Source organism: Dipteris shenzhenensis, chromosome 1 (assembly GCF_047967505.1).
Source record: "Dipteris shenzhenensis isolate YYH24624 ecotype China chromosome 1, Dip_SZ_1.0, whole genome shotgun sequence".
NCBI classification, from domain to species: Eukaryota; Viridiplantae; Streptophyta; class Polypodiopsida; order Gleicheniales; family Dipteridaceae; genus Dipteris; species Dipteris shenzhenensis.
In genome coordinates, this window is record NC_141596.1 from 65,459,959 (window position 1) to 65,532,047 (window position 72,089).

At 39.8% G+C, this 72,089-nt stretch overlaps 2 protein-coding genes across 3 annotated transcripts; both read right to left on the bottom strand.

Annotated features, from left to right (window-relative positions):
• Positions 1–21,340: 21,340 nt before the first annotated feature.
• LOC147906222 (glycine dehydrogenase (decarboxylating), mitochondrial-like) lies at positions 21,341–30,708 on the bottom strand. Its single transcript, XM_087377225.1, has 15 exons — positions 28,961–30,708; positions 28,612–28,857; positions 28,382–28,459; positions 28,180–28,280; positions 26,807–27,002; positions 26,586–26,711; positions 26,251–26,436; positions 25,721–25,834; positions 25,135–25,287; positions 23,129–23,320; positions 22,957–23,034; positions 22,523–22,648; positions 22,215–22,313; positions 22,006–22,123; positions 21,341–21,709 (listed from the first exon to the last, which is right to left on the bottom strand). The coding sequence occupies exons 1-15, from the start codon at positions 30,170–30,172 to the stop codon at positions 21,618–21,620; spliced, it is 3,117 nt and encodes a 1,038-aa protein (XP_087233351.1). The 5' UTR covers positions 30,173–30,708; the 3' UTR covers positions 21,341–21,617.
• Positions 30,709–49,494: 18,786 nt separating this feature from the next.
• LOC147906223 (zinc finger AN1 and C2H2 domain-containing stress-associated protein 13-like) lies at positions 49,495–51,016 on the bottom strand. Of its 2 annotated transcripts, XM_087383651.1 has the most exons (3): positions 50,807–51,016; positions 50,215–50,361; positions 49,495–50,091 (listed from the first exon to the last, which is right to left on the bottom strand). In XM_087383651.1, exons 1-3 carry the CDS (start codon positions 50,903–50,905, stop codon positions 49,537–49,539), a joined length of 801 nt encoding a protein of 266 aa, XP_087239777.1. In that variant the 5' UTR covers positions 50,906–51,016; the 3' UTR covers positions 49,495–49,536. The 2 variants fall into 2 exon arrangements, with proteins under 2 accessions (XP_087239777.1, XP_087239767.1); XM_087383641.1 differs by having other exon boundaries at positions 49,495–50,361; positions 50,807–51,012.
• Between the last annotated feature and the right edge of the window lie 21,073 nt (positions 51,017–72,089).

Sequence of the window (72,089 nt, forward strand, 5' to 3'; positions counted from 1 at the left end):
GAAAGTGCATCCATGCCCTAAGTGTGTTGGTGTTCTCTATGGAAATCTATCCTCTATGGAGATCACCATGCTTTCCTTAAAAGAGAAAGAAACACAAAGAAGGGGAAACTATTCTGATGGCATTTTATTGTATTTGTATGTTAAAGTGTGCATACTTGGTTTTGCCACTATTAGTATTTATAGCCTTCGTGTTAGAAGCTAGTCTTGAGGTGTCAACATAAAGTTAGATAACATTGACACTTAGTGCCACTCACATTTAACGAGGAGCTATCAAGCCAAGGTTAAGATAGTCGAGTCTTCTATTGTAATGGCACTCATGTCTACATACTCCAAGAAGCCTCATATATGTCAAATAGAGATTCCTCCTTCATTCACTCATTTTCTAGCCTTCCATTCGTTAAGACAAAGAGACTTAGCTTTCAAAAGTAAATGTATTTTAAAGTGAAAATCTTGATAGAGCTAAAAGGGGCACCATATATACCCTTGAAAAGTCATTAGTCAGTTAGTTTGCATGAGGTTGGCATTGAGGACTTGTGATTTGCATTTATGGGAAGAATGGGCTATTACAATAAAGAGATCATGGAGTAAGAATAAATCACTGCATTAGATTAAATGCCATTTGGAAGCTTATCAAAGATACATTGTTATGGATGTCATTGTCTTGGATAATATATTTAGGTCAAGCAAAGTGTATGATGCTGGGCTTCCATGTGCTAGTAGTATATGCTGAGGTCAAGGAGACAGATAGCTGGGAAAAAACACGGCATGTGGTAGGAAGTAGGATTGGGATAAAGCCAAGCCAAATGACCAATATCTACGGGTTTTCTGTAAGCTCCCAACTAAAAATATAGATAACACAGCACACACAAAATTACTTATGTGATGAACGAGTTCAAGGACTTTGAAAATGTAACTCTTTCTTCTAAACAACAAGAAATTTACAAGATTAATGGATCACCCGTAGGACTTCATGTCATTTGTGGTACTCCCAGTTCAGGAAAGACATTGATAAAGTACATTACTGATAATTATGTAAAACAAGGAATATCCATCATTTTGGCAGCAACAACAGAAGCTGCTGCAGTGAGACTAAGTCGATTATCAACTACTATCCATCATCAGTTTTCTCTATTAAAGAGACATGATATGTTTTCGTGCCTCCTTACTAGTGTCAGATGAACGATACATTGAATTGCAAAATGCAAAAATCATAATAATTGTTGAGATCTCAATGATGACATGCCAAACATTAAACACAGTAATCAAACAGCTGTGCAAATCTTGCAAGCAAAAAATCTTGCAACCTTTTGAAAATAAAAAAATGCTCTAGTTTGGAGATATGTCCCAATTGCCTCTAGTATGTAAATGCAAAATGCAAGAAAATGGATTTTGTAGAAAATGCTATATTGGAAACTCAGGTTTGTGGACAACTGCGACCTTTTCATTCCTTCACACATCAATACATCACCTAGAATATCCAACATACATAGAATTCTTAAACATAATCAGGGTAAGACAACCAATAGTAGAAGAATTCAATTTTATCTAGGTCATCTGATCATAAGTGATAGTGAAGCAAACAATTCATTGACAAGGACACAACTATACTGTGCACCCATCAAAATGACACACGATACTATAATGAGCTCATACTAGAAATTCAATGAGCATCAAATTAAAAGTGTCATTGCGACATCCAATGCAGGTCAAATCTTAGAATTACAAGAATGGATTATGCAAGTAGAAGTGTGTTTATGTGTTTGGATATCTTTCATGTTGTCATTTAGGAAGTTCTTGTCACATGCATTTTTTATTTACACAATTCCATGCTCATGAATTCCCAAAAAGTAATCAATTACGTGTCCTATTATGCTATGATCTTTCACAAGCAAGGCAAGCAAGTTTTATGCATGTAATACCTAGCACACACTATAGGATTTTTTCTTACTAGTGTCGTATATCTTCAATTGTGTCTATTGGTGTTGTTAGTTCTGGCTTGTCATTGTATGTCTTTTGAAGACATGCCAAGAATGGTTTCCACATATGTTCTGCACAAGATAGAGTAACAAAGAATGTTGGTGGGCCCAATTGTCACATCATGGCGAATGCTTCCTTTCATCGAAGCTTCTCTTTATGATCTAGAGAAGTTCTTAATCTCTCAAAGTCCCTATAGCCTATTCCGGATTTAGTATTCTTTCAATGTTTGTATCGTTCTTTAGATCTTTTGGTAAGAATGATTTGCTTTGCATGATTTATTTTCTTAAGCACACCCATATGGATTGCATGATTTATTGTATTAGCACTTTGATGGACTTGAAAAAAAAAGGTTTGGAATGTTCTAAGAGAATTTCAAAGATTTGTGCATTATCTCCCGCTTTATAATAGCCAAGCATGTGAGTTTTGTATTTTCAATTGCTCTTGGAGAGCCAAAATACAATGTTTGGAAGTTCAATTCTCTGATATGTTTACCTTGGAAAAGGCCTAGTGGCAGATTTAATTTTTAGGTGCTACAAATTAAGCTTCCACTTGATAACTAATAACTTGTTTTGTAGTGATCAAATTATGCACCAAAGTACCTCTTTAAACCTCGTCTTCTTCATTGGCTAGGCCATTCTTCTAATAATTCTCTTCTATATGGTGGTTTTTAATTCTTTTAATGTTTCTTACAGTAGTGAAAGTTGCTATGTACTCAGCTTCACAATTGGATGTGGCAACTATAGGTTGCTTCTTGCTGAACCAAGAGATGCATGAAGCTCTAAGCATAAAGCAGTTGCTGCTTTGCAACACCCTAGTGTCATGACATCCTGCCCAATCACTGTTGGTAAATGCATGCAAAACAAGTGGGGCCTTTGAACCATAGAGTAAACCCAAATGTTGTGTGGCCTTCAAGTATCGAAAGTCCCGCTTCACTGCTTGCCAACGTTACGTACTATGTACTTGTTTATATTATTGGAACACATGGACATGAGCCCACCTCTTTATATGACTCACGCTTCCTATTTTCTAAAAACCCCATAATATCCCATACACAAATAACTCTCACACCATACCAAGCTATTAATCATTCATACACATGGTATTTACAATGATCCATTCCACTCATCCTCTCAATCCCATACAATATCTTAGAAAATAGAAATAAGTGAGAGCCGCTAGGCTATCACTTGATCCTCAAACTCTTATCAAACATAGAAGAAAACAATAGCAATGCCAAATAAGAAAATATCAATTTTGGGATTTCTAGTGCTTCATTCCATGTTACTCCCCTTAGAGAATGATGCATATTCCCAAGATTGGAATTTGGGATTCTGGTGCTTCATTCCATGTTACTCCCCATATGGAATGGTTCTCCACTTATGACAATGGAAAGACAGGTTGTGTGCATCTTGGAAATAACTATGCGTGTGACATAGTGGGAGTAGGTGACATAATGTTTTCTTTTGTAGATGGGTTTGCATTTGTTTTGAAAAATGTGAGACATGTGCCTAAGCTGACCATGAGTCTCATTTCAATGGGTCAGCTAGATGATGCTAGTTTTCAGACCACTTTTGGCTTTTTAAGTTGAAAATTCAGAAGGGCTGTATGGTTTTGGCCCGGAGTGCCAAGTGTGGGATGTTGTATCCCTTACGTGTATCAGGGGTGTTTGATCATGTTGTTGCAATAACCAAGCAGCCAAGTACTTCTTTGAGGCAGTGCTGATTGGGACACATGAGCCAGAATGGAATGAAACTCTTATGCCGTTGATTGTACCATTCATTATTTACAGATACACTATTACTAATGAACAATGGTCTTTTTATGAGTGTAACACTTCCATAAGAATGTAAGGGCATATAATGACCACAAGGTATGCAAACTTGTACTCTATTTTCTTTGGCCTACCATAAGGTACATCTAACTGAAGGTGTTGCATTTTGAGAAGCTAAATTTTATAATTGGAATCTAGCTGATTTTGTGGAGTTATTAAAGGGCCTATCCCCATTTTTCTCCCCTTTTTTCTCTACTTACTCCCCCTTTTTTTGGGTTTGCCCCCTTCTCTCTCTCTCTCTCTCTCTCTCTCTCTCTCTCTCTCTCTCTCTCTCTCTCCTCTTCCTTCCTCTCTTCTACTACTGTTGTTCTAGGGACCTTTTGGGTAGGCCTTATGAATGACAAAAGTCATTCACTTTTTTAAATCCCAATTATTAGTAATGCCTCATCATCCAAAAAACGGGGCAATATATGTTGCAATGTACTGAGAGTGTTAACAACACTACCCTTGACACCATAATGGCCATTGTGTGTTAGTTCTTTGACTTGGTAATAGCAATTCAATCAATCTTATTTGAGTAGGAGTGAAGAATTTCAATAGAGTATTGTGTTTTAATGCATAATCTATGCAAATTCTATGCTCCATAGGCTTTAATGTTTGACTAATGCATGCCCTCTTGCTCACAATCCAATCAAAATTTTCTTTTTCAACAAGTGCTTTGTTGAATATTAGAAAGGCAAATATGTGTAGATGTGCCCTGAATTGCTTTAAGATATTTCATAATTATTTTGAACATTCTCCAAACATATCTGTCCAATTTTAAATTACATTATCCTCCATAGTTATTCTCCTCTTTTGCTTCTTCGTTGCCGCTTGCATTTTCAAACCCCAATCTTCCCATATGTTTGAAGTGTTGATATTTCAATAGTGGGATCTACTATTATTGTTTATTGCCTCAATAGATTTAGAAGCTTGATCTTCTATATCTTTTCACATCATAAAGTTTTTTGTCTTATAGTAGCAATGGACATCTTGATGGAAGAATGCTCTTTAAAATAATTCATTATTTGTGCAAGAGGCATCTTTCTATTTTGTGGAAGTATTTCTCCCTGAAAAAGAATATGGGTAAATATTCATGTGTGGATATTGAATGAGTAATTGACTCGTTATTGGTTACCTAACTATGTTACAATTCTCATACTTCTTGTAGTTTCTATCCCATTTTTCATAAACTTCTATTCTATGCGTAAATTGTAAGTGTAAACACTCATTTCATATAGGAAAGAATCAAAAGGAGAGATGCCAAACTCCCAAGTTTTCTAAATGCATTACATATTCTTCCTTGTTTCCTATGGTTAGGTATAGATTTAAAAAAATTTTATTTTTAAAATTTTGAACATATTCTTCTTCAATTCCATTTCTTATCTCAACAATTTTCCTGACCTTTGAAGCTATTGTTCTTCTAATTGCTTCTGTTGTTACATGATAGTTAAGCATGTAAGAAACACAGATGAAAATGCTTTTATTTCTTGGAAATGGAAACTTTAAATAACAATGAATGTCAGGGTCACCAGCGATGAAATTGGAATCCATTTTTAAATTTCAAAGAAGAATCTTTCCAATACTTAAAAGTTTGAGGGTCACACTTCTTTGTAAAGTTCTGTTTGGAAAACAAGCAGCTTCCACTGGAATATAACATTGAGTTGTTTACAAATTTTTTAAAAAGGGAAAAAATGATATTATGCAACTACACTGCAACTTCGAGGTTTCATAAATTAATCATTGAACTATTCGAATGTAATGTACTTCATGCAATGATATATCTGCATAATTGATTGTTCACAGCATACATATTTCTGTAACTTCTAATTTAAAGAAACAACCTTTGACTGTAATGAAACCCGCATGTAATTTTGACATGCAAAGAAACTGGTTTTCAGAAGCAAAAACTGTTGTCATAGTTGAAGTTCAATGAAACTGTAACATCACATTCAACCATCATATGTTAGACATGTAAAGAAAAGTGTATTTTGAAGACCAAAACTGTTGCAACATAACAGAAATTCGATGTCAAGGAAGAACCTTGGCATATTACAGAATTCTTGGAACATCACTACCGTTGAAAGCATGTTTATCCAAGGCAGCTTTCTGGACATGTATTCTAGTTGAGTTCTTTGAATGAGTACCTATATAAGGCAGTAAACTAGGAAGCTGCCATTAGTCAATGAAATGAACTTTTTGACAAATACATTGATCAACAACATAAAGTACAAAAACAACTTCCAAGGATCAAATGGTCTAAATTATTGAGAGTTTTTTGTCTACACTGAAAAGAATGGATGGATTTCACTTATAATTATAATAAACGCTTTGCTTGAACTCCTAAAATTCAGTGTGTTGAGAGACTTTTGAGTTAGCTGAAGTATTTTCCCATTGGAAACACCAACTCACAGTATGCAGAAGAGTAGAGACTCATTCATATTTTATACTTTCTAACAATATACCTCCACATCAATTTGGAATGGATCCTTTAGCATTAAGCTTACTAAAAAAAATACAGAAACACAGAAGTGCCACACTACTATTGCAACAGCACATGACACGAAACGCAGTTCTCCTACTTTCCTATTCGAAACACCAACTTACTCCTCAAAGGGCAATGACCTTTTCCGTTTATTCTATGAATTCCAATAACAGACGAAGGTAGCGATTTGTAATGGATGCTTTAACAATAGCACAAGAAAACAAAATGCAAATCGGCTCATAAAACTAACACAGAAAGTAACTGAAACATCACCACAGTAAGCATTTGGATAACAACGACCTCCTCACAGTAACTTTGAGAGCTTACAAGCAAGAACTATTCACTAACAGATAGAAGTAAACCTTCATTCTCGGCCACCTCTACATAAGAAGCGAAAGGCATAAAATAGTCCACACTCGTACGAACAATGCCAAACAAAAATAATACAGTGAGGAGCAGAGAAGCATCCCCCAAATTTGTAAGCCAAGAGGGAAGTGCTTAGATCCACGCTGGCTATACCAAGCGCACACATCCTCCATCCTCCAGTCATTACGCATGCGAATACTTATGGGGATATCTTGGAAGAGGCCTAGTGGGAGATTTGATTTTCAGTGCTACAAATTAAGCTTCCACTTGATGATTAATAACTTGTTCTGTAGTTATCAAATTATGCACCAAAGTACCCCTTTAAACCTCGTCTTCTTCATTGGCTAGGCCAATTTTCCAATAATTCTCTTCTATATGGTGGTTTTTAAAATTTTTAATGTTTTTTAGAGTAGTGAAAGTTGCTATGTGCTCAGCTTCACAATTGGATGTGGCATTTGTAGGTTACTTCTTGCTGAACCAAGAGATGCATGAAGCTCTAAGCATAAAGCAGTTGCCGCTTTGTGACACCCTAGTGTCATAACATCCTGCCCAGTCGCTATTGGTAAATGCATGCAAAACAAGTGGGGCCTTTGAACCATAGAGTAAACTCAAATGTTATGTGGCCTTCAAGCAAAGACCCGCTTCACTACTTGCCCACGTTACATACTATGTACCTGATGAGTTGGAAAATGGCATATTGAAGATCAGGCTGGGTATGACAAAGGTATATGTACATGCCTTCCACACACTTGGCATGTGATCTCTCTTATATTATTGGAACACATGGACATGAGCCCACCTCTTTATATGACTCACTCTTCCTATTTGATAAAAACCCCATAATATCCCCTACACAAATAACTCTCACCCCATACCAAGGTATTTATCATTCATATACATGGTATTTACAATGATCCATTCCACTCATCCTCTCAATCCCATACAATATCTTAAAAAATAGAAATAAGTGAGAGCCGCTAGGCTATCACTTGATACTCAAACTCTTATCAAACATAGAAGAAAACAATAGCAATGCCAAATTAAAAAATATCAATTTTGGGATTTCTAGTGCTTCATTCCATGTTACTCCCCTTAGAGAATGATGCATATTCCCAAGATTGGATTTTGGGATTCTGGTGCTTCATTCCATGTTACTCCCCATATGGAATGGTTCTCCACTTATGACAGTGGAAAGGCAAGTTATGTGCATCTTGGAAATAACTATGCGTGTGACATAGTGGGAGTAGGTGACATAATGTTTTCTTTGTAGATGGGTTTGCATTTGTTTTAAAAAATGTGAGACATGTGCCTAAGCTGACCATGAGTCTCATTTCAATGGGTCAGCTAGATGATGCTGGTTTTCAGACCACTTTTGGCTTTTAAAGTTGAAAATTCAGAAGGGCTGTATGGTTTTGGCCCGAAGTACCAAGTGTGGGATGTTGTATCCCTTACGTGTATCAGGGGTGTTTGATCATGTTGTTGCAATAACCAATCAGCCAAGTACTTCTTTGTGGCAGTGCCGATTGGGGCACATGAGCCAGAATGGAATGAAACTCTTATGTCGTTGATTGTACCATTCATTATTTACAGATACACTATTACTAATGTACAATGGTCTTTTTATGAGTGTAATGCTTCCATAAGAATGTAAGGGCATATGTTGACCACAAGGTATGCAAACTTATACTCTATTTTCTTTGGCCTTCCATAAGGTATGTCTAACTGAAGGTGTTGCGTTTTGAGAAGCTAAATTTTATAATTGGAATCAAGCTGATTTTGTGGAGTTATTAAAGGGCCTATCCCCATTTTTCTCCCCTTTTTTCTCTACTTACTCCCCCTTTTTTTGGGCCTGCCCCCTTCTCTCTCTCTCTCTCTCTCTCTCTCTCTCTCTCTCCTCTTCCTTCCTCTCTTCTACTACTGTTGTTCTAGGGACCTTTTGGGTAGGCCTTATGAATGACAAAAGTCATTCACTTTTTTAAATCCCAATTATTAGTAATGCCTCATCATCCAAAAAACGGGGCAATATATGTTGCAATATACTTGTGTCTGAGAGCATTAACAACACTACCCTTGACACCATATTGGTCGTTGTGTGTTAGTTCTTTGACTTGGTAATAGCAATTCAATCAATCTTATTTGAGTAGGAGTGAAGAATTTCAATGGAGTATTGTGTTTTAATGCATTTTTCTAATCTATGCAAATTCTATGCTCCATAGGCTTTAATGTTTGACTAGTGCATGCCCTCTTTCTCTCAGTCCAATCAAAATTTTCTTTTTCAACAAGTGCTTTGTTGAATATTAGAAAGGCAAATATGTGCAGCTGTGCCCTAAATTGCTTTAAGATATTTCATAACTATTTTGAACATTCTCCAACCATATGTGTCCTTTTTTTAATTACATTATCCTCCATAGTTATTCTCCTCTTTTGCTTCTTCGTTGCTGCTTGCATTTTCAAACCCCAATCTTCCCATATGTTTAAAGTGTTGATATTTCAATAATGGGATCTACTATTATTATTTATTGGCTCAATAGATGTCGAAGCTTCATCTTCTATATCTTTTCACGTCATAAAGTTTTTTGTCTTATAGTAGCAATGGACATCTTGATGGAAGAATGCTCTTTAAAATAATTCATTATTTGTGCAAGTGGCATCTTTCTATTTTGTTGAAGTATTTCTCCCTAAAGAGAATATGGGTAAATGTTCATGTTTGGATATTGAATGAGTAATTGACTCGTCATTGGTTACCTAACTATGTTACAATTCTCATACTTCTTGTAGTTTGTATCCCATTTTTCGTAAACTTCTATTCTATACATAAATTGTAAGTGTAAACACTCATTTCATATATAAAAGAATCAAAAGGAGAGATGCCAAACTCCTAAGTTTTCTAAATGCATTACATTTTCTTCCTTGTTTCTTACGGTTGGGTATAGATAAGAAAACATTTTATCTTTAAAATTTTGAACATATTCTTCTTCAATTCCATTTCTTATCTCAACAATTTTCTTAACCTTTGAAGCTATTATTCTTCTAATTGCTTCTTTTGTTACATGATAGTTAAGCATGTAAAAAATACAGATGAAAATGCTTTTATTTCTTGGAAACTGAAACTTTAAATAACAATGAATGTCAGAGTCAACAACGATGAAATTGGAATCCATTTGCAAATTTCAAAGAAGAATCTTTCCAACACTTAAAAGTTTGAGGGTCACACTTCGTTGTAAAGTTCTATTTGGAAAACAAGCAGCTTCCACTGGAATATAATATTGAGTTGTTTACAAAATTTTTAAAAAGGAAAAAAATGATATTATGCAACTGCACTACAACTTCGGGGTTTCATAAATTTATCACTGAACTATTCAAATGTAATATACTTCATGCAATGATATATCTGCATAATTGATTGTTCACAACATAGATATTTCTGTAACTTCTGATTTAAAGAAACAACCTTTGACTGTAATGAAACTCGCATGTACTTTTGATATTCAAAAAAACTGGTTTTCAGAAGCAAAAGTTGTTGTCACAGTTGAAGTTCAATGAAACTATCACATCACATTCAACCATCATATATTAGACATGTAAAGAAAAGTGTATTTCGAAGACCAAAACTGTCACAACATAAGAGAAATTCGATGTCAAGGAAGAACCTTGGCATATTATAGAATTCTTGGAACATCACTGCCGTTGAAAGCGTGTTTAGCCAAGGAAGCTTTCTGTACATGTATTCTAGTTGAGTTCTTTGAATGAGTACCTATATAAGGTAGTAAACTAGGAAACTGCCATTAGTCAATGAAATGAACTTTTTGACAAATACATTGATCAACAACATAGAGTACAAAAACAACTTCCAAGGATCAAATGGTCTAAAACATTGAGAGTTTTTTGTCTGCACTGAAAAGAATGGATGGATTTCACTTACAATTATAATAAACGCTTTGCTTGAACTAAAATTCAGTGTGCCGCGAGACTTTTGAGTTAGCTGATGTATTTTCCCATTGGAAACACCAAGTCACAGTATGCAGAAGAGTAGAGACTCATTCGTATTTTATACTTTCTAACAATATACATACACAGCAATTTGCAATGGATCCTTTAGCATTAAGCTTACTAAAAAAATTATAGAAACACAAAAGTGCCACACTACTATTGCAACAGCACATGACACGAAACGCAGTTCTGCTACTTCCCTATTCGAAACACCAACTTACACTCCTCAAAGGGCAACGACCTTTTCCATTTATTCTATTAATTCCAATAACAGACAAAGGTAGCGATTTGTAATGGATGCTTTAACAATAGCACAAGAAAACAAAATGCAAATCGGCTCATAAAACTAACACAGAAAGTAACTTAAGCAACACCACAGTAAGCATTTGGATAATAGTGACCTCCTCATAGGATCTTTGAGAGCTTACAACCAAGAACTATTAACTGAGAGACAGAAGTAAACCTTCATTCTCGGCCACCTCTACATAAGAAGCGAAAGGCATAAAATAGTCCACACTCGTACGAACAATGCCAAACAAAAATAATACTGTGAGGAGCAGAGAAGCATCCCCCAAATTTGTAAGCCAAGAGGGAAGTGCTTAGATCCACACTGACTATACCAAGCACACACATCCTCCATCCTCCAGTCATTATGCATGCGAATACTAATGGGGATATCTTGGAAGAGGCCTAGTGGGAGATTTGATTTTCAGGTGCTACAAATTAAGCTTCCACTTGATAATTAATAACTTGTTTTCTAGTGATCAAATTATGCACCAAAGTACCTCTTTAAACCTCGTCTTCCTCATTGGCTATGCCATTTTTCCAATAATTCTCTTCTATACGGTGGCTTTTAATATTTTTAATGTTTCTTACAGTAGTGAAAGTTGCTATAAGCTCAGCTTCACAATTGGATGTGGCAACTGTAGGTTGCTTCTTATTGAATCAAGAGATGCATGAAGCTTTAAGCATAAAGCAGTTGCCGCTTTGTGACACCCTAGTGTCATAACATCCTGCCCAGTCGATGAAGGTAAATGCATGCAAACAAGTGGGGCCTTTGAACCATAGAGTGTTTAACTCAAATGTTATGTGGCCTTCAAGTATCGAAAGACCCGCTTGATTGGTTGCCAACGTTATGTACTATGTACCTGATGAGTTGGAAAATGGCATACTGAAGATAAGGCTGGGTATGACAAAGGTATATGTACATGCCTTCCACACGCTTGGCATGTGATCTCTCTTATATTATTGCAACACATGGACATGAGCCCACCTCTTTATATGATTCAGTCTTCCTATTTTCTAAAAACCCCATAATATCCCATACACAAATAACTCTCACCCCATACCAAGGTATTTATCATTCATACACATGGTATTTACAATGATCCATTCCACTCATCCTCTCAATCCCATACAATATCTTAGAAAATAGAAATAACTGAGAGCTGCTAGGCTATCACTTGATACTCAAACTCTTATCAAACATAGAAGAAAACAATAGCAATGCCAAATTAAAAAATATCAATTTTGGGATTTCTAGTGCTTCATTCCATGTTACTCCCCTTAGAGTATGATGCATATTCCCAAGATTGGAATTTGGGATTCTGGTGCTTCATTCCATGTTAGTCCCCATATGGAATGGTTCTCCACTTATGACAGTGGAAAGACAGGTTGTGTGCATCTTGGAAATAACTATGCATGTGACATAGTGGGAGTAGGTGACATAATGTTTTCTTTTGCAGGTGGGTTTGCATTTGTTTTAAAAAATGTGAGACATGTGCCTAAGCTGACCACGAGTCTCATTTCAATGGGTCAGCTAGATGATGCTAGTTTTCAGACCACTTTTGGCTTTTAAAGTTGAAAATTCAGAAGGGCTCTATGGTTTTGGCCCGGAGTGTCAAGTGTGGGATGTTGTATCCCTTACATGTATCAAGGGTGTTTGATCATGTTGTTGCAATAACCAAGTAGCCAAGTACTTCTTTGTGGCAGTGCCGATTGGGGCACATGAGCCAGAATGGAATGAAACTCTTATGCCATTGATTGTAACATTCATTATTTACAGATACACTATTACTAATGTACAATGGTCTTTTTATGAGTGTAATGCTTCCATAAGAATGTAAGGGCATATGTTGACCACAAGGTATACAAACTTGTACTCTATTTTCTTTGGCCTACTATAAGGTACATCTAACTGAAGGTGTTGCGTTTTGAGAAGCTAAATTTTATAATTAGAATCTAGCTGATTTTGTGGAGTCTTTAAAAGGCCTATCCCCATTTTTCTCCCCTTTTTTCTCTCCTTACTCCCCCTTTTTTTGGGTCTGCCCCCTTCTCTCTCTCTCTCTCTCTCTCTCTCTCTCTCTCTCTCTCTCTCTCTCTCTCTCTCTCTCTCTCTCTCTCTCTCCTCTTCCTTCCTCTCTTCTACTACTGTTGCTCTAGAGACCTTTTGGGTAGGCCTTATGAATGACAAAAGTCATTCACTTTTTTAAATCCCAATTATTAGTAATGCCTCATCATCCAAAAAACGGGGCAATATATGTTGCAATGTACTTGTGTCTGAGAGCGTTAACAACACTACCCTTGACACCATATTGGCCATTGTGTGTTAGTTCTTTGACTTGGTAATAGCAATTCAATCAATCTTATTTCAGTAGGAGTGAAGAATTTCAATAGAGTATTGTGTTTTAATGCATTTTTATAATCTACGCAAATTCTATGCTCCATAGGCTTTAATGTTTGAATAGTGCATGCCCTCTTTCTTGCAATCCAATCAAAATTCTCTTTTTCAACAAGTGCTTTGTTGAATATTAGAAAGGCAAATATGTGCAGATGTGCCCTGAATTGCTTTAAGATATTTCATAACTATTTTGAACATTCTCCAACCATATGTGTCCTTTTTTGAATTACATTATCCTCCATAGTTATTCTCCTCTTTTGCTTCTTCGTTGCCGCTTGCATTTTCAAACCCCAATCTTCCCATATGTTTGGAAGTGTTGATATTTCAATAGTGGGATCTACTATTATTGTTTATTGGCTCAATAGATTTAGAAGCTTGATCTTCTATATCTTTTCACGTCATAAAGTTTTTTGTCTTATAGTAGCAATGGACATCTTGATGGAAGAATGCTCTTTAAAATAATTCATTATTTGTGCAAGTGGCATCTTTCTTTTTTGTTGAAGTATTTCTCCCCGAAAAGAATATGGGTAAATGTTCATGTTTGGATATTGAATGAGTTATTGACTCGTCATTGGTTACCTAACTATGTTACAATTCTCATACTTCTTGTAGTTTGTATCCAATTTTTCGTAAACTTCTATTCTATACGTAAATTGTAAGTGTAAACACTCATTTCATATATAAAAGAATCAAAAGGAGAGATGCCAAACTCCTAAGTTTTCTAAATGCATTACATATTCTTCCTTGTTTCTTATGGTTGGGTATAGATAAGAAAACATTTTATCTTTAAAATTTTGAACATATTCTTCTTCAATTCCATTTCTTATCTCAACAATTTTCCTGACCTTTGAAGCTATTGTTCTTCTAATTACTTCTGTTGTTACATGATAGTTAAGCATGTAAGAAACACAGATGAAAATGCTTTTATTTCTTGGAAACTGAAGCTTTAAATAACAATGAATGTCAGAGACAGCAGCGATGAAATTGGAATCCATTTGCAAATTTCAAAGTAGAATCTTTCCAACACTTAAAAGTTTGAGGGTCGCACTTCTTTGTAAAGTTCTGTTTGGAAAACAAGCAGCTTCCACTGGAATGTAACATTGAGTTGTTTACAAATTTTTTAAAAAGGGAAAAAATGATATTATGCAACTGCACTGCAACTTCGAGGTTTCATAAATTTGTCACTGAACTATTCGAATGTAATATACTTCATGCAATGATATATCTGCGTAATTGATTGTTCACAGCATACATATTTCTGTAACTTCTGATTTAAAGAAACAACCTTTGAATGTAATGAAACTCGCATGTAATTTTGACATGCAAAGAAACTGGTTTTCAGAAGCAAAAACTGTTGTCACAGTTGAAGTTCAATGAAACTGTAACATCACATTCAACCATCATATGTCAGACATGTAAAGAAAAGTGTATTTTGAAGACCAAAACTGTTGCAACATAAGAGAAATTCGATGTCAAGGAAGAACCTTGGCATATTACAGAATTCTTGTAACATCACTGCCGTTGAAAGCATGTTAATCCAAGGTAGCTTTTTGGACAAGTATTCTAGTTGAGTTCTCTGAATGAGTACCTATATAAGGCAGTAAACTAGGAAGCTGCCATTAGTTAATGAAATGAACTTTTTGACAAATAAATAGATCACCAACATAGAGTACAAAAACAACTTCCAAGGATCAAATGGTCTAAAACATTGAGAGTTTTTTGTCTACACTGAAAAGAATGGATGGATTTCACTTACAATTATAATAAACGCTTTGGTTGAACTCCTGAAATTTAGTGTGCTGAGAGACTTTTGAGTTAGCTAACATATTTTCCCATTGGAAACACCAACTTACAATATGCAAAAGAGTAGAGACTCATTCGTATTTTATACTTTCTTACAATATACGTACACAACAATTTGCAATGGATCCTTTAGCATTAAGCTTACTAAAAGAAATACAGAAACATAGAAGTGCCACACTACTATTGCAACAACACATGACATGAAACGCAGTTCTGCTACTTCCCTATTCGAAACACCAACTTACACTCCTCAAAGGGCAACGACCTTTTCCGTTTATTCTATAAATTCCAATAACAGATGAAGGTAGTGATTTGTAATGGATGCTTTAACAATAGCACAAGAAAACAAAACTCAAATCGGCTCATAAAACTACCACAGAAATGAACTTAAACAACACCACAGTAAGCATTTGGATAATAGCGACCTTCTCACAGGAACTTTGAGAGCTAACAAGCAAGAACTATTCACTGAGAGACAGAAGTAAACCTTCATTCTCGACCACCTCTACATAAGAAGCGAAAGGCATAAAATAGTCCACACTCATACGAACAATGCCGAACAAAAATAATACTGTGAGGAGCAGAGAAGCATCTCCCAAATTTTTAAGCCAAGAGGGAAGTGCCTAGATCCACGCTGGCTATACCAAGCGCACGGATCCTCCATCCTCCAGTCATTATGCATGCGAATCCTTATGGGGATATCTTGGAAGAGGCCTAGTGGGAGATTTCATTTTTAGGTGCTACAAATTAAGCTTCCACTTGATAATTAATGACTTGTTCTGTAGTGATCAAATTATGCACCAAAGTACCTCTTTAAACCTCGTCTTCTTCACTGGCTGGGCCATTTTCCCAATAATTCTCCTTTATACGGTGGTTTTTAAAATTTTCAATGTTTCTTACAGTTGTGAAAGTTGCTATGTGCTGAGCTTCACAATTGGATGTGGCAACTATAGGTTGCTTCTTGCTGAACCAAGGGATGCATGAAGCTCTAAGCATAAAGCAGTTGCCACTTTGTGACACCCTAGTGTCATAACATTCTGCCCAGTCGCTGTTGGTAAATGCATGCAAAACAAGTGGGGCCTTTGAACCATAGAGTAAACTCAAATGTTATGTGGCCTTCAAGTATCGAAAGACCCGCTTCACTGCTTGCCAACATTACGTACTATGTACCTGATGAGTTGGAAAATGGCATACTGAAGATCAGGTTGGGTATGATAAGGGTATATGTACATGCCTTCCACACGCTTGGCATGTGATCTCTCTTATATTATTGGAACATATGGACATGAGCCCACCTCTTTATATGACTCACTCTTCCTATTTTCTAAAAACCCCATAATATCCCATACACAAATAGCTCTCACCCCATACCAAGGTATTTATCATTCATACACATGGGTTTAACAATGATCCATTCCACTCATCCTCTCAATCCCATACAATATCTTAGAAAATAGAAATAAGTGAGAGCTGCTAGGCTATCACTTGATACTCAAACTCTTATCAAACATAGAAGAAAACAATAGTAATGCCAAATTAAAAAATATCAATTTTGGGATTTCTAGTGCTTCATTCCATGTTACTCCCCTTAGAGAATGATGCATATTCCCAAGATTGGAATTTGGGATTCTAGTGCTTCATTCCATGTTACTCCCCATATGGAATGGTTCTCCACTTATGACAGTGGAAAGACAGGTTGTGTGCATCTTGGAAATAACTATGTGTGTGACATAGTGGGAGTAGATGACATAATGTTTTCTTTTGCAAATGGGTTTGCATTTGTTTTGAAAAATGTGAGACATGTGCCTAAGCTGACCACGAGTCTCATTTCAATGGGTCAGCTAAATGATGCTAGTTTTCAGACCACTTTTGGCTTTTTAAGTTGAAAATTCAGAAGGGCTCTATGGTTTTGGCCCGAAGTGCCAAGTGTGGAATGTTGTATCCCTTACGTGTATCAGGGGTGTTTGATCATGTTGTTGCAATAACCAAGCAGCCAAGTACTTCTTTGTGGCAGTGCCGATTGGGGCACATGAGCCAGAATGGAATGAAACTCTTCTGCCATTGATTGTACCATTCATTATTTACAGATACACTATTACTAATGTACAATGGTCTTTTTATGAGTGTAATGCTTCCATAAGAATGTAAGGGCATATGTTGAGCACAAGGTATGCAAACTTGTACTCTATTTTCTTTGGCCTACCCTAAGGTACGTCTAACTGAAGGTGTTGCGTTTTGAGAAGCTAAATTCTATAATTGAAATCTAGCTGATTTTGTGGAGTTTTTAAAGAGCCTATCCCCATTTTTCTCCCCTTTTTTCTCTACTTACTCCCCCTTTTTTTGGGTCTGCCCCCTTCTCTCTCTCTCTCTCTCTCTCTTCTACTACTATTGTTCTAGGGACCTTTTGGGTAGGCCTTATGAATGACAAAAGTCATTCACTTTTTTAAATCCCAATTATTAGTAATGCCTCATCATCCAAAAAACAGGGCAATATATATTGCAATGTACTTGTGTCTCAGAGCGTTAACAACACTACCCTTGACACCATATTGGCCATTGTGTGTTAATTCTTTGACTTGGTAATAGCAATTCAATCAATCTTATTTGAGTAGGAGTGAAGAATTTCAATAGAGTATTGTGTTTTAATGCATTTTTATAATCTATGCAAATTCTATGCTCCATAGGCTTTAATGTTTGACTAGTGCATGCCCTCTTGCGCGCAATCCAATCAAAATTCTCTTTTTCAACAAGTGCTTTTTTGAATATTAGAAAGACAAATATGTGCAGATGTGCCCTGAATTGCTTTAAGATATTTCATAATTATTTTAAACATTCTCCAACCATATGTGTCCTTTTTTAAACTACATTATCCTCCATAGTTATTCTCCTCTTTTGCTTCTTCGTTGCCGCTTGCATTTTCAAACCCCAATCTTCCCACATGTTTGAAGTGTTGATATTTCAATAGTGGGATCTACTATTATTGTTTATTGCAATGCTCAATAGATTTAGAAGCTTGATCTTCTATATCTTTTCACGTCATAAAGTTTTTTGTCTTATAGTAGCAATGGACATCTTGATAGAAGAATGCTCTTTAAAATAATTCATTATTTGTGCAAGTGGCATCTTTCTATTTTTGTTGAAGTATTTCTTCCCAAAAAGAATATGGGTAAATGTTCATGATTGGGCATTGAATGAGTAATTGACTGTCATTGGTTATCAAACTATGTTACAATTCTCACACTTCTTGTAGTCTTTATCCCATTTTTCGTAAACTTCTATTCTATATGTAAATTGTAAGTGTAAATAGTCATTTCATATATAAAAGAATCAAAAGGAGAGATGCCAAACTTCCAAGTTTTCTAAATGCATTACATATTCTTCCTTGTTTCTTATGGTTGGGTATAGATTAAAAAACATTTTATCTTTAAAATTTTGAACATATTCTTCTTCAATTTCATTTCTTATCTCAACAATTTTCCTGACCTTTGAAGCTATTGTTCTTCTAATTGCTTCTGTTGTTACATGATAGTTAAGCATGTAAGAAACACAGATGAAAATGATTTTCTTTCTTGGAAACTGAAACTTTAAATAACAATGCATGTCAAAGTCAACAGCCATGAAATTGGAATCCATTTGCAAATTTCAAAGAAGATTCTTTCCAACACTTAAAAGTTTTGAGGGTCACACTTCTTTGTAAAGTTCTGTTTGGAAAACAAGCAGCTTCCACTGGAATAACATTGAGTTGTTTACAAATTTTTTAAAAAGGGACAAAATGATATTATGCAACTGCACAACAACTTCTAGGTTTCATAAATTTGTCACTGAACTATTCGAATGTAATATACTTCATGCAATGATATATCTGCATAATTGATTGTTCACAGCATACATACTTCTGTAACTTCTGATTTAAAGAAACAACCTTTGACTGTAATGAAACTCGCAGGTAATTCTGACATGCAAAGAAACTGGTTTTCAGAAGGAAAAACTGTGGTCACAGCTGAAGTTCAATGAAACTGTAACATTACATTCAACCATCATATGTTAGACATGTAAAGAAAAATGTATTTCGAAGACCAAAACTGTTAACATAAGAGAAATTCGATGTCAAGGAAGAACCTTGTCATATTAGAGAATTCTTGGAACATGACTGCCGTTGAAAGCGTGTTTATCCAAGGCAGCTTTCTGGACATGTACTCCAGTTGAGTTCTTTGAATGTGTACCTATGTAAGGCAGTAAACTAGGAAGCCGCCATTAGTCAATGAAATGAAGTTTTTGACAAATACATTGATCAACAACATAGAGTACAAATACGACTTCCAAGGATCAAATGGTCTAAAACATTGAGAGTTTTTTGTCTACATTGAAAAGAATGGATGGATTTCACTTACAATTATAATAAACACTTTGCTTGAACTCCTGAAATTCAGTGTGCCGAGAGACTTTTGAGTTAGCTGACGTATTTTCCTATTGGAAACACCAACTCACAGTATGCAGAAGAGTAGAGACTCATTCGTATTTTACACTTTCTAACAATATACGTACCCAGCAATTTGCAATGGATCCTTTAGCATTAAGCGAAACTAACTTAAAAAACACCACAGTAAGCATTTGGATAACAGCGACCTCCTCACAGGAACTTTGAGAGCTTACAAGCAAGAACTATTCACTGAGAGAGAAGTTAACCTTCATTCTCAGCCACCTCTACATAAGAAGTGAAAGGCATAAAATAGTCCACACTCATACGAACAATGCCAAACACAAATAATACTGTGAGGAGCGGAGAAGCATCCCCCAAATTTGTAAGCCAAGAGGGAAGTGCTTAGATCCATGCTGGCTATACCAAGCGCACACATCCTCCGTCCTCCAGTCATTGCGCATGCAAATACTTATGGGGATAAAAGTGAAAATGATCTTCCACCTGCAACTCATAACGAGAACGAAGAGAGGCAGCCCAAAGATCTGTAAAAATCTGCCATGAAAGCACGCACGATGTGCAATCAACAGCAAGCCGGAAAATGTAGACATAAGGCTGGAATACCATCACTTACAAGAGAATTCATTGAGGTATCAGAGTTGCACAGAGCAATAAAAATCCATCTGCATCTCTTAAATGGAATGACAATAAAAATCGATCGAAATCTAAGTAAATCCACCAGGGCAGCAAGAAATTTCATAAAGACAGACTTGAAGGGAAGAAAGACAAGTAAAGGAAAAGAGGGCAGGAAGAGCTCTGGTTGCAAGAGAGAAGAATAATGAGCTGCCGTCCAGAAGAGGGCAGAGCAGAGGAAAGAGATGAAGCCGCTGTCCACCCAAAAAAAGACAAATGGAAGGCACAAACAATAAATAACCAGACCTAAAACAAATTTACCCTAACAAAGCACTAAAATACTACTAAACTAACACTAACTAAAGTCAGCTTCAATTTTTGAACTAACTTCAAACATCTACACAAGGTTAGAAAAACCATAACACAAGAATGCATGGACCCTACGCAGGGCGTGAAGACACACACGTTTATGTTTTATGAGTAGTCTCGTAAACATCTAACCTGCCACACCAGATAAATCGATACCCAGTTTTTCGAGGCAAGATACGTATGCTTGTATGATAGCACAAACAATACTCTGGTCACAAAAACAAATACAGCCCATTACAGACCACATTAAACATGTGCTGTCGGCGACTGGTCATATAAAGCGTACTGCACCAATGATCTATTTGCAAGATTACAGATGTTAATACACCATCGCCATGCTATGCTCCTTCAACCACCTAGATATTGTCAACCAACTATACCAATCCAACTGGATGGACTAGAAAAGATCGCAGCAGCATTTTCCCTTCTCTTCTCCCTGACGGAGCAATTAACTGTGTTTCACTTCACAGCAGAGCCCAAAGCGTACCTGACGAGGCTCAGTCAGACAACATTGATTTTGTCAAATGACACTGACACTAGTCAAATTCACCTACCACGCAAATGCGAATCAAATGGTCACAGGCTTCCTAGATGATATGCTGCCCAAAAATTTGGGCATAAACAAAGGGAGTATGATCTTTTACGTCATTTGTTTGTGTTAGATGCATTGCTAAAGGTGCATAATGATTATCTACAAATTCCTCAAACAAGATCCAAATAATTGCATCCCATGAAGCATCTGTCTCAGAATTAATGAAGAATTCGCATGAGCAGATACAAGTACAAGAAGTCCATAATTCGAGCAACTCATAATCTTCAAGATAAATCTATTAATTGCAGTCGAATGTTACAGCAAAGGACACCTTTGGGTGGAAAAGAGCAATGTACAAGGTTGAAATATGCAAGCCATGATTTGCATACAATTATTCTGTAGATCTTCACCAGCCAATCCAAGATTTAGGTGAATCCTCTCTACAGAATGTTTTTTTAAAGCTTTACAATCTTCTTGATAATCAAGACATAAATACCCTGTCCCTTCATGGTAAGGATACTGCACTAACTGGACAATGCAGTGTTCTGTTAAAAGTTAAGCAGCAGCAGCTTGTTCTTCATAATCGCACTCAGCTGGTCGGAGAGTGCACACAAGATTGCGATCTCCATAGACATTGTCTACTCGTCCTGAAAATAACACAAGTAGTTAAAAACGTTGGTTCAGACAAATCTCAGCCCCGTTTATTCAAGGAAAGGTAATAATAAAAAATAACATATACCTTTGTGAGACTAGAACATATCCAATCATACAAATTCAGATTTTTGTTGTTCTAAAACTCAAAGTTCTACAATGAAGAATATTTAGCTGTTGGGCTTCTGCACCCGTGTAAGATATTTCGATATAGTTGAGGAGCTGATCACCACTTGGATGAAAATTCAAAGAATTTGTAACAGAGGGAAAGAGGATAGATTAATTCTTATACCTGTTGAGGGCCAGAATTTGGAGGCACGGACCCAAGGTGCCGGGAAGGCAGCAGCCTCTCGCATGTATGGTTTTGTCCAGTTGTCAGCCAACACAACGGATGCAGGATGAGGTGCACCCTGAAATTGCCAAGATTACGCACCGTCAGCCGGTTGTCTCAAGAGTAAAAGCCTATATTTAATGTTTGTCACACACTTGAAAAAAACTCACTTTCAAGACATTGTCATGTGGACTAGAAGCTCCTTTCTCAATAGACTCAATTTCTTGCCGAATTGAAATGAGTGCATTACAGAAACGATCGAGTTCAGCCTGTTTCATATCAAGGGGGGCAAACAATCATCTTCTGTAACTTATGCTATGGACATAAAAAACCTAGATGAAATGTTCCAAATGTTATCAAGACAAACAAACCATGCACATTCCCTGATGCAACACAACACTAATTTCTGCATAGATATTAGAGATGAAAAGAAGGTGTGGTCGATGAACAAATGAAATTAGACAGCAAAAAGGTATACCTTGCTCTCACTTTCAGTGGGCTCAATCATTAAAGTCCCAGGCACAGGCCATGACATGGTGGGTGCATGATACCCATAATCAATCAAACGCTTGGCCACATCTTCTGCCTCAATGCCAGCAGTTTCCTGCAAGTAAAACAAGCATAGCATCTTCTTCAACATCCCTGTACTTTTGGCCACTTTACCAGTACTTTGCTTATGATTGATCCACCCAAAAATTTAAAAACAATGTGGCAAATCTGCCACCTAGAAGCAGGTTTTACCAACTCCTTGGTTAACCTCCTCTATCATGTAGCCATTCTCTTCACCCTTTTGCCAGCAATTTTGACAAAAATTTGGCCTAGGATGTAATACTGAATCAATACAAAGTTTCTTCATTTGACTTTTAACGTGATCAAACTTCAGAGTACAAAACCATGGCTGAAAAAGGACACCTTAAATGGCCTCAGATCAATTATGAATTCGTGAGCACAGGTACCATTCTTCCCCCAAAATAGAACATGGTAATACTTCTGCTCACGGGCAACAAAACCAAGTACAAAAGAAGCTTGGTGAGTCTATTCAGCTGACTTGGAGTGCAAAAAAGGAGAAACGGAATCAAATTACCTCCAGACGCTTCGCCATGTAATTGGCATTCAAAATAGCCAGCTTTGAGGCATCAGTAAGGCCCTTAGAACCCATCATTGCAATGTACGAATAAGAAATGGGTAAGATCAAAGCTGATCCCCAAGGTGCAGCAGAGATAGTACCAAGTGGCGAAAGCTTGTCCTGAGGTAAAGGAATTCCACCGGTGGATACCTGCCAAAGAACAGAATCCAAGGTGACTGGGTAAAACATGCCAAATACATGACTATAGGAATGCCTGAAACTTGTATTTGCGATATACAAATGCACTTTTTTACCCTACGAACTCAAACCCAAAGCTATATATCACCAACTCCATCAAAATACGGACAGCCACTATGATATTCCCACCACCTTCAGAAATACACAATGAGGAGCATCAATCGTCACAGAATGAATGCTCAGACATGCACACATATCTCCATGGTCATATCTGCTATTCACTTCTGGGCCTTTGACAATGTGAAGAATTTAGTAGATCTGTACCTCTTTTCGCAACATAAACTCTACTCCTTCGAGATTAGCAATTTAAGAGCGCAATCGCAGAATTCATTTTGAAACAGAAGTTTTGATATCCAACGTCCTGCTCAAATCCAACGCTATAGGATTGTAATATTGCAGTGCTAGAAACTACCCAGATTCCTAAGCTTGAGTGACACTTTTTATGTGGACAGGGTGACACTGTTGAAAGTGTATAACACTTTTTATGGACAGGATGTCATGTTATACACTTTCAACATGACATCCTCTCCAGCAGTTTATATTGCCTCAACTAACTCATCATTGGCCAACTAATCTCCAGAGAGAAGTTCCTTCTTGTCAATTCCTACACAGCCCTCAAATGCATCACATAATTTCTCTGATTGGTTCTGGTGCAAGTAGCAGTCAACCTAACAAAGGTCAAAGGAGTATTTTAGGACATTCAGATCAAAATATTTATGTCCACTATTGCTGAATTATCTTTACCAGCCCTCTCTCTATGACTCCTGGAGATATAGCTGGCGCCCTTGAAGGCCTACAAAATGGCTAGTTTGGCAGTAGAAACTAATGACAACAATTATACACGTTCCTCCAGTAGGAAGAGCCCAGTCTACTGGTCTATGTCTGCAAGCGTTAAAGTTCCCACTCTCTTGTAGCTGAATATTTATTCAAAATAAGTAACTTAAGGTACATCACAAAACAACGGTTCAGTCATGGTCTGCAAAACATAACTTCCAGATGACCCAGGCTGCAATGCAGATGAGCATTGAAGAAAGCTACAGCTTAAGGTAAGATCCGGTGCGCATCAAGTCATGTGAGCACAACTACACCACATCAGAGATAAGTTCAACACTAAATTTGTGCATGCATCATAAGGTGCATAGACGACGTTCTGGGACTAGAGAGAGTTGACGTAGGAGATAAAACTGCGAGCCTTGCAGAGTGAGTCCTGAGGACCAGGTCCACCCAAAGCTTCCACATGCAGGGGCACGTTCAGCATGGGCCTAAGAGGGTTGTGGGTATTCAAGGATTCCCATATATAATCTCATAACAACCATGACGTGAAGGTATAAGTGGCTAAAAGCAACCTCACTCCATTATGTCAATTTGGTGGATCTAGCTTTCCTGCCACTCACAATACCTTTTCATTATGAGTACATTTTACTATGTACCCTGACCAGAGCTGCCGTCAGCTAACTAAGACACCCCTTTAAGACTTTATTGTCATGTCCACCAAAACCATGAATAAAATCGTTATGCTAGGTCTACAACACCATGGACCCACAAAAGCATAATCTCTTGACCTTCTACTGGCAATTCCTTAACCTTCCTTATCACTCTATGATACAGTTGGTATTGCCATTTCTACAAAACAAAATAAAACTTCAATCAAAGATGTACACATTAGCCTTTCTATCACTCTACTACAATGCCTTCATAGCTTACAAGAGTCATTTTGCGTCAATCAGATGTGTTATCGGGTGTCCAAAAATAGAGCAGGTTTTTACCACAGGATGGGATGGTAGAAAAGGCGCAAGATGCTTCTTCACACCAATAGGTCCCATGCCTGGACCACCACCTCCGTGGGGAATGCAAAATGTCTTGTGCAAGTTCAAATGGCATACATCTGCCCCAATGTGTCCTGGACTTGTTATACCAACCTATCACACCAAAGGGACATTAAAATCAGCACCATTAATTGAACTTTCATACTCAATACTACACAAACATCAGCTACATCACAGCACAACGCATGCCTTGAACAGAGGGTGCACAAGAATGCCCATACACAATTCGGTGATACATTTACAGGGCTATAATTTGAAAGAAATAAAAAGTTCATCTTGCATTGAATATGTTTGCTCAATGCTGCAGAATAATAAATATTAATTATCCTAAATTAGTGGTCATGAAACCACGACTTGATCCTCACTTTCAAGGCATCCCCAATTCTAATTCTCATACACTCATAGTGCTCGACTTCTCACATCACCTCCTTCCACTGCACTTTTTGTTCCAACTTCCCATCACAAAAGGCTGAAGTTCATCAGTTAATAAAGAAATGGAAAGGACTAATATTAGTGCTTCATGTACCTGTGCATTCATGTTGGCACCATCCATGTACACTTGTCCTCCATTCTGATGGATTATGTTACAGATCTCATCAATGCCCTCCTCATATACTCCATGAGTAGATGGGTAGGTCACCTGGACCAAGCAGTTTGTAAGAAATGGAAAGGTGAGCTTAGACTAAAGCTATTCCCTGTCCCTAACCTTTCTTTTCAGAATTTTTTTAAAAACAGGGAGTAGCTTAGACTACAGCTATTCCCTATCCGTAACCCTTCTTTTCAGAATTAAATCTCAAACTAATAAATAAATGCATTAACTGAATAACCATGCTTGAAAAATAAAAAATCTTCCAGATTTACGCTAGGTACACTTGAAACTTGGTCACACAGAGCATGCCATTTTGACTCAATAATGAGACACGATAAAGCCACATGCATATAGAAACAGCCAGTGTCCAATATAAGGCAGAGATTTGACAAGCAGTCCATCAATCAGAGCCTTAAATAGAGACATGAATATGTACTATTCGAAACGACAATGTTTAATTTACTTACCATGAGAGCAGAAAGGTTATCTTTGTGAGCCTCGGCAGCTTTCCTGAGCTCTTCAATATTTACATTACCTTTTTCATCAGTGCCAACAGCCACAATTTTCATTCCACACATGGCAGCACTGGCTGGATTTGTCCCATGGGCTGAGACGGGAATGATGCAAACATTTCTATGTGTATCACCCCTTGACTGAAGCAAAAATAGGGTCACCCTTAGAGATTATCAAATGAAAATTGGCCATACAATCACAGAAAGAGGAGCAGCATAACACACCAGTGACCAGGAAAAAATCTCAAAGCCTTGTACAACATACAGCTCCAGAACTAAAAAGCACTTACATAATGGTATGCACGAATGACCATGAGACCTGTATATTCCCCTGCAGCACCAGCATTGGGCTGTAGGGATATAGAATCGAAGCCAGTAATTTCACACAGAAGCTTCCCTAAATCGTCAAACATTTCCTGCAGACAACCTTCATAGTTTAGAAATCCTTGTTTCAGCATCAATGAACAAAATTTACCTCCACAAAAGGGCCTGGGACAAGATCCCACAACACCTGATAACCAGAGGTCTGATCCAGGGGAGCAAAAGGATGAAGATTTGAAAACTCAGGCCAAGAGAGAGGCATCATTTCCACTGTTGAATTGAGCTTCATCGTGCAGGATCCCAGAGGAATCATGCTGTGACATAGTGACAAATCCTTTGCCTGGATCCTGTGCAAGTACCTTAGCATTTCATGCTCTGAATGATACCTGCCAAAAAACGTGCATCAATAACCTGATTAAGCAGCCAACCCTAAAAACGTTTGAGGCACAGAACAGACTCCTACTCTCTTTTACCAGGGCTCCCCTCCCTTATGCATACGGGGAATGAAGAGCTGTTCACTTGTTTGCCAAGAGTCCTTCTACACAGTGTTTAACCCTTTGCCTTGTCTTTAGCACCCCTCATAGATAAACAACTCATGGAGTGATGGGGGAGGTGTCATAGCACATCGATATACACAAGGGAAAGTCTTGAGCGAGCTGAATAGCACTAGAACCACTCCATGATATATGAAGGTCTACCATTATTAAAGGTACAAGGTATCAGGAGTGGACGTGGCCATGAAACCAAAAAAAAAGTCATATTTTCAGTCATATGGCTGGGTTCAGATTCCATAAATTGCAGACCCCCCTGTAGATCCTTGCACTTGATGTTGCCATAACATCCACAAAATCTCTTTTTATTTATTCTACCATAAGAAGCGTCATCATTCTTCTTAGGAGAAAAGTTCAAGGCATTGCCTTTCGACTACCAATCAATCTACTCAACATGAGCTACTGTTATGTGACTCTTACTATCATTTTCAAGTAGTAACCATTTCATACACTTTCCCAATTTAAATTGGAAATATGATCATGAGCCTAAACAGTTTGCCACCATTATCTTACATCTGCAAATCATAAACCCTCGTCTACACGTTCTGACTTTACCCACTTAGGCGGATGATAATCATATATCATATACAGTTTAAATCCTTCCATGAAAAGCTACCAAGAACATCCCATCAACAGGTGGCCACAGCCTGGACAGAACTGTTGTTAATACATCAACCAAAATGAATTCAGCTAGTGCAAAAATCAATTGTCTTTGCTAAGGCGTGTGGTCTCAGTGGCCAAACAGATGCCCCAATGAATGCTCCCTACATATGACAAGACACTAGTCTTCGAGTGAAGAGATGTGACGAATAGAAGGACAACGCTATTGACTTTGAAAGTTCCACCATACAACACTACTGACATTGACCCCAGGCTTGTACATTCATTTGATATTCAAGAAAACAAACTTCTGCTATTCATTTACAGAAGACAATCACAAGGTGGATTAATGACCAGTAGCTCCCTGTGTACTTCCAAATCACAAGACAGTAAAATACACCCAAACACTTACATGCTGAACACTGGATGTGTCAAGTAAGCACTCTCACGTTGAAGAGGTGCAGGAATTGATGATTTGACCTCAGGGGCAAGAGATTCAGCAGTGAAGTTTACCTATGGTTAGACAAATTCCAAATGACAATAAATCACACTTCCTACAGCGTGTTAAGAAAATATCTGATGGGATCCTGTAATCAACATTGCCAAACACTCACAGTTTTGTCCTGAGCAAAAATTCTGAATAGCTCATCCACATCCTCAAGAGTAGTAGTTTCGTCTATAGCAACAGTAATCTGCGGTCACGTGGATCAGTCGGTTAACAAACCCCATACAAGATGCCAAAAGATAGCTTATCAGATTCCAGACACATTCTGCCCAATGCAAGCATTGTCACGCTCAATTTTCCAAACAATTCATCAAACACTGACTGACACACCATACTTACTGTCTTCTGGTCAAGAACTCGTAAGTTGACACCTTTCTTGACTGCAGAATTAGAAATCAAATTGGCATCTGGCACTGCAACCTTAACAGTGTCAAAGAATGGCTTCTGTTCTACTTGTACATGCTCAAATTTCTGAAGTCCCACGGCCAAGGTCCTTGCCAGACCATGAACTCGCTCAGCAATTTTCTTCAAGCCCTCTGGTCCATGATAAACCGCATACATGGCGGCCATATTTGCTAACAATGCCTGGATTTGAAACATAGTCAGTTCACAATTGAGAAGGAGCAGCAATGGAAGTGAAATCAGAATGTAAACAAGGCAGCCATAATTCCACATGCGAATAAAGCACCTGGGCTGTGCAGATATTGCTGGTTGCTTTTTCACGCCTGATATGCTGCTCCCGTGTCTGCATGGCCATGCGCAATGCTGGTTTCCCACTGGCATCCACACTTACGCCAATTATTCGCCCTGGCATCATTCTCTTGTACTCTTGAGAAGTTGCAAGAAAAGCTGCATGAGGGCCACCGTAGCCCATGGGTACTCCAAATCTTTGTGCAGAACCAATCACCATATCTGCTCCAAACTCTCCCGGTGGGCGTAAGACTGTCAGAGCCAACAAATCAGTGGCAACTACCACTTTTGCACCATGAGCATGGGCATTTTTTACCATCTCTGAAATGTCAAGTATTTCTCCATCTGTCGTTGGATACTGTATGAGGATTCCACAGACATCTTTACTGCTGTAATCAAAACTCTTTGCGCTAACTACCTTGACAGTTACATCAAATCCACCCGCCCGAGTTTGGCAAATATCAATAGTCTGCGGGTGGCAATGGTCAGCGATCAAGAAAGTCTTTTTCTTTCCTCGGGAGATGCTACTGCACATAGCCATAGCTTCAGCAGCTGCAGTGCCCTCATCCAGAAGAGAAGCATTTGACATAGGCATGGCGGTCAGATCGGTAATCATAGTCTGATAATTGAGCAGTGACTCTAGCCTGCCTTGCGCAATTTCGGCTTGGTATGGCGTGTACTGAGTGTACCATCCAGGATTCTCCATGATATTTCGTAGGATTACTGGAGGGACGAAGGTATTATAATAACCCATGCCAATGTAAGACTTGAAGACTTTGTTCTTGGAGGCCAAAGTTCTCATATGCTCTAACATCTGACTCTCGGTCAATCCCTCGTCAAACTTCGGCAATTTCATCGCCGGTCTAAGGATCCCTTTCGGCACCGTGGCATCGATAAGCGCATCCAGGCTCGAGAAGCCGGACAGCTCCGCCATCTTGCTTTGTTCCTCTAGCGTAGGACTATTGTGGCGCCTGGGGAAAGTGTCGCTCGGCTTCAATGCTTCTACAGAGATGCCTCGCGAGCCTGAGATAGAGAAAAACCCGGGCAGCCATTGCCTGCTCAAAGCTGGCGATCCAGATGCGCCAATTATATGAGAAGCAGAGGCAGAACTAAGGAGCCGCGGAGCTGCAGGGGCAGCAGGACGCCCGGATTGCCTGAGCAAATGCTGCAAGGCCGCTTTGCGCAAGCGAATACCCATGGCTGCAGACATGTCGGCTGGTTGGGGAAGCCAAGCAAGGCAGGAAGCAAGCTTGCGAGACTTGCACCGCTACCCCAAACCAAAGATGTCACAAGAAGGTCATGCGCAGGGGAGAGACTAGAATACTACACGTCGTCCACTGGCTCAGTGATGGAGATCAACTGAGCCAGGGGCAAGCAAAGCCGAAGCAAAGCAAATGGGTGGGAGTGAAGGAGCGAGGGCGGGCGATCTAAGGAAGTGGGAAGATGCAAGAGCAAGGTTGAGCTACGAGGAAGATGAGAATGTGCACTATATCTGCAGGTGGAGGAGGTGGGTGGTGGAGGAGGGGGTGGAGGGTGAATGGAAGGTGAGGGAGGTGTGGGATGAGTGGTGGAGGCTGCGCTAGTGGCTTTGCGGAGGACAGTGGTTCCCACAAGATCAGGAATGCAAGAATCAGAGCAAGAGTGTAGTGGCCATGTTGAGGGATTCCATCCGAGGTGGGGATAAAGAACGTATGCTTCACAAGAGAGCGAGCTGAGGTTTTGAGCCGTGGATATGGAAGGTTTTGAGGAGGAAAACCACCCGTCCTCAAAGCTCCTGATCCACCTCAGAGATTAGCCTTTCCTCAAAGGTGGATATGGAGATTTTGAAGAGTAAATCCACCCCCTCCTCAGATTCTCTCTTCATCCTCCTCCCAAGAGATCAATCACTCCTCACTCCTCAGAGATCGAGATGAATGCCCAAAATGCAGTAAATTACTCTCACCTTGGCAGGTTCCTCCGAGATCAAGATGAAATGCTGGAATGGCAACCATGCAGTTTTACTTGGCAGGTTTGAGGTGGTCATGCACCTTACAGAGTCAACTTTCTCTCAGCAGCACCGCCAAAGTTCTTGCTCATGAGTCTTCTCCTCCCCTTGATTTTCGATCCTGACAGAGGACCCAAACCCTCCGATAGGCTGTCCTTGTAGTTGTTCACCGCTTGCCCTACCTTCCACCTTCCGAAAATTCACTCCCAAACACGTCATTGCTGAGATTGTGGAAAAGGCCGTAAAAGACACTATTTTTCTTTAACATCCTTCGTGGTCGAAAAAACTTTTTTTAAAAAAGGTTATGTAAGATCTTGCACGTCAAGATTATTGGTGCCAATCACATCTCAAGCCTGCTCCCACGATGCCCACAAGGAGATGTCGCTCCTCCATTACATGGTGTATCAAAGGCCGCTCACAAACAAAGAGATTTCCTTTACAAGATGGAAATTGTTCCCCCCAAAGGTGTTTCATGCAATGTAAATTCCCTCTCGTCGTGCTAAAATTCACGTTCAAAAGAGAGAGGAGTGAGCCAAATTTTTATCTTTTAAAAGGGGACACATTTTCACGATTTGGGGGACCTATTTAGCCACCCTTCTCAAAATATGAATTTACAACAAGGTGTAAAAAAAAGATAAATTATAGTCACTCTTCAAAATCAAGGCCTAATTTCACAACTCACCCTTTCACACTTGACCTTGACAATAAGCACAAGAATCGGCTTCGCGACTTAGACCACCTTCAAACAATCATGAATGTCAACCAAGAGCCATTTTTTAGGGGTGAACCTATGACATTCTATGTCACCATAGTGGCTTTTTTTGGGACAATGCAACTATCCTAGGATTGATTGAATCTGTAAACCAAAATCTGCAAGCATTTGCCCTTGATTGAGTAATTGTTGGACAAAGCTCACGACCTTGCTATTGAAACTCCAATTGGATAATAGTGAGTATTCAGGTCCAATTTGGAGTTAGAGCCATGATGGAAAGGCTGCCTACCACAAAGGAAATAAATAGGAAAATTGGAGAGGCACAGGAGAGGGAAGGGAGGGAGATGGCGCAAAGAAGGGGGAGACTCAAGAAGGTAGAGGTGCGAAGCATGAAAGGGAAGATTTACAATTTTGTGGGCTACAATTGAATTTCGATTTTATATTCAAAGGGTGAAATAGGAGGACCTGAATAAATAAGTCATTCCCTTTTCAGAACTTGAGCCACCTAGTGTGGACTGTGCGGCTTTCTTTTGCTCATGCGACCCCCCTGCTCTTCAAATTCTTGCGCCAATGCATGCACTGATCCAGTCGCCTGCCGCATGATTCTTCGTTATCACCATTGAGGTAGTGTAGCCACTCGCTCCTCGTCCCATGTCGTCGGCTCTCTCCCCCTTATCACGATATCTCAAGTTCATTGGCACGGGACGCCTTTGCCGTCCGCCTTCCAAATACTTACCATCACGCCACGTCTGCGAATTCAAAAGTCTATCTTTCTGTCTTGCAACCTATGCAAAGCCAGAACTCCCAGTACTTCCGCCCGTCGTCTCTCCAGCTGGGGGAGCTGGGACCACAATCCGTGTGCTTTATTTCAGCTCATTTCCGGTCACAAACACTCGTGGGTCTCCCAGCTCCACGGAGCAACGCTTCACCTGCTCCGCTTATCGCACGATTCGGTCGGTTGACAGGAACGTAGGCCCTCCTTGACCGTGTTCATTTTTGGCTTGCCATGGGGAAGGCTTAAGCAGGGCGAGAACCCCCGACTGTGCAGGACATTTCTATGCCAAATAGTGTCTGCAGGGAATACGTTCTGTCGTTCGATGGATAGTGTTTTTGGCTTGCAAGGGGTCGATGGAAAGTCCCCAAAATTGCGTACATGTCCAAAATTAAAGACACACCCTCATTTACATGTTTCACCTGTAAGCGCATGATGTTTAAGAAACAAACATCATTCCTAAAAAGGAAACTTATGATCTAATATGTGAGAAAAGAGAGGAAACACAACGCCCGTTCTTAGTAAAAGAGCTTCGCCTTTGTTTGGAGTGCAAGAATTCCATACACAAAGAGAAGTTGCTAAAGTATCTCATTCCCAATAACATTTGCATCAACAAGCCAAAGTATCTCATTCCCAATAACATTTGCATCAACAAGCCGATAGACAAAGTTGTAGCCCTAAATGAGATAGAAGAGCATCTTGTCTCCCCTAGGATAGCATTCACACAAATAAGAGACCTTACTTTTGATGGCCAGCTTGATATGAAAGGAAGCATCGCAAATGTCTTGGCTGACACAACAAAGATTCAAAGAGTCTTGCCACAATTCCAAGATGAAGACACAAGAATGATAATAGGGATAAAGAAAAAAATGGAATATAATTCAATGTACCTTATTGGCAAGGTTAGGCCTTTGGTGCTAATGAACGCAATGCATTCTCTTTTGCCCACACCCTTGTATCAAAGCAATAAAATCACATGAGAGCATTGTGTGTATAGAGTAGCGGCAAAGCTCCACTTGTAATATCTTGAGTCTGAAAGGGGGTATGATGAATCTTAAAGGATGAGGATAGCCAAAATTCTCTTTAGAAAAGATCCAATCATACTTGCAAAATCAGGATCTAGAGAGAGAAAGACTACAAGCATACACTTTTTGAGGTTCCCTCACTTTGTGTAAAAGGTCCCCCCACTTTGTTTTGAGACTCAAAGCTTCCCCCACTTTGTGTAGAGTGCACAATACACTACAACTTTGTCTTTCTTTATGAGAAGGAACTTGGCTAACTTCCTTATGTGACTCAGATTACGTGAATGAAATAGTAGACAATGGTTGAAGCATAGTTAGTTGTTGTCCCTTGCCCTATGAGAAAATCCATGCACTCTGGCACAACATATATCGAGGAAGCTTGAGCTCTGATGAAAGGGCAAGTTGTGACATAGTTTTAAAACTTAATGAAAAAAAAAGGGGACAAACAATGGGCAGGCCCACTAGTATTCTCCCAGAGAGATTTTGGGGGAAGTGGCTCCAAATAGAAAGAAAAAGGAAAGTGATCATGATGCCTTAGTTTGTATGGTTCTTTTACTTGCCTCCCTCTGTGAATCGGCCAAAACTCACTCAAAGTAGTTGGTCTATGCATTAGATTTACTTGGCTCAGATGCTTTATTCACATTAGAGGTGTAGGATCTTCCCCCCTTACCTCTTACGAGATAGAAGGTTGGGCATTGAGAGCACTGAGAGAATTGAGTATTCGATGTCCATATATATGGAAGAGCCAGAGATGGCGACTCTCTTTAGACATGGTGAGCTAGTTATATGAATTTATAGCACTTCAATATGATCCCAAAATTGATGTTGATTTATGATTTGGCTTGGATACTTGACTTAGCTATTCTTTAAGGTTTTTAAAAGCTTTCTTTAGAAAATTTAAAGATCAATTTTCAAGATAGGACAATGAAAAGATTTTTTACAATCTCCAAGCTTTCTTATAAGTTATTCTCTTATTTGTTTGCATGGAATCCAAGACCCACCCCCCCCCCCCATTAGGAAAAAAGGACGCTCATTTTGGGGCCTTTTAGGGTTTGGGAAAAATGTCTCTCAACAAATGAGGAGAAGGCCAACGTAATATAGAAATTCCAAAAAAAAAAGAAAAAAATATGAAAAAAATAGTACTTTATGTTGCTACAAGTCTCTGGCATTAATGAGAAGATTTGTTATTTATTCTTTTACGGTTCGCCTGTCCCTATCAAGAGATGTGAACCCAAAATCGAAACAGAGCTCCATTTTGAAACCTTCCTACGTGGTGACCCAAAATAACCATCCACTTTCTCTTGTTCTCAGGCACCATTCTCTCTTCAACAAGCATTCCTCTACTTTCACCACGAGCCATTTCATTCAAGCAGTCCTCGTTGCATTACTATTGTTGTGATGCTCTTAAACTTTCAAGACAATAAACTCCTTTCACCTTTCATTTGCTTATTCTCAAATTCATTCAGTTTTTTTTTAAACGTCGATAACTTTGGGCAAAAGACTTTGGAGTGATAAAGTATAATGTCTGACTATTTTGGTGTGTGTTTCTTTGACCGCGTAGGTACTAGAGTGAGGATTTCATATAACCGTGCCACTATGGATGATAGCTGGAAAAGGATAGTAGTGGTGGCAAAAGGAGATTGGGTGCTAATGCAACCCAACAATTGGAGAAAGCAACAATCAACTAACACTTTTTTGGCTTCTTGGAAGGGCAAAGTGAAAGATTTTAGAGTCAAAAAAGAAGACACAAAATGCATTAGAGGGGTTTGGATACAACATGTCTACATGCATCGAGAACTTGTATTACGAGATTATCCTACTTATCTTCCACACCATAGACCCAATTGTAAGTGTATTTGTATAATGAAATAGTTGAAATGAAAGAACTTTTTCTTTCTATGACAAACAATATCTTTGTTTTGGTTCATATATGTATCTCTCATCATAGGAAGAGTGGTAACCAATGAAGTGCATATTGAGATTCTTTGATGCTTTACATGGTGCTATTGGGGAGCTACATTACAAAGGTAGAAAATCAACAACATTGGCTGAATCGGGTATATTTTTGAACGATCACTTTTATCAATTGATGGACAATGCTCACTCACACGGTTTATTAAAAAAGCAAGATCTCCAGAGGTGGAATACAGTTGATTGGCCAGTCCTTGATGGTATTCTCTTTACATTTGCGTAATACATTCATCTATCACTTCTAAAGGTATGATATTGCTAAATTTTATTTTTGCAGATACTGCAAAGGAGCGAAAGAAAAATTCAATGCAAGGACACTGTAAATAGAAGAATTCAGATAATTTTACTTGCAATCCAAAAAGAAAGAGTTGACATTTGATGTATTAATACAAAATGAGTACAAGTATCATGTGTTTTTCTATTGTTGCTTAGAATCTTTCTCTTAACTTTTGTGCAGTGGAGACTCCTTCTGAGAAGAGTTGTCTTTAGCTTCTTCCACATGCTGGTTAGGTGGCTACTGCTATACATCCTCTTGCTGTACATCCTTCATGGTCTTGAGATCGGCTTGTTGCAATGTTACTCCCTCCTTGTGTATCGACTCCTCGTGCTGCTTTGATGCCGTTGGCTCCTCGTGCATGGGCTCGGGCTTTTTTGGTAGCTTTGCTTAGAAAGGATCAACTGCTGCTTCTCCTTCCACATCCTTTGAGAATTGTCCTAGCAGCTCATCAACACCAACACCTTCTAGAATATTTTCTAGATTGCTAGTGACAGAGACCTTTTTGTCGACCTCCTCAACCTCTTGTTCAACCTGGAGATCTTCAAGGCCTTTTGAGCCCTCTCTTGTATGGAATGTTCGGTCTGGTGCTAGAGAAGGGGAAGAGACCTCTAACAGCTTCAAAATTGTCTTTGCTCTCTGAAGCTATTTACATATTTAGAGCCAAAACTATCCTCTTTCATTTGCAATAAAAAGAAAGAATTTTTTCAATATTTTTTGTACCAATGCATTGAATTTAGAGCTTCTTAAACAATATGCAATAAAAACACATTTTGTAGCAAAAGTATGTGGCATACTGACTTACAATTCTAAATCTTGGTCAGTGCCTTTTAAGGAATTGAAGGTATAGCATAACTTTTGTTGTATGTCTATATGCACTAAACTCTAGTGATTGCTATAAGAAAAACAACAAACATGAGGGGATTAAAAGGGTGTACATAAATTTGAACATATCAAGATTTTGTCAATAGAGGGTATTAGTGAAAAAGTTCAGGGAACATACTTTGAATAATATGGGAGGAGAAGCATATCAACCACATCAAAATTGCAAAAATGAAACCACTTGGAAATGCTTTTGGTTGATGTCTTGTTATCCTTCAACTTGAATGAGATAGCTGGATAAAGTATATATAGTGTGTTGAAGGCTCTGGTGGATCTGACTCTTCAAAAAACTACAAAAAACCACTTCACTTAGCCTATGAAAAAGTGACTGCTACAAAGACATAAATACAATTGACCTTGAAAAATATCCTTACTATAGAGCTGCAAGCATGATTGTGTAAGTGACATGGTTTTCTTTCAGTGCTATAGCCATTATGCAATCTTGTGTCAAATCCCAACTCAAATCATCATTCACAGTCCAAGATAGACATTATTTCTTTAACTCGCTCGAACTCTTCATACGCAACCTTGCCTCTGGTCTCATGTTGGTGAGTGACCTCTATTATCTTTACTGCATCTGATACCTGATCCTTACAAGTGTTTGGATGTCTTTTTTCATTATAGTCACCGTGTGTGCATGTGCTGCTACCATCGTTATGTCTTGGAAAAACTCTATAAGCCACTCTTCAGTAGCTTCTTAGAGAGCAAACACTGCAATCCTTTGCCATCTAAAGTCCACATGCCAGTTGATGCATGTTGCCCTCACAAGCCTCTGGAATGGTGCCATGGGTACTACATACCCAATGGCTTTTTGAGCCTTCGTGATCTCCATCAAGATAGATCTACCTTGGCTCACTCTCTTCTTCATATTCCTTGCTAGCATGTGCATAGGCTTCCCCTTTTTTGAGGATTTTGACCTTGATGGAGCTATGGTAGCCCCTGCAATGTTAGGTCCCTTGCCTTTCTTCTTGGCTGTTGCTTTGGTTCTTGCCATACTCTATTGTTGTCTTCTCCTAAACATAAATCCAAACATAACAAAGAAATAATCTTGCTTTGGTTCTTGCCATACTCTATTGTTGTCTTCTCCTAAACATAAATCCAAACATAACAAAGAAATAATCTACCCAATAGTTTGCTTGAAAATGCGATTTGGAGCAAAGATTTAACCAAACTATTGAAATCGTGTTTTTGAGCAAAAGCAAATATATATGCAACATACTCTAGCAACACACTCCAGTAGTATACTACTAATTTTGATGTATCAAACTCTAGAATGCAGATGTTTTCTACTGCTAAGATGAATCCAAACATAACAAGAAATACTCCATGCAAACATTTGCTGAAAAATGCGATTTGGAGCAAAGATATGAAGAAAGTACTGAAATCACATTTTAGAGCAAATTTCTCTGCATCAGCATACTCTAACCAATCAGTTTGATGCAGCATCCTCCTAAATTTGATGTAGCATACTCTAGAATGTTAACGAGATGTGCTTAATAGAAACAAGTCATATAGTGTCTTTGAGAGAAAGCTAGAGAATGGCTATTTCACCTTAACAATAGGCAAAAAACAATGATGGGTGACAGATTGCTTACTTGGGCTTATGTCTCTTGATGACAGATAGATCTAGGTGATGGTTCAGGATGGAGCTGGAGTTGTAGTGGATCTGTGTGATGGAGCTGGTGAGGTTGGAGCTGGAGCTGCAATGGGTCTCTGTGATGGAGTTGGTGAGCTGGTGAGGTTGGAGGCAACTAAAACTAGAGGTAGAGATGAAAAGAGAAGGGTAACTCTACTTAGTGGACAGTTTGGTCTCGAAATATGTGCAAGCAATGATTAGCACTTAAATGCACACGTACCTAAAAGACAATTTTCCATGTGTGGTTGATAGGACTGATGTGACTTGCATTGATAATTGTGCCATCTCCTCTTATCTTCACTTTTTTCCGTCGCTCCAACAATTTTGATCTTCTTTTCTTTTCTTCTCCAACACCACATCCTTATCTGCATCTAGACAACATCATCACTGCCATCATCCCCCTTCTTCCTGCACCTATGCAAGAGCCACAGACAAGTCACTAGGGCTAGCCATGGAGAGAAAAAATCCAGGTATTCATATATCCCACATTGGAATCTGCTATATTTGTGGGTAGTAGTGTTTTCTTGATCTGTGTTTGTCTAGACCTCGCTTTTTCTTACATCCCAGTCCTTGTTCCATAGAGGACAAGAGTGTTTTTTAGAAAATGCGATTTGAGACCCTCTTAGCAACAAAACACCCCATAACGCGTTTATGATCAAAACATGCAATGATTTGCTAAAAAACGTGATTTGGAGCAATACTCTTGAAAACACTGGAAAATCGCGTTTTTTAGCAAATTGTTGTGCAAGAGTGTATAGAATGCATAGAGAAAGACCAGTTTACCAAAAATACTAACCTTATTAGTATGTAGATAATATGAGCTTGATGGGTTGAGCTAGAGCTGTAGTGGGTCTGGGTGATGGAGCTGGAGCTGTAGTGGGTCAGTGTGATAGAGCTGGTGAGGTTGTGGGTGACAGTTTGATGGGTGTCAGCTTGATGGGTTGAGCTAGAGCTATAGTGGGTTTGGGTAATGGAGCTGGAGGTGTATTGGGTCAGTGTGATAGAGCTGGTGAGGTTGGATAGCACAAGCCTACTGTAGGGAGGAAGATGAAACTCGAGATGGAGATGACAAGGGGGATGATTAAGTCTAGTGGCTTGGTGTAATCATAGGTGCAAGCAATCACTAAAAGTTAACTCACTAGTACCTTGAAGACCGTTTTTGGCATGTGTGGCTGACAAGTGTGACTTGCATAGATATGTATGTCATCTCCTCTTATCTTCACTTTTCTCCATCCATTCAACAGTTTTGATCTTCATCAATTTTCTCATACGTTGTAGCCTCATCTTCTTCCTCATCTTCATCTGGACAACACTTTAGCCTTGGCTTATCTCCCACCATCGTCCTTGCGTACCTACACTTGTTGAAAAGCCATGGAGAGAAAAAATATAGGTACTTAAATACACCACAGTCTTGATCTACCTTTCCAAGTGTTTTCTTGATCTAGACCTTTGTATATGTTTGCTTAAAAACCCAATTCCACCGCACCAGATCTTAGGCATTTGCTTCATCTTTTGCATGATCTAAGACCATTTTCTTTAAGATTTACTTGAATTTGTCTCGACCTGATGTTTAATATAGAACTCGGAGATTGTTACTTTGAGGCCAAGGTGTTTTCTTGAAAATGTGATTTGAGCATATATAGCTCAGGAACACCCCGCATCACGTTTATGAGCAAAATCTATTTCTATTACACCTAGTCCCATGCATTTGATTGATCCAATGTTTGGGTACATAGTTGTATTTACATAAACAGAATTATTTGCTTGAAACACGATTTCAGTGTATTTAGTTAAAAAACCTTCATATCGTGTTTATGTGCAAACTTTCAAAGAGGAGAACCTAACCATTCAGGTGATGCAGTAAGACCATTCAGGAGACCATTGACCTATCAGCATATGCTGTAAGGGAGGAAGAATCTCTTAGTGAGAATTTCTTTTTGAGTGCTTCTCTTTCATTTAGCTACATGTGCAGGACCCAAATTTAATTTTATATGATGCAATCAAGAGAAGAAAGCCCAATGAGAAGGGTTTAGACAAAGGTGGATAGGCACTTTTCTAAGGAAAAGGAGAAGGAGAAAAAGAAGTCACCCCAACTACAGCTCTTCGAGTTTTTACAAAAAACTGAATGTCAAATTCAGTATCACAAATACCATGAGATGTTCAATAAGGAAATGGATTTGTAGTCTCTTCTGGCACAGCACAAGGATTTTCTTGGAGAGGTGTATGAGTCTTGCAACAAGCTGACAGTTGAAGAATCTAAAGTTGTCAACAATAAAACTTTTATACATATCAAGGACATTGCCGGAAATGACACGATCAAGTGTCAGCTCTTTGATAGTTTTGAAGACTGCCACATTCCAAATTCAAGAAAGGTAGGTGCTTTACCTCAATATTCTCATCTTTCTCGAGCGCACATCATTGTTAAACAACGAGATACCCATCTCCTCCTTCCCCTCGGAGCTCTGACTGATATCCAAGCTTGTTATGAGGTTCATTCATGCTTGCGTTTCCTGGAAGATTGTCTCATCCACATCTTCATACATTTTGACTTGCTCAAAATAGATGGACAATTCTTCCGAAGGATTGAATTTGTCCAACTCTAACAAAGGATTGTCATCAATCTTTACTTCCTTGTCAACCCTACAAGATTGTGCAATAAGGGCAATTGCATAATCCTCTCTCAAATTGAAGAGGCACTGTATGTCATACAATAGGACATACTCTTTTCCCTCAATATGGAAAGAGGGAAGAATGGGCACAGTGAGATTGGAGCTTTCAGTGTCAATGTCATCCTCTAGGACAGCATCTCTTAGTGTCTCATTTTTTAGAGCCACTAGATATAATGCTGCAACTACAAGCTCCTTCTCTTTCAGGTCAATCTTCTCTTTCGCATCTGGTAGATCTGACTTATCTTCTGTTTCCTCTTCCTCATCACTATCCTTTGTGTCCTCAACTGACCCATTAGCATAGTGTGCATACATGGCAAATGCAAGTGACTCTTCAAGTATTCTACAATTGCCCGTGTGTACATGGTCTGTTTTTAATCTGAGTGTGTTTTGTGTATGGCAGTTGTTCATTGAAGATAAAACATTCCTTTTGAGGGCAGCTGGAAGAATTCTTGGGCTTGGTAAACTATCAAGCCTTTCTCATTATATTAAAGACCTATCTGTTGCAATGATATTGACTTTTAGCAAATTTCTTAGCAACTATGGAGTTGCTCTTACTTATTTTTTCAAGTGTTTATCAAAATTTTTGGGTGGTCATCCTATATCCTGGCAAACAGATAAGACCATTTTGATAGAGAAGTGTTCGCTTTAATTATTTTTGGGTGTTATGCTGGAAAGCAAGGCTCAAGAGATGGTTACTTTTTTACATATACTGCTAGCTAGGTACTATCTTGTGGTGTAAAGGATCCCGTCACCTTGGAGGGTTATGGAAAGCATAAGCTCATAAGGAATCGAGAGCCTTCTCTGGTGGCCCTTCCCACCACAGGTTTACAAGATATATGATAAAATTTATAACATTTTGAGCAAAGACTAATTTGGAAGGTGATAGTTTACATGCCTCAAATGAGCCCAACCACCATACGTGCTTTTTCGATTGGACACTGAAGTACTTGGAGCTGGACTTTGTGATCGATTGATCAAGTGCTCGATTCATCAAAGTGATAGAAACTCTATCTTTTTTTCCTTGACAATTTCACACTCATCTAGCTTCACAACAAACTTCAAAAGTCCTTTACATTATTCAAATGTGATACTATAGAACTCAACCATTAGTCTTTGCAGTTGTTCAAGATCTACAAAAATATTATTCCAAGCATTATATGTAGTGCTTCCCTTTTCACTTTCATACACACTTTTGATATGAAAGTACTGTCCAATGAGCTTATCAATTTCTTGGTTGAGATGACCTCGTTCCTTCCACACTTGTGTTGGTGTTGGTAACAACACACATTTTATCCATTGATCTTTTAATGTTGATGACACAACTTTAAATATTGAAGCATATCCTTTTCTGCTCACTCCGCTCACATAGAGCCTCTTGAATTTTCATGACATCAGCTTTACTTTTTGGTATAAAGTCTTTAAGAACTTCACATTTTACCGTCTTAAACTTTTTTTCCTCCATCATGTTCTTTGCAACAACAATGGAGACTAAACCCTTCATTTCTTTGACAGGAATTAAATTAGGATTAACGTTTTCTTTCTGAGGTCTCAAAATTTCCCTACAAAAAGTACACTTTGCAATATCATAGATTTGCTTGCAAGAAAGACACACATATACAAATACAATGGCTAAACAAAATGTGCTCTTACCTTGCTTTTTGCACTCTATGCTTACATCCTCCAGTGCCAGCTTTCAACTCCGCAATGTTTCTCTTGCTTCGTTGTTTGTCTCCAAGAAGTGTTCTCTTTATTCTTGCTCTTCATAGCTCATTCTTTGTCTTTAAATGCTCTTTGATTTCCCTTTGCAGATGCTCTTTCAAGTTTGAATTTATCAACATTTCTTACACCTTCTCCATTCTTTCTCAGACATACAATGCCTTGTACATTTCTACAGTTAAATGTTGAGTCGAAATGTATCCATACAATCCATTGTTCTCATCACCCACAAACCTCAATAGCATTGTCAGATTAGAAAATGGTGGGCTCAAATTTCTCAATGGGCATTTTGGGTAAATCTATCCATCGCACCATAAGTTGATATGCTGGGAGCCTGCTCATCTCATGTTTTCCTTTCGCTCAGCATTTACAAGCTCTTTTCTGTAGTAGTGCATATTGTTCTTCTAAATCACTGTGCAAATGGTGGTCGCTTCTTTTAGGGTTCTTCTTCAGCAGTATGGTTGCACGTAGCCATTTCATGAGGGTTGGTTCTTCATCTCGTCTGCTTTTTATAAAACTCATCGTGTTAATCTTTTGTGGTAACCATTCAAATATTTGAAAAAAAATAGATTAGTGATGGGTTCTTTATGAGAGGCCGCCAAAACGCCATCAAAAGAGCTATGAAATCTATATGGGGAGTTTAATGCAGCGTCTTCTTAATTATTTAAAGGGCTTCTTTATTCCTACCTGGACTGACACACTTGTTAGTCACACCTAATGTTGTGCCAATAGTACTATATGGTGAGGGCACTTCTTTGTTGAGTAGTCATAGTAGTCATTACAAAGAGTCAAGTAAGCCACCCATTTTCAGATATGTCTTGAATAGTGCTGCCCACATGACAGCCTTGCTGTTGTCCATGTGGCAGCCACCTCTTCTCGCCTACTGATGTGTTGTTTGTCACCTACTGATCCTTCAGAGTGACCCACGTCTCTACTGAAGTCTCGGCCATCTGGATGTGAGGAAGCACGGAGTCCGCTGTAGTCCCTATGATCAATGCCAGGGCATGGGCATCTCTGTCTTCCCAAGCTTTCAACTCCTCTCCGTCTACTGCCATGAGTATATTCCCATGTTTGTCCACTATGTCCTCCGGCTTCACATCGGATTTCGTTGTTAATTTCCACAGCTTCCAAGCCACTAAATGACTCCGGACCCTCACCTTCTATGTCAGGTAATCTGACCCATCCAGTTTCCCAGACTCTCCAAAGTTTGGGATGGTGAAAGAAAGAAATCTAGGGGAGAAGGAGGGGGAGCAGGGGCTGAAGAGGCTGAAGAGGTCGACATCTCTACTGCTAAACCACACAGCAAAGTTGAACAAACTCAACCTTCAGTAGACCAGAACTTTGAACGCACCTAAATGAGGGCACAAGGACCTTCCTTTTATAGGCCTAGAGGGCTGGCCAACCAACTGACCCAACAGACCTGCTCCTCGGTCAATCTGCCCCCTCTGACCCATTAAATGCGCCCCTTGTGGGGCTTCAAAACAAGGACCTGTTGGCTCACAAAACTAGGGCACATGCCCCCCCTATATATACAGGGTCCACCCCTTCTTGTAACCCTTGATCCGACCTGGTAGACTAGCTCTTGACCAACCCTACCAATCCTCAACAAGGTCGGTTGCTCCTGCAGGCTCCACCACCATCTCACACCATGTATCAGCCTTGTTTGCAGACCGTGCGCCTGCCTAAAAGCCCTCGTCATGCTGTGTCATATGTCCGGGATACCCTACCATATGTCGTATGCTGCCTAGAGCCTCTCTGCCATGTGGTGCCTCTGGCCAGGCCCCCCCTATATATACAGGGTCCACCCCTTCTTGTAACCCTTGATCCGACCTGGTAGACTAGCTCTTGACCAACCCTACCAGTAGTCCTCAACAAGGCCGGTTGCTCCTGCAGGCTCCACCACCATCTCACACCATGTATCAGCCTTGTTTGCAGACCGTGCGCCTGCCTAAAAGCCCTCGTCATGCTGTGTCATATGTCCGGGATACCCTGTGCCTCTGGCCAGGCCCAAACCAAGGGGTTGTTGCCCTCACCATCCATCCTACATAGTCTTGCCATTCGAGGCAATCTTTGAAGGTCTTCCAGATATTTCTTGAATAGTGTTGCCCACATGACAGCCTTGTTGCTGTCCATTTGGCAGCCATCTATTCTCTCTTCGTTGTGAGGTGCTGCCCATGTGATAGCCCCCTCCCTTTCTCTTTTCTTTCGCCCACATGGCAGCCATGTTGCTACTCATGTGTCAGTATCTCAAACCCTTGGCTCACCCCCCCCATGCTCTCCTCATATGGGGGCTTACAAATGGGGAGTTGACCTTTCCAACACCCCCTCTCACCGACACATTGCCAACACGTTGAAGACGATGCTCCAGTAACTCCCTGGTCATAGTCCTCTTGAACACTTCGATGTTGAAATCTTTCTTGGCTTTTCATCCAGTGGATCCTGCTCCACCAGGTTTGGTTACACTTCCGCACACCATCTTAGTACACAGGTGCATCTCTAGTAGCACCTCCTGGCACCACAACCTTCAAGTCAAGTTTTTGCCTTCGAGCTCGACCAATCCATCCGTCACAATCTTCCAATTGTTCCCTTCATAATGAGTGAACAACCTGGAGTTTTCCAGGCACCATGATCTGAGGGTCTGTTTCAACCCGTTCTTCCTTTGGCAAGGTCTGCAACAAATGAATATTTCCAGATAACTTGGACCATGAACTCTCACTGAGCTCTCAAGCAGGTACTCTTCTGGCTTCAGTACACCTTGTCCATCACCTTCCAGAAATATGTGTCCGAGATTTGAAGAAGAAACACCCACACTTCCCCTTTTGCCTTCGAAGAAGGCCAATTCATTCCAATCTCGCATTACCTGAGACAAATGAAGAGCAGAGTCTCTCCACAGCATGCTATAAAGGCTCAAATGAAGAACATCAAGTACATAATAGATCGTCGCACTACCTGTGTGCTTGCTCAAAAAGCAGACCGTGCACCTCATCAAGGCACATACCAATAGCCTGTGTAATCCTGTACTCTCCGCTTCTAAAGTACAGCATCCATCTGAGCATGAGACCCTAGGACACTTCATGGACTCGGCCCTAGTGTCAGTGTCAACAGCCACGCACCTAGAAGACACCAAGCACTGCATGCTGTCAATCACCTTCACAAAGGTCTTTGATTCCTTGTCGACCCACATCTCAATGTCAGACATCATCACTGTATTTTCTAGGTCAACATATCTGATCTCAGTAACACATGGAGATGTCACCAGGAACAACTCTTCGATTACCACATTTGCTTTGGCCTTTGTATCACCCTCTCAATTTGAGCAGGACTGCTTCCTTCTGTTTTTCTGATCTGCCGCCTTCTTTCTGTAGTCCTTCGCAAAATGTCCTGGCGTGTCACAATAGAAGTACTTCTTCTTTTGCTTCCTCTTGGAAGTGTCCTCGTCATCAAAGTCGTCTTTCTTGCACTTGCCACCATTAGGCTTGCCCTTCCTTTGCCAGCGTTGTCCTTCGCCAGCAATGCCTTGTCGTCTTCGTTGTTGTCATAGAGCTTCTCCCTAGCTTCTTCATGTAGCAGGAATGCCCAACTCCTCAAAAGTCAGAGGTTTGGTCCTCACTCCTGTTGTCACAATCGTAACAAAGCTTTTGAAGCTTCGAGGTAGTCCTTCTCTTATCTACTAGTTATCTCTAAAATCGAGCCCACGTGCTCCACCTCGAGTGTAAGTAGACTTTCCATCCAAAGATCTCTTCCACCTTGCTCTCTGCAAACAAGCCTAGGTGGTCAGCCCTCTGAGTGAGCTAAGTCTGCATGTCTCCAGCCAAGTTCACCTCCAGGATGAGGCCCAACTGCTGGTGCTGGTGCTGCTCCTTTCTGCTCCTCAAAAGCTGCTTTAAGTGTTGATGAATGAGGGCACAAGCCCCTCCCTTTCATAGGCCTAATGTGCTGGCCCTGCTGGTCGGTCAACCTGCCCCCTCTGGTCCATTAAATGCGCCCCTTCTAGGGCTTCAAAACAAGGGCCTGTTGGCCCACAAAACTAGGGTACATGCCCCCCTATATATACAGGGTCCAGCCCCTTCATGCAGCCCTTGATCCGACCTAGTAGACTAGCTCTTGACCAGCCCTACCAGTCCTCTACAAGGACGGCTGCTCCTGCAGGCTCCCCCGCCATCTCACGCCATGTATCAGCCCTGTTTGCAGGCTGTGTACCTGCCTACAAGCCCTCGCCATGCTGTGCCATCTGTCCGGGATACCCTGCCATGTGTCGCCTGCTGCCTAGACCCTCTCTGCCATGAGGCACCTCTGGCCAGGCCTAGACCCAGGGGCTGTTGCCCTTGCCATCCATCCTGCACAGTCTTGCCATCTGAGGCAGCCTCTGAAGCTCTTCCAGGTATGTCTTGAACAGTGCTGCCCACATGACAGCCTTGCTGCTGTCCATGTTGCAGCCACCTCTTCTTTCTTGGCTGTGAGGTGCTGCCCATGTGGCAGCCCCTTCCCTCTCTCTTTTCTTTTGCCCACATGGCAGCCATGCTGCTGCTCATGTGTCAGTCTCTCAAATCCTAGGTTAACCCCCCCCCATGCTCTCCTCATATGGGGCTTACAGATGGGGAGGTGACCTTTCCAACATATTCATGTTGTGTTTAGACATATAATGTCGGGCTTACATTTGAGTTATGATCTAGTGGTTGACATTGTGCTTTTTTTGGAATAGATATTGCAAAGCAAGACAAAGGCTTCAAGTGCCAATATTAAAATCTCAAAAGTAGACTATAGATGTTGCCAAAGGCAAGAGAGTGACTTCAAGTGGTGGTGGTCATAGCACATCCAACAAAAAAAGTAAAGCCACTAAAGAAGTGTTCAATGGATGCAAAGTCCCAAAATGGCAGTGGTACCTTGAGAAGTGGTAGATAATATAAGAAGATCCATCTATTTGTGAGATGGTACTACAACATTCAAAGATGTAGGTGCAATGACCAGAAAGACAAAAGATGGAGTTAATATGGAAAGAGATAAAGCCGTGTTTGTTAAAATGTGATTTACAGTGTATCACCTATCACCTCTTTCCTATGAAGATCCAAGACGCACAAAGGGAAAAAAAAATTCAATGGTGGATAAATCGGAGTGGAATGTTGTTTTGAGCTCCATACCAGTAATTATCTATCTACCAAGTGGCTCCCAATCTTCACCTTACATAGCATATAATTACTCCCATCTAACTTGCCTCCTTGGTGAAGTTGGCAATTCAAATCATGAAGCCATGGATCTGAAGAAACTGGGAGTAACAAATTAAAATGACACCACACACTGTAACCAAACTCAACAAGTCACACCTGACTGAATTGGAATCGGCTTTCTTTCTGCAAAGCACCTTCTTCCTTCAAGTGTAGTAAATAACTAACATAGATCCCTTGGGCTCCAAATATCATGTCAGAGATACTAGGTCAGCATATACCAACGCTGTCCCTGAAATGGAATGAAAGGTTCCCATTGATCACAGGACTCTCAAATCTCCCTCAAACACACAGACTGGTAATATATACTGAGATACACCAGAGCCTAGAGAGAAGGCTATCCATTATACATGGGTACACTTGGATGTCAACATACTGGTTAGGGCCTGCATAGATGGAAGAGTGCCAGGGTCAGGTGGGGTGGCAGTTCTTCTCTGCTCACACAAGGCTGGCAGATATGCCTATGTGGCAGCCAGATCTGTAACAGGTCTCCCTCCCCATGGCCGCCTATGGAGCTGCACATATGGCAGGCACCCGTGCATGTAGATCTGCCCATGTGGCAGCTTGATCTACTACGTGGCAGTCCATGTGCTTCCCAATTGGCAGCCCCAAACTCTTAGCTAGGATTTGCCAGGGGTCGAGCCTCTTTGTCCTCCTAGTTTGGGGGCTCGCATGTGAGAGATTGACCCTTCTTTCCTCAGTTCAGACAATAGCTATGCAGCAAGGTCTTCACTTCAGTCAGTTTGGAGGGAGCAGCTTGCCCTTCAATGGAACTTTGGACAAAACCTTTTAACTTCAGCATTTCACAACCAACCAAAGTCTCCAAATGTGGCCAGTGTTGGGGTGAAAGCTAATGTCACTTTGATACACTAATAAGCTTTGATTGTTCGATTCAGTTCATTCTGGATTCTGCAATCCCGCTATACAAACATGCACAAGTGTCTAGAATCAAGCGTAGTCTGCATGCTTTTGAGATAAGTTGCATACAAGAGAAGTCACTGTTCATGAGCATGGGAAACAAATACTTGTTTAATAACGATGCTAATCAGATTCTCATCTGCCAGCATCGTTCATCCATAGACATATGCACACACAAGATTATCAAGCTTTGCCAAAGGCTCTTCAGCAGGCCAATGGGGCAAACTGAACCTTCAAATCCTACGAACCCATCTCCCTAAGCGGTATAGCATCCCCCCCTTGCCACCCAGGAAGTATAATTTTAGCATAGTGTGCAGAACTATTCTTCTCTTTCCCCTTCTTGTTCATCCTTGAACAGCACTTGTAGGAAAATAATCAATATTATTGTGCTTCCTATGTATAAATATGTCCAAATGACGACTTAAAGCTCAGATTCTTAAGAGAGATCGCCCCCATGCATGAACACGTATAACCAGGTCAATCCTTAGCAAGTTGTTAATACACATTTTCGATTACTCATGTAAATGAATAATACGGCACAAATCCAATAAAAAAACAAGAACTCAAAATGCTGAGGGGTTATCCATAGCATTTTATCAGATACTTTAAAAGACCAGAGTGTCATTTAAGTTTAAAATTTCCTTTAAATAATAAATGAATTGGAATGCCCATACGTCAAACCTTTTCCTTTTTTTCTAGGTTTCCCCACTCACCCACATGCTTCATGCCTGACAGGGGTATCAATATCCCCAGCAGGACAAAGAGTTGAGATATTCAACCATGTAAAGGTTAAAAGTCATTGCTCCAAATGATCCATTGATGTGCCACCATGGTCTCTTTCAACGTGATCAACCAAGGAGATAGGATCTTGAAAACCCCTCCCACACTTTGGACATAAATCAACAATTTGCTGATTGATACCACTCTTGGCTGAGCTATGAGCACTTTCAACGTGTTGAATCAAAAGTGATACCATGGAAAATTGTGCCCCACACTGAGGACACACCTCTATGGATTTGGATATGGGTGGTCTAATTGCTTTGGATCCCTGTCCAGGTTTCTCTGATTGGCCTTTATTGGTCATCCCTCCCACTGCATTTAGCATGCTAGTGGTAAGAGTATTAAATTTACTTACACCAGCCTCTGCAGAAGATCGAATGGTTGAGGCTGCTGATTGCAACCCTGTTCGGACAGCATCTACTGACGAAGTCGAACCTTGTCCAGGTACAATGGAAGCTCTTTCTCTAAAAGATTGTACAAAACGATCTGCAAAAGAAGGTCCTCTTTTCCCTGTTTTCGCCTGCCCCTTGCAATCATGATCTGGACCAAATCGGTGCTTCAAACAGACCTCCTGCTTACAGTCTTTGCACACCATTTTATTAGAGAAAGTAAGACTTTCTCTGCAACCACGTACAGGACATCGAGGTTTTTTATGTACTCGTGCATAATTGCTTGGATCACAATTCATTCTCACATGTTCCTCCCATGTAAGATTGGGATCTTCGTTTGGCACTAAGCGAACTGCCTTGGCGCAAATGGGGCAAACTAGAACAGTAACATCTTTGTCCATTGCCTTTGAACAATGGTGCTTACTATACAAGCGATGCTCAAGACAGAAAACCTGCAAGACAGAGAGCGGTAAGAATGGATAAAAAATGTCTAACAGTCCTAGGGGTCAAAACATAACATTTTACAGAGATCTTCCCCACACAAATTGATACAGTTCTGATCTGGAGCTCGCCAAGGAAGATTAGAGTGCTGCGTCAACCTTTTAGCTCGAATGCCAAAGATACTTGGAAAGTACGAGGAAACTAAAGTGGAATCCCAAGTGACATCCTTTAAAAGGCTAAAAACTAACATTGAAGAAAGAGAGAGGCATTGTCAAACTCTACCAGAAAATAATATCATACTGGGTTCGGTGAAAAGGTAAGGCGCACACATAAAAAAGCCTCGGGCATGTTTTTATATTTACAAATACCCATTGACATAGGTGATCAAGAAGGCTAATTAGCAAAGAAAAACAAATCCTGGAATCCGTTAGGGTGCAAAGTGATCCCCGGACATACCTGGTGGCAAGCATCACATTTGAAGGGGAGGAAGTCAAGGAGGTTGCAGTCCTGGACGGAGCAGTGTTGACCCAGGTCGGGAAACTCAGGAGTACCCATGTTTGGCTCTGCATCCAAGCTGTCTGAGAAGCTGGAGCAGCAGCGGAAGGAGCTATGAAAGAACAAGGAGAAGAGGACAACGGAAGGGGGATCTTCAACAGGAGGCCTGCTCATTTATATATAGTAACTATGACTTCTATTTGGCCTATGCCCAATCATTGACTTTGTAATTGTGTTTACACACCAATGCCTGCCCACCAATGACCAGAGGTGCGCGCGCTAAGGCGTCTTCACACGCGTCAGCATCTCAAGAGTTGCAGTTGCTAGCCTTTCCGTCGTAACTATTAACTTGAAATTGAGCTTGGATCCTACCGAAAATTTTAAAAGGAAAAAAAAGAATGAGTAAAAATATGGACATGAGACACGACACGGGGTCCATGAGGACTCGATCCTCCCTACAAATGTCAGGGGTGGTGATTTTGAATTGGCGATGTCTAGAGATTTGTGCCTTTTGGAAACTGAAGGCCAGCAAATACATGAATATGCTCACAAGAGCTCATAATTCATCCTTGTTGCAGTTTATATAATATTGTGACGTGGACTAAAATAGAAGTGTTGTCATCCTTCGATCATGCATCCAACTTGAGACGAATGTTGTAAGAATTTAGATTAAAAACAAGCAATTTGAAATGAACGAACAGTTAAGAATATTTATATGATAATACATAATATAATTAATGCTTCCTTCCCCAAAGAATTATAATCTGAGGGAACGAGCCTTCCTTGGGCATCGAGATTGAGAGCATGGAGAATATTAGCATCGAGGATAAGTCTCGCAAATGGATAAGATATTGACATATTACCTGAATGTCAATAGCCATATCCGTATTAAAACTCGAGAAATCAATATTGTCAATGGTCATGTAGATCTCTTTAACTTTCTGCAAACATGGAAAAATACATTCAAAACAAAAAAAGGCATATTAGAATACCTTAATCAAACATAAATTTGCACATGTTCTTTCTATGTCGGCATGGGATTTACACTAAAATCCTTCCCAATGTACTAAAGTAGGTTTAACATCTTCGAATACGAGCAAATTCAAACTACCAACACCTCCAAAACTTCAGGATGCAACATCTTGAGTTTCCAAGAATTTAGACCGTTTAAGGAGGCAAGGAGAAAGCATGAGAATGTGTAGACACAGAATTCACATATAAGAAGGGGTCCATGGCTCTTACTAGCGGATATGACACACATGATTACACTGATAGTTATCGTCGTCCTCCTCATTATATGCATCAATTGCTTCTCTAAAGCCTCTTGATTTTGCCAATGCAACGAGAAAAGGTGTGAGTTGAAGGAGCATATTATCTCCCTCATCCATTACCAAGTGGCCCTCATGAATGTGTGCCATGAATTGGGGTAGCACAATGCATGGGCTGCTAGTACTCTAGATACATGTCCAAAGTTGCCTCCACCTACACAATCCTTTCAGGGTCCAATGGACCTTTTGCCAATTCCTTTGCTTCGCTGGTCTGAGTAGTGTTGATTTGGTGCATTTCTTGTCCATGATATGGATGATGAATTCGTTGTTTAGATCAATTCTTTCCATCATAAACATGACATGGATTGGGGTGTCTCCTATGTACACCACCATATTGTAAATTGGGGCCCTGGTGTGGAGGAAGTTTTCCGACCAGACCTCTTCCACATGAAATAGCTAATCTTCAAAAGACCTCCATTAACGCAATGCATCATATGTCACTTGTTCTTGAGCTCCTCGAATGGAGATATAGTAATTAGTGTGACAAAGCACAAGAGTGGGTTTTCTTCTTCTTCAAGCAGGTAAGCAAGTAGGGCAGCTGAAAGGCAAGCTCAATTCATGGGATCAAGTCCTTCACACTTACCCACAAACCTTGGTGAAGAAGAGGAGAAAATCTCAAGTAGTAGTAAGAAGAAAAAAACAAGATTCTCGAATTTTACTCACAATTGTTCTTTTTGGAAATCTCAATGAGCTTTGCAAGACATAATTGTTCACATAAAGGTCTCCTCTTCGTAAAAATTTGCCCTCATCTACTAGTAGAGCCTTAGCCAGAAAGGTGGCTTCCAGAGTTAATATAATCTACGCTACTTTAGAGATTTCTCATAGAGAGATTTTTTGTGATATGAGGGTTATCGATGCATATTAGAATATTGATTAAGGATTCAATGTGGGATTGATGGTGGCCAACCCTTCGAATAATAATGGGATTGATGGTGGCCAACCCTCCGAATAATAATGAGCAACTTCATGATCCCTATACATAAGAAGAGCCTTCCCATCATCCCTATCCTTCACCTCTTTCTGGTCAAATGCCCAATTCAAGTCGCTCTTCACATTCGCAGTTTGACCTCAACAAACTTTGATGGTACAATCTAAACTCTTAATCGTAACTATGTGGGGGTTAAAGGCCATTGTACCTTACCCCAATTATGTACAATACTTAAACACATATATATATGGATGACATAAAAGATTAGGGTGTTTTGCATATACCAAAACTTGTGTGGCTCTCTCTTTGGTTCTCCCTCTCTCTCACCTTCTTCCGTTGTTGATACCTCTCAACTGGTATCAGAGCGCAGGTCTTCTAACTAAGCCCAAGTGTGAGCCTAAAGTGTGAAGTCTACTTCTACAGCTCTATGGGAGGAAGGAGAAGCTCCATTGGGTGACTTTACCTGCATCGTGTTGTGCAGAATTTTAACTTTAGAAAGTTCTCTGAATGGTTTTGGAGCTAAAAGGACGTTTTTTGATGATTCCCTTGTTCCTTTCGACTACTGAGAGTCCGGAATGACTTGTAGAGGCAACCATTTCCTGTATTTGGTGTCCATTGCACTTTGGGAGTTCAAAAACACCTTTACTCTTGAATTTGGCATCACTTTGTTGGATTTCTAACTCATTGTCTCTACTTCAACGTTTTTCTGTGAGTGTGTTGGAACTCGATCGAGTTTGAAGAACCATTCGTAGATCTATTAGTTTCGATGGACTCAAGAGGTCCTAAAACTTTTGTGTTGCTCATCATTTGCACTCCGGTGGTGTTTATAAATAGGTCTGTTTGCAAAAACGTTTTTTGGTCCGTGTGTTGGAACATGTGATTGGGGCCATGGTTTTCAAAACCGTCTACTCCATTGCATTCCGGAGATCCAAAAACCCCTACTTGCCAACTCTTGTATGATTTCGTGGAGATTTGGAGAAGTTCTGTCTCTTTGAGGCATCGAATTGTGTGTTTCTCTGTCAAAAATCCATTCAAAGGTTCAAACCTTTGATTTTTGGATAATAGGTCAATTGCAAGGGTTGACTCCCTATTTCCCATTTGGAATTTTGGAGTTCCAACACAAGAGAGATATTCACAAATTGTCTTACTGATTCTGATTATGCAGTGACGACCCATGTTTTGAGGCATCTTAGGTTCTATTTTCACTAGCGACGATCATTGCCATGGGGCCATGATTTTTGGATATACCTTATGCAAATCACTCTAGTTGTAGTCTGAGCCATGTGTGCTCATTCATGGTTTGCATTGGGTTGCAGTGGATGCTTTACAGGGCATTTGGATGCATTGCAATCCTTGTTGGATGCATTGATAGTCCCAAATTGCCTTGTGGGATGCTTTATTGATGGACATTTAGCACATAGATGCTATTTTATGCTGAGGGAAAGCTTCGACACATTGCAGTTGATGCACTCATAGTGTTGCGTTCTCTTAGATGAGACATGGATGGTGTTTATGCTTGACGCATTTGGCTCTTATTGACATTGGGTTTGCCATTGTCTTATCATTGTTGTAGGTCGACATTTTCTTTTGGGCCAAATTTGTTCATATGGATGCATAGTATATGCACATGAGTCAGATGCATTTTGATGCTTTAAGCCTTTGAGGTTTGGTGATATTACCTTCCATTTTGGCATACACATTTGGGTGCACCTAATATTTGGTGTGATTTCTCTCTTGCAAGAACTAGCATTTGGGATTTTGTTTCATTTGCATCATGGCATCCTCTTCCATGTTTGAAAATGAGTTTTTCGGCATTAAAAAGTTTTATGGGACAAACTTTTCTTTACGAAAAGAACAGATAAGGGATGTGCTTATTCCAATTGGAATGAGTTGGATGCATTAGCAAAGTCTACTGTTAGACTTCATCTTGTAGAGTCAATTTATTTCACAGTAGTAAATGATCAAACTATGGAAGATTTGTGGAAGAAATTATGTCCCACTTATGAGAAGGAAATTGCCTCTAATAAAGTTTACCTCATGAAGAGGTTGTTTGAGCTGCAGATGAAGGAAAGGGTCTCCATTGCTTCTCACTAGAATGAATTCAATATTATTTTCAGCCAGCTTGAAGCTCAAAAGATGAATTTTTATGTAGAGACAAAGGCAATATTTCTCTTGTGTTCATTGCCATTTTCATGGGATACCTTCTATACAATTGTGAGTAACTCTACACCAGGTGGAGTACTAAAGTTTGATGATGTTGTGGGTATTGTGACATGAAGTTGGGGGTAATAAACTTCACGCACCTCTTCACTTCCTACTGCTTTTGAACTGAGTGATGGAGATATTCATCACTGGGAAGGGAACATTAAAAAGAAGCTTTTATACCAAGAGACCACACCATAATATCCTCCCTTAGATCATAATGAAGATGGTAACATCCCAGGTGATGTTGTACTCAAGTATAGGGAGAAGGAAAGGATCAGCGGAGGCCATAATCTCAGCAAGCCAGTCTGCGCCAAAGAGAAGAGCGATATGTTATTGAAAGAAGATGTTGCGGATCAACATGACATGAATTGATATATATCGAGGAGTTTGAAGGGCTAATTGGGTCAGATGGGTAGGTTTCGAGGAAACATTGCACCTCCTTCATAGACACCTTTACACTTAGCTCAAAACACTCTCCAAACTATCATAAGACATAGAGACCCATAACTTTCAGCACATACATGATATAAAATATTTGAACATATATCTAGGTGCATCTCAAAATGGGCTTTGCTTTGATATAAGTTTCATACGAAACAAAGAAGTGGTCGGAAAGATATGGGCAGTTTACTAGACGGGGGTAAGAACTATCTAAAAAAGAAACAGTCAAACACAGAGAGTCATAGATTTTTGGTTTGAAATCTAATACAATAACTGAAGACATAGCATGATGCTCCTTGAAGAGAGCTTCATGTTGATATAAGTTTCGTCCAAATTGAACTACCAAGCAAAAAGTTATGAGCAAAATACTGACAGGGGGTCAAACTGTCATGAAAAAGACCTACTCCTTCTACTGGTGCCAACTTGGGAGAATACTACCTCCATGCTTAGACTTCATCAATGATCCAAGTCCCATAGAGGTCACCTAGCAGGGAAGGAAGAGCCCCCTTTGTGGCTTGGGAAATAGATAAACCATGTATGTGCAATGAGCAGTCGAATAGACAACACTTCTGAGCACTTTGGAAGAGAAAGCAATGGAAAAAGGGAAGAGACACTCAAGAGAGAGAACCTGAAGTGACCTTCATTACCAATAGAGTGAGAATCCACTCCAGTGCAACTCAAAATACTATAAACACAAGGGAGAAGAAGAGGTTTCATACATACAAGAGGGAGCGGAAGCTCCAAGACTACTCATAGAGAGAGATGGACTCAAGAGTCTACATAACAGAATATCTACAAGAGGGAGAGAAAGCTCATGGAAGAGGCTTGAGGAGACTAGAGCTATAGCAACATGAGGCCTAATGGTGGAAGAGATGATGAACAAGGAAGAGGAGAGCTTCTTTTATAGAGATTTTGTCACCCTCTTTCACCCATTTACAATTGCTACCTATAGATTCCTTTCCCCATCAATCACATAAGCCCGTATGTCACCATCCATGTCCTTTTTGGCTACTCTTGCCATGTGTCCTATCAAAAGATGCTCAAGACTCTTAAAATATTGAGAAAGTCAAGAATCTCCCCACATGGAGCTCATAGGGACCCTCTCTTTTCCATATGTCCACATCCTCCTTATTCCACATAGGAATTCTAGAAGGATTCCTCTTGACTCCACACTCCTCCACATGCCTTCCACACGCTTGGCATGTGATCTCTCTTATATTATTGGAACACATGGACATGAGCCCACTTCTTGATATGAATCACTCTTCCTATTTTCTAAAAACCCCATAATATCCCATACACAAATAACTCTCACCCCATACCAAGGTATTTATCATTCCTACACATGGTATTTACAATGATCCATTCCACTCACCCTCTTAATTCCATACAATATCTTAGAAAATAGAAATAAGTGAGAGCCGCTAGGCTATCACTTGATACTCAAACTCTTATTAAACATAGAAGAAAACAATACCAATGCCAAATAAAAAAACATCAATTTTTAGTGTCACATCTTTCTCCCCCCAGCAGATCCTCTCTAGTAATAGAGAGGGTCTACTGGCCCTCAAGGTGGTCGAGCATAGATCGTGCATCCAGGTATCACCATGCCGTCAACATCCTCAAGCTGATAGGTTCCATTGGTAAACTTGTTCTTGACTCGATATGGTCCCTCCCATCGGCCGATAAACTTTTTGTCTAGCTGCTTGTCTAAACGGCTATCAAATCTCATGACCAAATCTCCTTCTACAATATCTTTCTTCTTGCGTAATTTGGTGTCAAAATGGGCCTTGTGCCTTTTTTGAGAAGCTTCCAAGTTTTGTAAGGCTTGTAATCTGCATTCATCTAAGGCTTCTAGCTGTACCAAGCGTTGAGCATAGGCATCCTCCTATCCTTCTTTTCTTGCAACAGTAGTGCGAAGACTATGTATCTCCAATTCAATGGGCAAAATGGCTTCTATTCCATACACTAGTTGGAATGGTGTAAACCCAATAGCTAGCTTGTGTGTGGTTTTGTAAGCCCATAAATGTTCTTCCAAGTAACTATCCTAATGCCTTTTCTTGGTGTCTACAAGCTTTCCCATTGAATTGGACAACAATCCATTTGTTTTCTCAGCCAAGCCATTACATTGGGGATAGTATGGCATGGACATGCTATGATTTATCTTTAGTTTATGCACCACATCTTCAAAACAACTATAGGAGATATCCATTCTGAATCATCAACAGGAAAGATGAATCCCGCCTAAAGTTCTTTCTTAAGTTCCTCAGCTTGGATCACCCCCAATCGCCTTAAGCGTTGCAGAACTGGCTTGCTTTCTAGCTTCAACTCAATCTTGTGCTCCACAAGAGGGACTGGTCAAACCTATGAATAGCTTGTTGCAAAGAGACATGGAAAATCATCTAACATATCCAAGTACTAGATCTTCTCACTACCTGATAGAGAATCACCAAGAAGCTCTTCATTGCATTGGCATCATTTAGTGTGCTCCACATCCTCCACATGAAGTGTCTCTACAAGATCTTTTTGTACCACCACATTGTTCATCCCGATCAGAACCAAGACAAAGACCAAAGGTGACTCCTTCCACCTCACCCTCTGAGCTGGACTCCTTTGAGCTACACCCAATCTCTTCTTCTTCATTAGTTAAGTCAGAGCTCAAACACTCTCATGTTGAAGACTCCTCCTTGACAACTTCCTTTTTGTGACTTCTGATGTTGTAGTGTACCTTCTTACCATTTCCCCTGCAAAATCAATTCTCTAGTATCCCACTTTTGAACAACCTTCACCTTGCATAGCCAAGGCCTTCCCAAAATCAATGGATAGGCACGTGCATTTGGCTTGGTAGGGATCACCTGAAAAGCAGTCAGCACAAAAATTCCACATACATCCACTTTTAGATTCTTCACAACTCCCAAGTTCTTTACCCTAGTATTGTCAGCCAATTTGATGCGATAAGGAGAGGTAGTACTAGAGTATTTAAAATCAGCACCTATCATGGTCATCTCACTCATGACATTAATCGATGCACCTCCATCAATGTAAACATTAGAAATCACTTAACCATCAATGATCACATCAACCACAGGCACATCATCACCAACATCTATATCTATCTTTTTAACAAGAGGAATGGCACTTTTCTTCTTTTTCTTCTTCAACACTCTTGTACTTGGTAGCTTTCCCCATTCTTTCCATAGTTTTGGAGACAAAGCAAGTAATTGACCAAAGGCGATATGAGCTTCCTTTTCTTTAAGGTCAGACAACAAGTCATAGCTTCCAATGCCTTGTCCTAAAGGAAAGTCTGACTAGCTAATTCTCCTACTAGATGCCCTCTTTTTCTTAATACTGTATTCCTCTTCCTGATGTTCCTATCTACTTCTTCCTTGCTTTCTTCTTCTTCTTTTGCTTATCCCACTTTTGAACAGCCTTCACATTGCATAGCCAAGGCCTTCCCAAAATCAATGGATAGGCACATGCATTTGGCTTGGTAGGGATCACCTGAACAGTAGTCGGCACAAAAATTCCACATACATCCACTTCTAGATTCTTCACAACTCCCAAGGCCTTTACCCTAGTATTGTCAGCCAATTTGATGCGATAAGGAGAGGTAGTACTGGAGTATTTTAAATCAGCATCTATCATGGCTGTCTCACTCATGACATTAATCAATGCACCTCCATCAATGTAAACATTAGAAATCACTTGACCATCAATGATCACATCAACCACAAGTGCATCATCACCAACATCTATATCTAACTTTTTAACAACAGGAATGGCACGTTTCTTCTTTTTCTTCTTTGACACTCTTGTACTTGCTAGCTTTCCCCATTCTTTCTGTAGTTTTGGAGACAAAACAAGTAATTGACCAAAGGTGATATGAGCTTCCTTTTCTTTAAGGTCAGACAACAAGTCATAGCTTCTGATGCCTTGTCCTAAAGGAAGGTGTGACTCGCTAATTCTTCTTCTAGATGCCCTCTTTTTCCTAATACGGCATTCCTCTTCCTGATGTTCCTCATCTACTTCTTCCTTTTGCTTTCTTCTTCTTCTTTTGCTTTACCATGCCCCTATTTAGCCATCATTACCTCTCTTTCCTCATCCCCTAAAGAAGCTTCCAACAAGGATACTTGTTTTTCTTCTTTCTTTCTCAATCTAGGACACTCGGGGTGATAGTGACCTTTTTCATTACATTCATAGCAAGTGACCCCACTCTTATCTCGAGGCCTATCTTCAACCTTTGGTGCTCTAGGTTGTCGTGCATTAATCAAATGCAATTTCAAATCAGTAACTCTGCCATCAATTGGGAGACATTATGATCTAACTCAGAGGACTTTGGTACCTGAGGAGTGCCCATTACCTCCACCTAAGAAGTTGAAGCTATTGAAGACACAAAAGAGGATTCGATCTTTAGAGAAGCTTCTTTCTTGGTCGCAATGTGAAGTGCCTCCACGTATGTTGTTGGATATTTATTCATTACTCTTGAGTGAAGATGAGGCTCCAAAGACATAACAAATTTGCTCATCTTTAAGTGCTCCATCCCTACAAGACTTTGAGGGGCGATGATGTGAATGCCACAGCTCGCAAAGCTGCCCTTTCTTACTTTGTCCATAAAGTTTCATATCGGATTGCCAACGCAGAGACCATCTCACCCTCTCCTTGATAGAACTGGTCCAACTGCAACATCAAAGCATTTGGCGACTCCATTGCCCTAAATCTCTGCTTCATTGCAACCACCACTTGGTCCCAGTCCTCCTTGGTAGAGTCCGACAAGGCCTCATGCCAACTCAAGGCTACACCTTTAATAAAATCAAGCAAAATCTCTGCCTAATCCTTCATGGACCATCCAGAAAGCCGGCATCCTCGAACAAAATCCCAAAGATAAGACTCTGTGTCTTCCCCTTGGGTCCCTCGAAACACTGGAATCTTCACCATGATGAAACACAAAAGGGAAACACCAAGATCCAAATAATATCCCAAAAAGGATCCCATAGAGCCTTAGTATACTAAGACCAACTTATTATGCATAACCACTTGTTAAAAACCCTCCACAATGTGATCCTCAATAAAATCTTCAAAAATAAGTGACCAACCCGCACCATGAAAACATTGTGTGTACATGCATTCAAGAATCACCCTTCTCACAATTGGAAGTGCACATAATAGCTTCAAGATATTATACTCGATCATTTGCATAGTAAAAGAAGTTGAAAGCATTGAGAATCACCACTCCACTGTTATAGTCAAAAACTACACAAAGACTCAACTCTTCTTCACACCAAGCTGCTAGTGCATGAAAAATAATCTATCATTGTGCTTGTTGCCGGCATTGTCGATTCACCAACATATTCAAGAGTGCAAACATAAAGGATATGATCATAATGATCATGCAAATAGCTTGAGCATCACCTTCACAATTTTCTACTTCTCTTAAATGGGTTGCAATCTCTTCTAACAGAGTTCTTCCAGGCATCTTTATCACATCAGAAAACACATGCCTATACTAGCCATAACATGCAATCAAGTACACTTGAGGCTGTTTAGTAAGGTGGGATGATACCAATACCAAACATACCTAGCGTCTCCACCAAAAGATGTGGCATGAAGTTGGGGGTAATAAAGTTCATGTAGCTCTTCACTTCCTACTGCTTTTGAACTAAGTGATAGAGATATTCATCATTGGGAAGGGGCATTAAAAAGAAGCTTTTATACCAAGAGAACATACCATACTGTCCTCCCTTAGATGAGAATGAAGATGGTAACTTCCCAAGTGATGTTGTACTCAAGCATAGGGAGAAGGAAAGGATAAGCGGAGGCCATAAGAAGTTTGAAGGGCTGATTGGGTCGGATGGGTAGGTTCCGAGAAAACATTGCACCTCCTTCATAGACACCTTTACACAACTCGAAACACTCTCCAAACTGTCATAAGACACAAAGACCCATAACTTTCAACAAAGACATCATATAAAATATTCGAACATATATCTAGATGCATCTTGAAATGGGCTTTGTCTGATATAAGTTTCATAAGAAACATAGATTTGGTCGGAAAGATATGGGCATTTTATTGGACGGGGTAGAAACTATCTAAAAAAGAAACAATCACACATAGAGAGTCATAGATTTTTGGTTGAAAATCTAATACAATAACTGAAAACATAGGATGATAATCCTTGAAGAGACTACACGTTGATATAAGTTTCATCCAAATCAGACCACCGAGCAAAAAATTGTGAGTAAAATACTGACAGGGGGTCAAACTATCATGAAAAACACCTACTCCTTCTACTGGTGCTGACTTGGGAGGCTACTACCTCCATGCTTAGACTTCATCAACGATCCAAGTCCCATTGAGGTCACCTAGGAGGGAAAGAAGAGCCCCCTTTGTGGCTTGGGAAATAGATAAACCATGTATGTGCAATGAGCAGTCGAATAGACAACACTTTTGAGCACTTTAGAAGAGAAAGCAATGGAAAAAGGGAAGAGACACTCAAGAGAGAGAACCTGAAGTGACCTTCATTACCAATAGAGTGAGACTCCACTCTAATGCAACTCAAAATACTACAAACACAAGGGAGAAGAAGAGGTTTCATACATACAAGAGGGAGCGGAAGCTCCAAGACTACTCATAGAGAGAGAATAAACTAGAGAGAGATGGACTCAAGAGTCTACATAACAGAATATCTACAAGAGGGAGAGAAAGCTCATGGAAGAGGCTTTAGGAGACTAGAGCTACAGCAACATGAGGCCGAATTGTGAAAGAGATGATGAACAAGGGAGAGGAGGGCTCCTTTTATAGAGATTTTGTCACCCTCCTTCACCCATTTACAATTGCTACCTGTAGATTCCTTTCCCCATCAATCACATAAGCCCATATGTCACCATCCATGTCCTTTTTGGCTACTCTTGCTATGTGTCCCATCAAAAGATGCTCAAGACTTAAAATATTGAGAAAGTCAAGAGTCTCCCCACATGGAGCCCATAGGGACCCTCTCTTTTCCATATGTCCACATTCTCCTTATTCCACATAGGAATTTTAGAAGGATTCCTCTTGACTCCACATTCCTCCACATGCCTTCCACACTTGGCATGTGATCTCTCTTATATTATTGGAACACATGGATGAGCCCACCTCTTTATATGACTCACTCTTTCTATTTTCTAAAAACCCCATAATATCCCATACGCAAATAATTCTCACCCCATACTAAGGTATTTATCATTCATACACATGGTATTTACAATGATCCATTCCACTCATCCTCTCAATCCCATACAATATCTTAGAAAATAGAAATAAGTGAGAGCCGCTAGGCTCACTTGATACTCAAACTCGTATCAAACATAGAAGAAAACAATACCAATGCCAAATAAAAAAATATCAATTTCTAGCATCAGATCTTTCCCCCCCTAGTAGATCCTTTCTAAAAACAGAGAGGGTCTATTGGCCCTCAAGGTGGTAGCATAGAAGAATTTAAGGTGATACTCATTGGTGCATTCGGGTATCACCATGTTGTGAACATCCTCAAGCTGATAGGTTCCATTGGTGAACTTCTTCTTGACTCGATATGGTCCCTCCCATCAGCCAATTAACTGTTTGTCTAGCCGCTTGTTCAAATGGCTATCAAATCTCATGACCAAATCTTCTTCTGCAATATCTTTCTTCTTGCATAATTTGGTGTCAAAACTGGCCTTGCGCCTTTTTTGAGAAGCTTCAAAGTTTTGTAAGGTCTGTAATCTGCATTCATCCAAGGCTTCTAGCTGTACCAAGCGTTGAGCATAGGCATCCTCCTATCCTTCTTTTCTTGCAATAGCAGTGCGAAGACTATGTATCTCCAATTCAATGGGCAAAATGGCTTCTATTCCATACACTAGTTGGAATGGTGTAAACCCAATAGCTAGCTTATGTGTGGTTTTGTAAGCCCATAAAACTTCTGCCAAGTGCCTATCCCAATGCTTTTTCTTGGTGTCTACAAGCTTTCCCATTGAATTGCACAACAATCCATTTGTTTTCTCAGCCAAGCCATTACGTTGGGGATATTATGGTGTGGACATGCTATGATTTATCTTTAGCTTATGCACCACATCTTCAAAAAAAGCTATAGGAGATATCCATTCTGAATCATCAACAGGAAAGATGAATCCTGCCTCAAGTAGTTGTGTTACCTCTTTCTTTAGTGCTTTAGCTTGGATCACCCCCAATCGCCTTAAGCATTGCACAACTGGCTTGCTTTCTAGCTTCAACTCAATCTTGTGCTCCACAAGAGAGACTAGTCGAACCTGTGAATAGCTTGTTGCAAAGAGACATGGAAAATCATGTAACATATCCAAGTACTGGAGCTTCTCACTACCTAATACAAAATCACCAAGAAGCTCTTCATTGCATTGGCATCGTTTAGTGTGCTCCACATCCTCCACATGAAGTGTCTCTACATAATCTTTTTGTACCACCACCTTGTTTCCCCCTGACTCATCCCAATCAGCACCAAGACAAAGACAAAAGGCCACTCCTTCTACCTCACCCTCTAAGCTGGACTCATCGGAGCTACACCCTATCTCTTCTTCTTCATTGGTTAGAACTCTCTGATGTTGAAGACTCCTCCTTAACAACTTCCTTTTTGCAACTTCTGATGTTGTAGCGTACCTTCTTATCATTTGCCTTGCAAAATCAATTCTCCAGTATCCCATTTTGAATAGCCTTCACCTTGCATAGCCAAGGCCTTCCCAAAATCAATGGATAGGCACGTGCATCTGGCTTGGTAGCGATCACATGAAAAGTAGTCGGCACAAAAATTCCACATACATCCACTTCTAGATTCTTCAAAACTCCCAAGGTCTTTACCCTAGTATTGTCAGCCAATTTGATGCGATAAGGAGAGGTAGTACTAGAGTATTTTAAATCAGCATCTATCATGGTCATCACTCATGACATTAATCGATCCACCTCCATCAATGTAAACATTAGAAATCACTTGACCATCAATGATCACATCAACCACAAATACATCATCACCAACATCTATATCTATCTTTTTAACAAGAGGAAAGGCACTTTTCTTCTTTGACACTCTTGTGCTTGCTAGCTTTCCCCATTCTTTCTTTAGTTTTGGAGACAAAGCAAGTAATTGACCAAAGGTGATATGAGCTTCCTTTTCTTTAAGGTCGAACAACAAGTTCTAGCTTCTAATGCCTTGTCCTAAAAGAAAGTCTGGTTGGCTAATTCTCCTTATAGATGCCCTCTTTTTCTTAATATGGCATTCCTCTTTCTGATGTTTCTCATCTACTTCTTCCTTGCTTTCTTCTTCTTCTTTTGATTTACCATGCCTCCGTTTAGCCATCATTACCTCTCTTTCCTCATCCCCTGAAGAAGCTTCTAACAAGGATACTTGTTTTTCTTCTTTGTTTCTCAATCTAGGACACTCGGGACAATAGTGACCTTTTTCATTACATTCATAGCAAGTGACCCCACTCTTATCTTGAGGCCTATCTTCACTCTTTAGTGCTCTAGGTTGTCGTGCATTAACCAAATGCAATTTCAAATCAGCAAACTCTGCCATCAATTGGGAGATATTATGATCTAACTCAGAGGACTTTGGTACTTGAGGAGTGCCCATTACCTCCACCTTAGAAGTTGAAGCTATTAAAGACACAAAAGAAGCTTCTTTCTTGGTCGCAATGCAAAGTGCCTCCACATATGTTGTTGGATCTTTACTCATTACTTTTGACAAAGACGAGGCTCAACTTCCATGGGATATAACTCCCAGAAGAATCCAAAATTAAAGCTATCAATGCCTACTAGAAGTGACAAGGATCTACCAGAGGAATATGTGGTCTACCTTCAATCTAATCTCCCCGATCTTGCCACTCTCTATTCTAATCTACTCAAATCCCTCTCTAACTCTAGTACTATCCTCCATAGCTTTCTAGAAATCCATGCTAATCCATATTCCTTGCCATGCCTCTAAACACTATCGCCTAATCCAAGAATCTAACTTCTATCATCCAATTACACCTAACTCTTTTCCAACACTTGACAATCCATCCCTTGAGGATTATCAAGTTGCAAAATCAATTTGCCCTCCTCTCCCTCCACTTTCCACCAACATCCCTACTTCTACCTTCTCAAATTCACTACTTGCTTCAACCTCAAGCTTTTCCCCTATAACCTCTTCCTCTCCCCCAAGACCACATGTTCCTCCAATCTCCCTTGAGTTTTCAATGGAACACACCATGAATAATTCCATCAATGAGCTTCAAGAATTGGATAATCCAATGTGCACACCCACAAGGGAGTTGCAACAAGATACAAATAGGATTCCCATGTCCAATAATCCCATTGGTGATTTTTGGAGGCAATACCCAAACATGCAGTCAAGAGGAGGATGGGACTCTCTGAAATTTCAATGAGTATCTGCCAAGCACAAATCACTTCAGACATCAGTGTGAAATTGGAGCCACACCTTGCTTGGCGTAGACCAAAGCTGCTCAATGAAAAGTACCTCCTTGAATACATGCAGGATCCATCTTCCTTTCGCACGCATCCCACATTTGATGCGGTGCCCCGTCGCTACCGGTGGGATGCTAATCATCATGATCAAGATAATGCAGATGCTCCTTGCAATTGGCCGTTAATCAATAGAAACTCTAAAATCAAATGGACAAGCCAAGAAACACTTGGAGCCTTGGACAAACATGCATCAATTATGCAAAGCAGGTATGACAAAACACTCAAGGAAAGTGCAAGATACAGTGAAGCCTTAGTATTCATCCTGGAGGTGTCCCTCACCATTGACGACCATTTGCCCAACCTCACCTTCAATCCAAATCAACACATAGATGCTCAAACAACAAGTCGCCTCTTTAGGAGGGCCATATCACTTCAAAGGCGTTATGTCTATTTGTTTGAAGAAATGGTTGACACTGGCTTCTTAAAAACTAAGCAAGCAATCTACGGTGTTCGTGGATTACAAGAAAAAGATTGACAAGAAGCTCGCTCCATCTATCACCGTCGCCATCTTTACCATACTCATTGGGTAAAGTAAAGACAACCGCATCACAACATCGCCTGTAGATCCTACCATAACCCGAGGATGGGTAATCAAATCGGTCTAGGGGAGTTCTTAACCCTGTGGCAACAAGGGCCAGAAGTGCAGTCTAGGACAACAACTATGAGAGCATTGTGTGTGTAGAGTAGCGGCAAAGCTCCGCTTGTAATATCTTGAGCTTGAAAGATGGTATAATAAATCTTAAAGGGTGAGGATAGCCAAGCTCCTCTCTAGAAAAGATCCAATCATACTTGCAAAATCAGGATCTAAAGAGAGAAATACTAAATCTAGAGAGAGAAATACTAAAAGCCTACACTTTCGGAGGTCCCTCCACTTTGTGTAGGGACCCAAAAAGTCCCCCCCAAAAGTGGAGGGACTCCTGTCCAAAAGGTCTCCTACAAAAGAGGTCCCACCACAGAGGTACCTACTACGGATTGTGTAGAGACCAACATGTATAAATATATCTCAATGGAATGAAGCTCCCACTCTTTGGGGTTCAGTATTCAAGCTCACTATTGTGTTCAAGCAATTGATCTCCATTGCGTCCATGCTCTCTTACACTATCGTGTTCTAGCATGCCCTTACCCTTGCACTCTCTATGCTTATACTCCCTCCTCCTCCTCCTTCCTCCCTCTTCCTCCCTCCTCCTCCTCCTTCCTCCCTCTTCCTCCCTCCTCCTCCTCCTCCCTCCTCCTTCTCCTCCATCTCCTCCCCCCCTCCTCTTCCTCCTCCCTCCTCCTCCTCCTCCGATCTCCTTCTCCTTTCTCCTTCTTCCTCCCTCCTCCTCCTCCTCCTCCCTCCTCCTTCTCCTTCCTCCTCCCTCCTCCTCCTCCTCACTCCTCCTCCTCCTCCCTCCTTTATCCTTATCCTCCATCTCCTCCTCCTCCTTCCCCCTTCTTCCTCCTTCTTCCTCCCTCCTCCTCCTTCCTCCTCCTTCCTCCTCTTCCTCCCTCCTCCTCCTCCTCCCTCCTCCTCCTCCTCCTCCTCCTCCTCCTCCTCCCTCCTCCTCAACCCTTAGCCCTCAAATCCGCGAAGGAGACTAGCTCTCCACTTCTCAATGTTGGACTCCTCCTAAACCCTACAACCCCCTCTAAACCTTGGAACTCCTAGTTAGTTCTCTCAACCCTGTCCCCCCTTCTAGACCCTTGAACTCCCGTGGAGGCGAGAGCCTCCATCAATCATTATAATCAAGCCCTCTTTCTCATTTACGTGCACATGAGATCGACTTTCCATGCTTTAGCCTACACCTCGCACAGGAACACAACCCGAGGACCTATGCTACACTTGTGAACACCTATGCTACAATGAGCAACGACACGACTATAGGTGACCAACACCCTCGGACCCTGCACTTGGGTAAAATAGAGACAACATCAGTATTCGCCACCCTTGTATGTATCGTACACTTAAGTGGAAGAGTCTAAAAGTACCTTGTAATAGCTTCTGCCTTCACGAAGCTATGTAGGCTAGTGTATTAGCCTTTTGGTCATCAAGCCACAGAGAGCTGTGTGTCTTAGAGCGTGTTTAAAGAATCGCCATTAGCGCTCACCTATCTACTCATCCTCTATAGTACGCAATGATTGCTTCTGACGTCTGTTACTATCAGCACAATGCCCAAGCATATGCAGTGGAGATTGTGAACTAGATGTGCACAAATGCTTGCCACTAATCGTGCTAGACCAGCAGCTTACAGTTGTAGGATTATAGTCATCAGATTCCACTGTGTGTGTACATAGCAGTATGTAGAGAACTTGGATGACGATTTCTTCTCAATACGAAGCTTATAAATAGTTTCTACGAGGACCATAGCCGACCCAATCAGTTTCATTATTGAAGTGAACTATCATCGTGACCAGTGGGGAGTCATTTTTCGTGAAATGAGTATAACTTTAGAGGACCTTAGAATACCAATACTTACCATGTATACATGGCATTTTCAAAGTTTAGCTCAATAGCCTTGCTCATAAATCATAACTTGTTCTAAGCTTATGGGTTCTTGTTTGCTGTATAATTTAAAAGTCTCGTGGAGCTTACATGCTTTAAGAGAACCGACGTTAACCTTCATGTTTATAGATTGTCCATCGGGAAATAAGAAATGAAAATAGTAAAAAATATGCAAAGTTTTTTTATGACTACTGCGCAATGGTTTTAGGTAGGTCGAAACGGGAATTTTTAAGCACAAAATAAAGTTATGAAGTGCTAGTATTACCCAGACCAGACCATATCATGCCATTATTGGTGCCAAAATGTGTGTGTGTGTGTGTGTGTGTGTGTGTGTGTGTGCATGTGTGTGCATATGCATGTGTGTGCGCGTGTGCGTGTGCATGTGCATGTGTGCATGTATCAATCTTTGCACCCTAAACAAAAAAGTGTGTATATCAAAAGATACCTAGGAATACATAGCACATGTTCCTTTGGCTTTGTCTGAATTTGTTGGCTGCTACATAACTAATATCTACCATAATTTCTTTTAAAGACAAGCCTACCAATAGCACTCATGTACACAATGGGATCAATTTTGCAAAAGTATTGTACTTAACTCTTGGATACATCGGTGTACAAAATGACCCTACAACTTTTCACATGAAAATGTTTCTCTTAAAAACTTATTTTTTTTGTGGCATAAATATGCCAAATGTATGTTGGAAAAGATAATAATGATTTATACCCAAATCTATGGATCAAACTTTCGGGAAAGCTTCTCCTTTAACTTCTCAACCCGTTTTTAATCATTTTATATACAATGAGAATATCATGCATAAGAGCTTTCCCATCATTCATCACTTAGAGTGTATGGTCTGACTCATTTCTTTTCAAACCAAGTGAGAAAAAGTACATGTTAATTTAGGATACCATGCTCTTGGTATTGAATTTGATACAAACAATCGCTTATTCAATTGCAAACAATACATTATTTCCTTGGATTACAATCCCTTCATGTTGTTTCACATAGAATTCCTCATCAAAATATCATTCACATCCATCTAAAAAATCTTCCACTTATTTTTGGCTCTTAAAGAGAAAAAGGCAGAAATAGAAATCATCTTAGCTATAGGAATAGAAGTTTTAAAGTAGTCAATGCCTTCCTCTTATGCATAACATTTTGCCACCAATCATGCTTTATAGTTGTCAATATTGCATTTGCTTCATCCTTGAAAAGATACACCCATTTGCAACAAATGGTGTCTTTGTCATATTGGAAATTCACCAAACTCCACGTATTATACAAAATTGAATGCTACACATTTAACATCACTTCCACCCATTCAGAATAAATAAATTCTTTGTATGTGATGAAAGCTCTTCCATAATAAATATACAAAAGGACCTTCAGCACTTGTAGACACTATATGTACACAAACAATATACTTAACACAACTGACTATCCCAGTATGATGCATCTAAATCAAAAATATTTAAGTTTTTTCTCTTTAATGATTTTGTTCCTACAAATTATCATGTGAAAAATCTAGCAGATCCACATATTCTACACCAATTTCATCAACAATCACAATTGTACGGAAAAAAACCTATCATTTCTTAGTATCAAACAATTGATATACTTTTATGTGTATTATGAGCAAGAAATGTACTTTTTCTATGTTGTTTAGGTGTGTGAAGATAAGTACAAGCAAAACATCAGTTTGTTCCTTTTTAAGCTTTCTTGAGGGTCAACCATCAATTAAACTTTCAACATTTGTAATTGAAGAGTCGCTCTTGAATCATCATTAGCAACTTGAATAAGAAAATCTTCAGTTATCCTAAACATATGAAATTTACACTTGGTACATAACTCTATGAATGAAAAAACCAAAGTAGTAGCCAACCATAAAAGAAAACTCTTTGAACGTGTTGCTAAATACTAATAGCTAAACTGGGAAATAATAAGAGAGCATGAATGCTCATGGATAGACATACTAAACAATGCCTTAACAAAAATAATAATTGTTATATTGCATCCAATTTCTTTATTAGAAAAGATGAGTGTGCTTGGTTAAGGCTAAAGTTTACTGAAAGTGATGGTCACCACTATTTGCTCACTTCTTTGGAGGAAGTGTACCTACCTCTTGCAACTGCTACTAATGCAAACTCTTGTTGTTGTTGGCTATTTCCACCATCCCACGCCCTCTCCCATTGTTGCTTTCTCCACCTTAGCTATGCCCCTCCTCCTCCCTCGTGGTGCAAGGACCATCTATCTCAGAAATCATATCATCATCATCATCATAGGAAGCAAAAGGGAAAAGAAAGTCCCTTTCAAGGAAATGGTGACTAGTAATAGCTTGACAGGTGGAATACGGTAGGGAAGAAGGAAAGCATTAAATCAACAAACTTGTGGATTTGTTTCAAAATGTTGAAATAAGAAAATGACAACTCGTTAATACCTCACAATCCAAAAAAACAAATCTTCACAAGTATTATTATTTCAAACCTAAAATAAACATTCCCATGACACCTCATACTCTAGAAAATATTAAATATTCATAAAATGGGTTTTCTTGACTATTCTTCTTCGCCGTTCAAGATTAAGACCTACCATACCAACACAATCCCCCACATCCAACAATCAATGCTACCCTACACATTACATCATGTGCAAACAACATGCTTGTCGCCTATGCATCCCAATTGTCCTCCTACCTCATCATCCTTTAACATGTACTGAATATCATTTTCAAGGTCAAATCCAATGCCAATCAACCCCTAGGTTCCAATGAATCGCCATTTTGCAATAGCTTCCTCCCTATAAAAGCAAGCCTTTAACATGTATTGAATATCATTTTCAAGGTCAAATCCAATGCCAATCAACCCTTAGGTTCCAATGAGTCGCCATTTTGCAATACTTTCCTCCCTATAAAACCAGCCTCGAAAAAAAAAGTTATTGTCCCCCTCCCTTCCCACCTCCTTCCTTCATCTAATAGCTTCCGCACTTATTGACTTCTAAATCTTTGTAAGGAATGAGAGATTGGCAAAGGTGAATAGAAAAGCATAATATTTGGCTAACATCATCATAATGTCAATTTGTTGAGAAGAATTATCAAAGTAATGTTTAAGACACAAGAATGTTCAAACTCCTACCCTACATGTTGACATAGACACTCGATCTATCTAGCATTGGGCCCACTCTATATTTTGCTTTCAACTACATAATAAGCTATGCTATGCCAAAATTCTGCTATAAATACTTGAAGTTGAAAGCTGCAACAATCAAAGTTTCAAGATTTACAATATTGAATTGTCTCATTTGGACCTATTTTTACAACATATTCCAAAGGGCCCTATGCACTTACAAAAGTGTT

What these genes read in the sequence shown, in the direction of transcription:
- LOC147906222 (XM_087377225.1), bottom strand. Translation starts at nt 30,172, where the DNA reads ATGTCTGCAGCCATGGGTATTCGCTTGCGCAAAGCGGCCTTGCAGCAT. An exon ending in ATCAGACCTCTGGTTATCAG is followed by an intron (nt 26,712 to 26,806) that starts GTGTTGTGGGAT and finishes GGTTGTCTGCAG; the next exon opens with GAAATGTTTGACGATTTAGG. An exon ending in CACATGACAATGTCTTGAAA is followed by an intron (nt 22,124 to 22,214) that starts GTGAGTTTTTTT and finishes TGGCAATTTCAG; the next exon opens with GGTGCACCTCATCCTGCATC.
- LOC147906223 (XM_087383641.1), bottom strand. Translation starts at nt 50,905, where the DNA reads ATGGGTACTCCTGAGTTTCCCGACCTGGGTCAACACTGCTCCGTCCAG. An exon ending in AATGTGATGCTTGCCACCAG is followed by an intron (nt 50,362 to 50,806) that starts GTATGTCCGGGG and finishes TCTGTCTTGCAG; the next exon opens with GTTTTCTGTCTTGAGCATCG.